This window comes from Podarcis melisellensis, assembly GCF_964234715.1.
Source record: "Podarcis melisellensis genome assembly, chromosome: 6".
NCBI classification, from domain to species: domain Eukaryota; kingdom Metazoa; phylum Chordata; class Lepidosauria; order Squamata; family Lacertidae; genus Podarcis; species Podarcis melisellensis.
The window spans coordinates 39,987,606-40,058,342 of record NC_138538.1 but is presented as its reverse complement, the minus strand read 5'-3'; the positions used below and the strand labels follow the sequence as shown (position 1 = coordinate 40,058,342).

Genomic DNA, 70,737 nt, shown 5'->3' with positions numbered 1-70,737 from the left:
CAATTTAGTTATATCTGTGTTTCTCAACCCGGTGTGTGTGCCTCCCCAGACCTAGGTATGTGAAGATGGGGGTGTATGTGTTTCCAAAAAAATATGTCCAATGTAAGTTAAACATTAACAATATTTTAAAAAATGAATGAATGAAATGTTATACTTACAAGGTGCAGTTTATTATATGATCTGCACATCATATGTATTTCATTAAATTTATATTCCACTTGATTGTAGAAACCAAACAAGAAAACCTCAAAGTGGTTCAGCATTGTTTCACGAGTAGTGTGGTGTACAATATACACATCACAGCATGGTGCCGTAAATTGGTCACATGTTTATTGGTGCTGTTCACTTCCATTAATTTTGAGAACTTTGAACATACCATATGCTATTGCTATTGCATATCAGATCATCAATTTAAGGCAAGGGTTTTTCTAGTGTGCAGTTGGAAAAATGGGGAGAAAACTAGGCATGCTGGATGTATGATTTAAACACTCCCCCACCCCCAAGTGATTTAAACACTGGGCCAAAGGGATGTGGAGCCTGTGGCTCTCCAGATGTTTCTGAATTGCAATAATTTCTAGTCATTGGTCATTCTGGGGCTGATGGGAGTTGGGAGTTCAACAGCACTGCAGCATGTCTACTGAGGAGTAAGCTCCACTGAGCTCATGGAGACTTACTCCCTGGCAAATGGGAGCAACAGCACTGCAGCATAAATAGCCTTCCGCAAGCCACTGATGCCTCAGCCCCCTCTCCCCTTGCAGTGTGGGGATAATCACAATGCCCCATCTTACAGGGCTGTCTTAAGGATTATTGAGACAATATGTGTTAAATGCTTCAAATAGCAATATTTTAGTGCTAAGCAGCAGCAGTAGAAGAAGACAACGACAGGGCTTGTCTATAGCAGCTTTCCCCAACCTGTGATGTTCCCAGACAGTCACTATTTTCAGGTGGGATTCAATCACATACCATCAAATTAAGGTTGCACAATTAAAACTGACACAATTAAAACTCTTGCGCAACAAAGCCACTTCACCAAAAGATCCATCTTTTTCCTATAAGTAGCAGCACAGAGGGGAAATGCAATGCAACGTAATGGAATAACGGTTTGAGTGATGTAACATCATCCAGCACCCTTGCAAACCTGGTGGGAACAAATCGGGACGAATGCTCAATGAACAGCCTTCATCCAGAAGGAACCCTAATGTTCTCCAGATGTTGGAATACAACTCCCATCTTCCCTGATCATTGGTCATGGTGGCTGGGGCTTGTGGAAGTTGGGATCCAGCAACATCTGGAGCAGAGGTAGTCAATGTGGTCCCTTCCAGATCTTGGCCTCCAGCACCCATCAGCTCCAGCCAGCATGAGCAATGGTCAGGGATGGCGGGTGTTTCTGCCCCGATCTGAAGGGCACCAGGTTGGGAAAGCATCCTGTCAACAGAGGACTGCTATGTCTCATGCCACACATGACAGGATGAAATTCTTTAATTCATTCACCATGGCAGTTGTACTCTCTCATCCCTAGAGCATGATCCGGCATGATTGTTACTATTACCCCTTTCTCCCCAGAAGGCTTTAGGTGCTTGCATTAACTTGCAGATAATTAGCTTACTAGGAATGGTAATGAGAAGATGCCATCGTTAACTTCTCTTCTGCAGGCTGCCGGCATGCCTGATCTTTCTTTAATTTATTTAGGGAACTGCCCAGATTTCTGCCACAGTGAAATTGCATGTTTTAACAGTTAGTGCCCCCAAGGCAGGGAACGGCCATGAGTTTTAATGGCCTGAAGCTTTTACTTTTGGCCCATTTTTTCCAAGGCCAACTTACAAGCAGTTGTGCTATTGACATCAATGGGACTAAATAGTCTGAAGCAGTTTTATTGTTGATATTGTGGTTTTCGATTTAGTTGTTGTTGTTGTTGTTTTAAAAAAGTAAGCCACCCTGGGAATGTCAATTGAAGGTGCAGATATGCAGACAAAGGGCATATGAAATGCAAACCAAATAATAGCATGACTGTGATATTAATGAAATTAAGAAGATTTCAGTAGTAAACATGAATGGGATGATGATGATTATTTTGAAATTTTCTCACCTGCCCTATATGGCAGGGGGGTGGACTAGATGACTCGTGGGGTCCCTTCCAACTCTACAAATAGCTGTATGACACAAATAATTCCTAGGGGTGCCCCTTTTGCCATCCTGGAGATGCACCTGTTGAATTTGTCCCTGCCCATCTGCAACTTGGAGAACAAGCAACTCCAGCATTCCTTGCAATTGCATTGTGATTGCGCAGGCATTGCCCTCTGCAGAGTACAACTTTTCTGTGATGTTCAGACCTTGAAGAGGGCTTAGAAACTTCCATTAACTCAAGGCTGCCAGCCTGGCAACAAGTCTTGTCAATATGGGGGGGGGGGGACTTCTCTGGTGCCCCGTCTGCACTACAACATTTAAAGCAGTATCATACCATTTTAAACAGTACTGGTTTCCCTCAAAGAATCCTGGGAACTGTAGTTTGTTAAGGGTGCAGAGAGCTGTTAGGAGACCTTTTTCCCCCTCAGAGAGCTACAATTCCCATAGTTCCCTGGAAAAATGGTATTGGCTGTTTAGAATCTGGCAACACCTTGAGGACCACAGTTCCCCACTCCTGCTCAGGAAGGTGTTTTTTGTACTTCTGAAAACCTTGGGATGTTCCTGAGTCTGCAGCTATTTTTATCTCGTGTACTGCTGCTGCTGCTGCTGCTGCCTAAGGACCCACAAAGAGAACCAAGTTTGCTGTTGTTATATTTTATTATTAGTTGCCCTTGAAGCTTTGAAGAGGAGTGGCATATGAATCTGTTAAAGTAATTAATTAATTACTAACCATCCAGAATAATCAAAAAGTGGTGTAGTGGCTTACCTAGACCGAGAGAAACCTAAGATTATTCTTGTATACTAGAGAAACAAGGGAAGGATCAGTTGCTGAGCAAAGACACCATCACAGCTTTTTCCAGAGTGGGACTTGCTGGATCACTAAACTGGGATTTATGACCAAAAGTTTAGTAACATAGAAGGGACTGATGCACTGACAGTAACCAGAGGACTAGCTGAAATCCACGAAATAAAGGGACTTCAGTGAATGTAAAATCCTAACCACAGTGCTGCTTTCTAGATTTTACAACATCCTATAGCACCACCTACTGGACGAGATGTGTATCGGCCTCAGTTTTTGATGAGTTGAAAAGACAAAAACACATTCGTTAAAAAAGCAAGGCCACCAGCACTGGAACTGGCCAGAGCTCCTGGCTGAACATAGTACATAGTCACCCTCCTCCCCAGTTCATCATCACAACAACCCTGTGGGGTAGGATAAGCTGAGATACTGTGACTGGTTCAAGGAACTACTCTTTTGGCCAATGTCCAATATATATTTAAAAGTAAAAATACTGTAACAAGCATATACTGTAGTAAACATAGTAAATGTACATAACTGGCTGGTCACCTCCTGTCTACAAAAGATATTTTTAAAACATGCCCACTTGGGTCTAGGTGCTGACATAGGGCTTGTTTGCTGCTACCCCCTGGATACTAATGTGAGGGAGGAGAGCTAGACTGGACTTCACTGGACTTCAGCCTGGACACGGGACTTCAGCCTGAAGGTTCAGCCCTCACTATACCACTTTCCCCAACAGGTACTTGTTGCCAAAGGAAGTTGGTCTGCAGCCGAAGCAGTGAAAACAAACCAGATTTATTTCCAAGCCTAAAGTTGCATGGGCCTGTATCGATGGGTCGGTTGCCAAATTTCTCTTGGGCTGTTCCTCCTTTTTAAATGCTAAAATAAATGGAAGCATACCCCAAAGTAGTCCCTCCTTCCATTTCTCAAAATCATCATTTATAGCTGAGATTTCCCCCTAATTTAGATCTAATTACGACTGTTAGTTTATTCAACAGCATAGCATTCCACGCTTTAAGCCACTCCTCAGCCAATGGCTTGTTGTTGTTCCACTAATTTCTTTAATGGCTTTGAAGATATGCTCAGCTTTTGGCAAGATAAATGCTACACTCCCAGCATACAGGCAGCTAAGAGCTTATTAGTGACAGCATCAACTGGGGGGGGGGCACTGTACACACAATACTACTAAGACCTTAAAAAAAAGTTTTAAGTGTGACATTACCTGTTAAAGCAGAACCCTTTGCACATATTCATCTCTACTAGTCTATATTATATCTAGTACTACACCCCCAATTCCCATTTTGTCTTTGATATTCATCAGCGCTGGGGCCTAGGGTTACCATACTAGATAAGTGTTGGCCAGATTTCTGTTCACAAAGCCTTTATTTTTGCAACCAGATCCTTTGCAGAGGAAGGCCACCAAGATGATCAAGGGTCTGGAAACCAAGCCTTATGAGGAACAGTTGAGGGAGCTGAGTATGTTTAACCTGGAAAAACAGAGACTGAGAGCAGATCTGATAGCCATCTTGAGATATCTAAAGGGCTGTCACATGGAACAAGCTGGTTTTCTTCTGCTCTGGAGTGTAGAACTTTAACCAATGGATTCAAGTTATAAGAAAGAAAGGAGATTCTGACTAAACATCAGGAAGAACTTTCTGACAGTAAGAGATGTTCAGCAGTGGAATGGAGATTGTGGGCTCTCCTTCCTTGGAGGTTTTTAAGCAGAGGTTGGATGGCCATCTGTCATGGGTTCTTTAGTTGAGCTTCCTGCATTGCAGGGAGTTGAACTTAGATGACCCTCAGAGCCCCATCCAACTCTTACCATTCTATGATTTTATATTTGCAAATTCAGAAATAGCCTCAAAGGATGGTCCCTCAACTTCTTTCTTCATTCAGTGTTGCAGTAGAAATTAGGTTAATATAAAATCTCAGGAAGAAAAAGAATTCACCATCCTTGCCTTAGCAAATTCTGGTTATTTGTTAAGAGAGGCCAAAGGTTGTTTTATTGAGGCAAACCTATTTTGATATCTTCTACTTCCTATTGCGTACACTTTTGCCTTTCTGACGTGACAGGCAGCAATCAGTGGGTGGTTCCCCCCCTCCCAGGCACGAATATTCAGTGATGGGTAATATTAATGGAATTCCATATAGAAGCTTTAGCAAAGAAAATACTGAGCTCAGTGTTTCACGTGTGTGTTTATACCAGTGGTGGGGAGCTTCTGGCATGTGGGCCAATTTGTGGCTCTCTCTAGGCCAGGCATCCCCAACCTGCGGCCCTCCAGATGTTTTGGCCTACAACTCCCATGATCCCTAGCTAACAGGACCAGTGGTCAGGGGTGATAGGAATTGTAGTCCAAAACATCTGGAGGGCTGAAGATTGGGGATGCCTGCTCTGGGCCATTTCTTTTTCTCCGTAGTCCACATCTTTCACTGCCCCTGCTCAGTGACTTCCTTGAGCATCTTTGCCTGGCTGGAATGCATCTTTGAACTGTGTAATTCTCCAACTTACCTGGATGAAGGCTTGCAGAATCATAGAATTGTAGAGCTGTCTGGCATGGCTTGTTTTGGAGGAAACCCATGCTGGGGCTTAGTAATCACAGCATCCTTTTCTAAGTGCTTAAAGACCAACTGTTCTAGGACCCTTCCTGGTATTGACGTCAAGCTATAAGTTGGTAGTTACCTGGATCTTCTTTTTCCCCCTTTTTGAAGATGGGGAGAACAGTCCCCAGGGAGCTCACCTGTTCTCCTATAATTCTCAAAGATCTGAGATTACATCTGCAAGATCCTTTAGTACCCTTGGGTGCAGCTCACCAGGCCCTGGAGATCTGAATTCGTTTAAAGTTGTTAGGTGTTCTCATACTCCCTCTTTTTCTATCTTGGGCATCATCTCCCTCCTTGCGTAGTTTATTCTGTTATCCCAAGCATGGGCACTGCTTTCCTTTTGGGTGAAGACAGAGTCAAATAGACGTTGAGCAGTTCTGCCATCTGTCACCCAATAGCATTTCTCCTTCTCCATGCAGAGCACCTACTTGCACGTTCTTCGTCTTGCTTCAAACATAGCTGAATAAGCCTGTAATATTATTTTTAACCTCTCTCATTCTGAGCTTCAGCCCACCTGACCTTCACCCTGCAACTGCTGGCTACTCATGTATACTCTTTCTTCACAATTTCCCCTTTCTTCCATTTCTTATGCATGGATGTGTACGGCTGGAGCGTAACCTTTCTTTCCACCACAAGGGTATTAGTCTGTTCTGAATGGGGTTGCACTCTCACTGAAAGAACAGGCTTACGATTTTCAGGATGTTTCTGGGTCCATTCTAGTGCCTTTTACCAACTGCAGTTTGTGCATCAACGACAGCCATTCTTGGAAAAGGGTAGTGCAGCCACAGTGATTCACACATTAGTAACTCAGGACTTGATTATGTCCATGTGCTCCAGGAGGGTCTACTCTTGGGCCTGGTCCAGAGGCTCTAATTGGCACCAAATGCTGCAGCTAAACTGTTGATGGGGAAATACTATTGTCAGCAGTGCTCAAAAGCTTGCACTGGTTGCCCATATGCTACTAGGCCAGGTTCAATATTCTTGTATGAATTTATAAGGTCCTTAACAACTTGGGTCCAGGGTGCCTCAAGGACCAACTAATCCCTTATATCCCTGCCTGATCACTGAGGTCTTTGGGGGAGTCACTGTTAGTGGTCCTCAATGACTCGGGTACATAGTTTGTATCTACCACATGGACCCAATTTTGTAGAGCTCTCTTCCAGTTGAGGTCATCCAGTGTCTATTTTATATCGTTTTACCAGCAGGCATTTTGGCTGAAGTCAGATTTTATAGTTTTAACTGATTTTCACCTTTTCTGTATTTTATTTCTTGTACAGTGGTACCTCTGGATGTGAACAGGATCTGTTCCGGAGCCCCGTTCGCATCCTGAAGCAAACGCAACCCGTGTCTGCACATCTGCGGGTTGCAACTCGCCACTTCTGCGCATGACGTCATTTTGAGCGTTACTTCTGGGTCGCCGCAGAGCGTAACCTGAAAAAGCTCAACCCGAAGCTGCTTCAACCCGAGGTATGACTGTATACCGCTTAGAGACATTGTAGTTAAATTGTTTTAACTACAAATTGTTTAATAATAAACTTGGCATCCGTTAATTTAAGAAACAAACACATATACTTTTTTTTAAAGGTTTCCACTCCTTAATAAATTTTAATACCCCCTGCACATAAACTGTACAAAATATTTACTTCCCTAAATAAATAGAATCGCAATTTGTTTGCAGACAGTGCTTTGCAAGACACAGAATGGGAAATACATTCCCCCAAAAGAAATAATCCAAAGGAATCTCTTGTCGAGAAGTAAAGGCACCACCCAATCACTGGCCCAAACAATGATAATAAATTCCCTTTAAATAAAGCTGGAGGGTGGCGGGGGGGGGGGATGACGACAGATGAAGCACATCAGTAACATAGGAGTCAGAACTTGCCACCCAACTGATCTCTAAGAAAGCTTGCAAAATGGACCCCATATGTATCTGAGCTAATACTGGCCATAGTAGGGATGTGTGAATCCGTTGCCCAATGGCTGGATGGATTCTTCAGTGATCCATATCAAGTGTAAAAAGAGAGCGTTCCTAACAACCGTGCTTATTTGCTAGGGGATGAAGGTTTGTGGCTGGTTGCCGAATACAACACTGCAGATCACTGGAGCTGGTGGATGCTCAGAACAGACCGGGAGGTAGAGAGGTCTCCCTCACAGGAAGCATTTAAGCAGAGGCTGGGCAACCTTCTGCCAGGGATGCAGCAGTGCAAGATTCCTGCACTGGACAGTGTTGGACTAGGCAGTGTCCTTTCCAACTGTAAAATTCTTCTAATCCATCTTGGGGCAGGGTTAGAAACAGCAACATTCTCTTCCCTCCCAAATTAAGATGCAAAAAATATATATGGTAGAAAGCAGCAGCCTGGGCAGATATAAGTTTCAAAATATTCTTTTCCAGCTGCACAACCACAGAAATTTCATTGCTTCCAGGAAACAGGAAATTAAGAGGCTCAAAAAGGATGGCACATAGCTTCAAAGTTTCATATTGCAGAATACAGGCACAAGTGACATTTCTCTAGTCCCCATATCTGATATACTTGCAAGTGCTCAAGATTGCAAGACTCTGCTTTTAGGTATCATTTTGGCTCAAGCTTAGGTTTTGGGTGACAAGCTCTACTTGGGATATTCGACTCAGCCCTTATGGCCCCACATCTAAACCCATCCCTCAAGCCCTTGGCTCTCTCTTGTTAGCTGCAGGTGCCAGTGTCCTCTAGTACGAATAGCTTCAAACTTTTTTCTACATAGTAATCTATAACCATCACTTGGACCACACCCATAATGTGCAATTCCCCAAGAGGAAAGCTTGATCTGATTTATTCCAATTTGTACTCATGCCAGTTTCCAAGCACAGTCATCGCCCTTACTTGCCCAGTAACAGCATGCCATTCTTCTTAGAAGGGGTGCACCAGAGTGTTGTGGGCGCATCTTACACATACATACACACCCCTCCCCTGACACTGGAGATGGAGTGGAGCCTCTCCCACTTCCCAGCTTGCGCTCGTCCTCTAAACCTGCTTCCTGGCTAGCACCACTCGCATTTCCTCGACTCCCTAGTCTTCAGCTGGTGGGTTGGGACTCACTCCTGGGTCACAGCCTGAACTAAGGTGGGGCATGACAGCAGCAAGAGAACCAAGTGCAATGGGATAATATTAAGGAGTGGGACCTCCGTTGCACATTTGGGCTTAAGGTGGGTCCTTGATTTCAAAAGACTGAAAATTCCTGACCTAGATGCTGGGTTCCTAAGCCATCAACGAGGATTCCCTAGAGCAGCGGTCCTCAACCTGTGGGTCCCCAGATGTTGTTTGACTACAACTCCCATCATCCCTGAGCTCTGGCCTTGCTAGCTAGGGGTGATGGGAGTTGAGGTTCAACAACATCTGGGGACCCACAGGTTGAGAACCGCTGCCCTAGAGAGTTTGTAGAATAGCTGTGAGAGGAGAGGTGTCACAGGTGTTGGGAGGGTTGTTGCTTGTAAGATAAGCCCTCCCATCCTCCCAAACCCTGAGCAGGAACTGCCATCAGCAACTGGTGAAAGCCGTCGCTCCATTCATTTCTGTTAGGTCAAGGTCAAGAGCAACTAGGCGAGTCCATAGGCTGAGAAAGAATGTGGAAGAGGCAAATTAAAGAAAATGTCCCCTTCGCTCTGGTTGACACGCGCCTACGTAGAGCAACTGGATGCACACATTTACTCAGGCAGATGGGGTTATCCAGGAGTGGAGAAGAGCGTGTCAGAGCCTCTCCCTGCCCAAGTTGGGGAGAACTTTGGCCCTGAATTACAACTCCCAGGGGTGGCCAGTATAAGGAAAGAGTGCTACTGCACTCAAGTCATGTTCTCAGGCTTCCCGTGAGCATCTGCTAGACAACTGGGAGAACAGGATGCTTTTCTCCTGTCCTAGCAATTTGTTTTTGGTGCCGGTGGAGGCTCCCTGTAGCACCAGTAGAGGTTTCCGCTGACATATAAATAGGAGCTTTAGAGGGGTAATTTTTGTTAGGATCACAGCAGGGAGAGAGACAGTGGTCCCTCCAGAGACTGTACTGGCTTCTTTGAGGCTGCTAGTAATATAATCCCACCCACTCCACCCCCCACAAAGTGCACCTTAATTGAATTCACATAATTAACATCATATCAAGTTTGGTCCTGAGCTAGTTACAGCAACTTCTTTTCATTCAAATTTCTTGAACCCAATAGGACACGGTATCTTACTTTGGGGGGAGGGGTTTGGCTTCTCAATCGCAGAATTTTACATTCCCTGAACTTTTTCAGTACTGGATGTGCAATTTCCACACTCTCCATGTTACAACTGCCTGCACTGCATGGTGCTCTGCAAACGGCTCATTGAAAACTGCTTTGCAGCAACGACAACAACTACAGAATATGTTTAAAAAGAGAGCAGTTTGCTTTGCATAGCTTGCTCAATCTAAGGAGAGCCTCTACACTATCTGGGTGGTAGAAATACTGGATCACACACTGGAAAAAACCTCTGCCTAGAGCCTGCCTTGTGGTATACAAAAACACAGTTGGGTGGTGCTTTAAAAAACAACAACACAGAGCCCTTTAGCACAACCAGGCTGGCCACATCACCTTAACAGGAGCAAGGTTTTTATTTTTTCAACCTTGCTGGCACACTAGGCCTCTTTTTTCAGGACTGCACAGTGGAAGGTAGTGTAATGTGTTTGCGCCAGTCAGTCACTTAAAGCCAGGTTCCCCCAGAGGAGCATGTTCGTCAACCTACGTTTATGCGAGCCTCTCTGTTTGCACAAACAGCAAGCTCTATTTGGGGCATACACAGGGGAAAGTATCGGGTGATGACCACGGTTTTAATTTCCGTCACGCCACTGCAGACTTGCCGCCAGCTCAACCACAGCATCCTCTGCTAAACAAGCCCCCTCCTACGGAGCCCTGCTCAGCTTATTTATACCACCTTGATCTCGGGTTCCGACCTGCAGCACATCTGGAACAGCTACTATGGGGAAGGGGTTGTTTCTACAGATGTGCCCATTCGCAATCTCCTTCACAACTCCCCCCCCCCCGGTTCACACCAATACCCAAAATGTTATGTTACATGGGTGTGACGACTCAGTACTCCCACATGAAGACCAAGCAACAGCAATGTATTAAAGGCACAACTAAAGTCCTATTGGCTTGCGAGGGCAATTGTGTCCATGTCTGAAGCACAGGGCCTGCGATGTTAATGAATCCTGCTGAAAGCCTACTCGTGCCAAGCGGGCTCCCTTGCTTCAGACAGCTTGGGGCTGGGGCTGGCAGGCCACACAGCTCTGGAGAGAGAGTCCAGCAAATGCAGCTCAGCGCCCACCCCCTTCCCATTTGCAATGGTGTGAGCAGGGGCTTAAGAAGTGAGGTTAATTACAGCTTTGGTCCCTTCCTGAACTGTGTCACCATCCCGCCATGCCATGCGACAAAGCTATCAGAGCAAGTACCCTGTTGCAGAAAGGATGGCGTTTTACTTTTCACACCCGCAAGCGTCTGCTGCAGGCTTCTGTGCAGAGGCACTTCAATGAAGGCATTAGGGAGAAACAGACAACAGTAAACCAGACTCCCTTTCATTAGATACCCTGAGATCAGCCTAGCACTGCTTTTCCTTCAACCAGAGGGAGCCGGGTTTCTTTTTCTGTTTTTTGCACGTCTCATTACATCACAACCTGGCAGGGAGAAAGAGGCCGCAATGTGCACCACTTGACTCTTCTTGGTTGACCCGTTTCAATGTGCGAAATCGGCAGCCTTTCCCCCTCCTACACAGAGTACTTGGCCATGTCACTTTTGTCGAAGATCACTTTGGTTGCAAAGTAAATGGCCACCAGGCCAAAGCCAGTGGCTGATGCCATGTAAGCGGTGACGGACTGCGTGAACTGGACAAGGGAGCCCATGAGGAGGGAGGGGATGACCTGAGAAAGAAGGAATGCACTGTCCAGGATGGCCAAGTCCGAACAGATGCCTCGACTTGCTGCTGCTGCTGTGTCCGAGTCTCCCACCATCATGATGAGAGAGACCTCACAGGGCGAGCTGACGCACAGAGCCGAGCCTGCGACAGGCGGGGAGAAAAGGCTTCCGCCGTGTCCATTCTGGTAGGTCACTTTTTGTCCAGGAAGGTGGCTCTTGAGGAAGCCGTGTTTCTTCTCCAGCTGAGCTGCGTCGTCTTCTTTACTTTTATATTTGGGCAAGTATATCTGAAATGGACGGGGGGGAAAGGTAAGGTGCTGTAATGCAGCCCTACAACAACATTGAGCGCAACAGAATGTGAAATTTGCTACAGACTAGGCAGAAAATGATCAGTGCTTGATGGAAACGGGAGTTCACTTCAGTTCCAAATACATGGAAAATACAACCCGTTTAAGGGCTGTGCAGTTAAAACAGGGCCAGTGTTGTACAGAGCAACACCTTGTAGAAGGCAGCACTTTTGTGGCTGCAGCAGCAGCAGCAAAATACTTCTCTTTTGACACATCATTAGCAGAAATTGAAGAAGACCCAGACTATAGAAGATGGCGGCTGAGTTGGTGAGCAGCAGCAGTCTGTTGGAACAAGGACTTAAAACAAGGCGTAAGAGACAATCTAATCTTTCCCCAGCTAAGACCAACTCCAAAGTCCAAATAGATCCATAACCATTTGGAGAACAGAGGGAGGGGGAATGGTGTCTTTTAAGAGTGTTTCACTAACTGCATCAAATAGGTGCTACCTGAAGTCAACCAGTTAGAAAAAAATGATAGTGTTCCTTGCTCAATGGTATTTTCAGCATGATTCAACAGAGTGCGTGAAATGGAACTGACTGACATGACTCGTAACACTACTTGGCCTTTTGGCTAAGATCAAGCGTAGTATCTGACACGGCTTGTGAGCATGAAGCTTCAGAGATGTTTAGTCTGAAGGCTCTCACAACACTGGGCTAGCAGCTGTTATGGAGTAACTCACTTGGGAAAAGAGGCGAAGCAAAAACAAACAAACGATGGAAATAGACACAAAGGGTTGACAACAGGCAAAGGAGGAAGAAGCTTAGAGAGCAGTAACATTCTCCCAAGAGGGGGATAACTCAGTAAGGAGAGGGACATCTGCCTCCAGCACAACCTGAACAAGATGAACAATACTGTAATTATATCACTTAATAGCACGACAATTAGGTAATACAGTGACATGTAAGCATTGTAACAACTGTTTAACACGATTATAGTGAGAGTGTAATATAGTTAGAATTATTAAAACATTGGATTATGGCTTGCATCCAACGCAGAGCTAAGTAAACATCCTGTCAGCACAAAATTCAGAGATTTCCACAGACAGTCGTACCTCGGAAGTCGAACGCCTTGCAAGACAAACATTTTGGCTCCCGAACGCAGCAAACCCGGAAGTGATTCTGGTTTGTGAACATTCTTTGGAACCCAAATGTCAATCGCAGCTTCCATAGCTTCCAACTGGCTGTAGGAGCTTCCTGCAGCCAAACAGAAGCTGCGCCTTGGTTCCCGAACGTTTTGGAAGTCGAATGGATTCCGTTCGACCTCCGTGGTATGACTGTATACACACTCCTCCATTTAAGCAAGCAAGAGTCATTATCCCATATCACAGTCCAGGGTGACCTTCTAGACAGGCAAAAGCCCCTTAAGAGGGCACAGAGCAAGGCCAATGGGGGTGTTGCCTGGGGAGGGGGTTTTGGCAAGTGAGAACCCCAAGGTCCTGATAGACAGAAATAGAGGGCCACATTTGATGCCCAGGCCGGAAGCACCCCATCGAGGTCATTGAGAATCTCGCTGTAAAAGGCAGCTGCCATCATCCCTGACCATTGTCCTTGCTTGCTAGGGCTAATGAAAGTAGGAGCTCAGAAACATCTGGAGGACCAAATGTTCCCCACTCCTGCTTTAAAAACCAATGGATTATTCAATCTTCACTACCACTACTGGAGCAAAAAAAGAAGGCTGATCTATCCCAAGATGTAAATGGCTCAGAGACATGAGTCACATAGTTGTTAGGTAAAGGGACACCTCACCATTAGGTCCAGTCATGACCGACTCTGGGGTTGCGGCGCTCATCTCGCTTTATTGGCCGAGGGAGCCAGCGTACAGCTTCCGGGCATGACTAAGCCGCTTCTGGCAAACCAGAGCAGCGCACGGAAATGCCGTTTACCTTCCCGCTGGAGCGGTACCTATTTATCTACTTGCACGTTGACGTGCTTTCAAAATGCTATGTTGGCAGGAGCTGGGACCGAGCAATGGGAGCTCACCCCGTTGTGGGGATTTGAACCGCCAACCTTCTGATCAGAAAGTCCTAGGCTCTGTGGTTTAACCCACAGCGCCACCTGCGTCCCTCACATAGTTGTTAGGCCCTATTAAAACCACTTTGGTCAAGACTCTCTGGACTTTCTCTCTCACACACACATATACATACACATCCCCACCTGTTTTTCATGATGATAAAGCGATGCCAGTGTGTACGGCAAGATCTGCAGCACTGAGAAAGGGAAGCCTGTCAGGGCGGCAGAAACAGTGACGATGACAACACTCTGAGAGAAGCACATGATGATGGCCATCAGCGGGAATAAGGCCACACTGGCTAGGTAGACCATTCGTGTCCCAAACTGCTTCACCATCCGGTCCATGATTGTCGAGAAGATGATGGAGATGATGCACTGGAGAAAGAGGCCCAGGCTACCCATTCGAATCCCTGAGAAGAGACGTGTGTACATTGGGTGAAATGGAGAAGAACCAGGGGCCAGATGAACAAGATAGCCAGGTTCATAAAGGCAAATAGCTGCAATGCTTTGAGTGCTAGTTCAGCTTTTAGTCTTATCAATTTTTAAGAAGCATTTCTTAGCTGTTCCTGTATAGAAGTTCCGATTTCACAATTAAGAGGTGGGCAGGATAAAAATATGAATGCATTAAAACCGAAATATGCTTCAGGAAGGGCCAGCACAGAGTCCAGAAGACATATGTCACTCCTCTTGGCAGAACCAACAGATAACCTACATGCAGTAAGTCAGGCCTAAGTAGACTTCAGTTACAGGATTTGTCAACATGTTCATTTAAGCAGGTAAGTATAGTCCAAGACATCCACAGATTTGTTTATTAGTTTATAGGACAATGTCCTCTGAAGACTTGGACTTTCCTTTATGCATTTCCCATAAAACAACTTGACATTGGCCATGGCTCTGAGATTGTTGAGCATCATTGTGTGTACACAATTGACCTTCCAATTCTGCAGAGCCTCAAAGGCACCACCAGGATATAAATGTTAAATATTACTTACATTTAAGCTGGGTCACCCAGACCTTGAAATGAACTATTATATGAGAACAACAGGTAGGCAAGGGGCCAAGTAGCTTTAGCAGAAGTATTCAAGAAAGCCTATTACCAAAGCACCTTTTTAAGCTAAGGAGAAGAGGCAATAGATCAGGGGTACCCAACAGGTGTTCTCTGCATGATGTTTGCCCACAACTCCCTTTGGCCAGAGCCAACGTAGCCAGTGATGATAGCTGTTGTGCCCCAGTAAGATCTGGAGGCCAGCAAATTGGCTATCTCTGGCTTTGCTCCTTGCTGGTCTCCAAAGTCCATGCAACATAAAAGGGAATCTAGCTAGAGCTGATGGGAGTTGTAGTTTAAAATGTCTGGAGAATACCAGCTTGGGGAAGTCTGCAGAAGAAATGCTGAATTCCTTTTGAGATGCTAACACTCCAGATTTCCTTATTAACCTCCACAGGGAGCTTTCATGGCAAAATAATGTCCAAAGCTGCTCTTACGAAAGGCAATTTTGCTTATTCATTATTAATCTGATATACCATCTTTCTTCCCAAAGGAGCCCAGGTCAGCAAATGAATTTACTGAGCAGAGAATATGCTCCATAGGAGTGACCTTACGTACTGGAGGATGGCAGCTATATTTCATGCTTTAGTTAAGTGCAATTAAAAAGCTGTACAGCTTTGTACATATGAGGTCCCTGGCTCAGTCCTCTTCATTGCAAAAATGGTCTTGGTTTGCAAGATAATAAATATACTTCTGTCCAAGATTCAGTCATTACTATTCTACTTGGTCCTACTGCGGACCTAGTTCAGTAGTACAGTGGTAAAGGTAAAGGTACCCCTGCCCGTATGGGCCAGTCTTGCCAGACTCTATGGTTGTGCGCTCATCTCACTCTATAGGCCGGGAGCCAGCGCTGTCCACAGACACTTCCAGGTCACGTGGCCAGCGTGACAAGCTGCATCTGGCGAACCAGCGCAGCACACGGAACGCTGTTTACCTTCCCGCTGGTAAGCGGTCCCTATTTATCTACTTGCACCCGGGGGTGCTTTCGAACTGCTAGGTTGGCAGGCGCTGGGACCAAACGACGGGAGCGCACCCCGCCGCGGGGATTCGAACCACCGACCATGCGATCGGCAAGTCCTAGGCACTGAGGTTTTACCCACAGTGCCACCCGCGTCCTAGTACCTAGTACAGTGGTACCTCGGGTTAAGTACTTAATTCGTTCCGGAGGTCCGTACTTAACCTGAAACTGTTCTTAACCTGAAGCACCACTTTAGCTAATGAGGCCTCCTGCTGCTGCCATGCCGCTGGAGCATGATTTCTGTTCTCACCCTGAAGCAAAGTTCTTATTCTGAAGCACTATTTCTGGGTTAGCGGAGTCTGTAACCTGAAGCGTATGTAACCTGAAGCGTATGTAACCCGAGGTACCACTGTACTCTGATCTAGTATTACTCTGTACAAGGCACACCCACAACTCTCTTGTACAAATGAGAATGGTGTCTTTCCCCACCACCACATGGGGGGGTCATAGGATTGGTGCCAGATTTAGGGCACCGTGGACAGTTCACCGCACAAGGTGCCAAGCTGAGAGGACACAAAATTGCGAAGATCCACAACTGCAAAGATCCATTTGGAGGGCACCAAATTTTGGTTTAGCACAGGGCACCATATTGTAAAAGATTACCAAAGTTCGCTCCTGATAGGATCTTAACAAGACAGTGGTTGCAGAAAGATAGTCTCAAGTTGCATGTGGCTAGCACATCGTATGCTTTTGAGCTCTTCTCTTTCACATCACATAGACCAGGAACAGGGAACCTGTGGCCCTTCATATGTTACTGGGGCTCCAACTTCCATCAGCCCCAACTAACATGGCCAATTGCAGAGGACACCTAGAGGGCCACATATTTCCCATCCCCCAACTTTGCTCTTGTCACGCATAGAAATGACTATACAGGCCAATGAGTCTCCCAGGGTTTTTTTTGGGGGGGGGGTTAAACCTGTCTTTAGAAGTTTGGGGTGGGGAAAAGATTCCTTTATAACACAGCGGGGGAATTCAGGCTATAAGGATGATCGCTAACCCAGGGAAATTCAGCAACTGCACTGCTGAATAAGGTTTTAGAACTTGGTTTCCCAGATCTAGAGCCAACACTATCACAGGACCACACTGAAACCAGCTGGCCTCATTCCACCATCCATTCCTCTTTCCCTCCACTTCCTGCCTCCTTCCAAAAGAATCCCACGTTGAGCAAGAACCAAGAATTTGCAGTAAATAGAAAGGGTAACTTTATGAAAGTCTGCTTTTCTTGCATAAGTTATCAGAGGTAAGAGAAAGAGTTTTCCTGTTGCATAATTCAAAGGGTCTAGGACTAGGTACTGAAAGTTGCTGTATTGGAAGGACATAAGCATAAAACATTGACCCCCCCCCCCAAGAAATCAAATTACCTTCATCATAGTGTCGCCTGGCTTCTGTGCCTGGCTCAGCTCTGGGAACTCCCTGATACAGTCCTTCCCCAACAAAGTCCGTGTAGAACAGCATGAAGGTCATGAGGGCCATCCAGCTGCACAACTCGGCCACAAAAAGTTGCCGGATGACCTTGGGGATGCGGCAGCAGACTCCGTGCAGGCGTGGGGCTAAGGCGCAAAGGCTCCTGAAGGCCTGGACCAGATGCCTGGTCCTCAGAAAGTTCTTTGGAAGACAGCAAGAGCAGCAGGCCAGAGGCGGGGACTTGGAGGAATCCTTCATTGCAGGGCCTGCCAGCACTTCTACCTGAGCTACCACTTCCTCCGTGACAAAGGCAGTGGCCAAGACGCAGCTGAGGAAGATGATGGTGAGGAGGCTGAAGAGGCACTCCTCCTGCCTCCCCAGGTAAGGAGCCAGGAAGCTACTGTCCCAGTCAATTGCCGGCAGCAGGTACCCAATGCAGCCTCCCAGGCTAACCATGAAAGAGTACATAGCGAAGGCCTGCCGGCAGTTGTCGGGCTCCTTGAAGAGATCGGAGAGGAGAGCCTCCAGAGGGGTGAAGCAGACTTGGCCACAGAAGTCAAGCAGGCCAATGCCCGTTATAAGGAAGGCGATCTCCAGGGATCGGGTATCCAAGGCAATGAGGCTGGCCAGTCGTTGTGCATGAGGGATGATCAGAAGGCTCAGTAAAACTCCCAGACACAGGACCCAGATGAAAGGGCGGCGGCGGCCATAGCTGCTATGCCATTGGTCGCTGGCGGAACCGATGAGTGGCACAAACACTAGGCCCAGAACTGGCCCAATCCCTGGAATTAAGGGGAGGAAAAGAACATCGTTTCATCAGGCGGAAGAAGTTGACAAGATAGTCACTCTGCAGGCCCATGAGATCACTCACATAATCTGGGGAGAGACTCAGTCAAACTTTGGCCTGGAAAAGGAGGGCTCCAACCTCCCCCCCACCCCCAGCCATGAGGCTCACTGGGTGACTTAGGGCCAGTCACTGTCACAACATAAAAACATAGCATTAAAAAAAACAAACCTGCAGGAAGAGATGCACAGCCACTTTGCTGCTCCCTGATTTATTTTTTAGTCTTGTACCTCTTGTACCACCCAAACCAGACTAAACCTTGGCTACTGCTCATAGTTAGTGGCTTACCATGACATGCAAACTAGGCCTCAAGTTTCACTAAGTGGGCATGCATTACAGTGTGCCCCATATCTAGAGATTCCATTTCACTACAGATAAAGCCCCAGTTTCCAGTGCACAATTAAAACTGTCTTCTCTTCCCCCTGGAATTCAGACTCTTAGAAGCCCTCAGGTTTGGTATCCAAAATGAATTCACCATTACATAGCTGTTAACTTTCAGATTTAAAATAAGGGATCAGCAGCCTTGAAAATAAGGGATGAGCAGCCTTACCTGTCCTGGGAACAGTCTACAGGATATCTAACAATCTGGGATAGCAGTGGGAAGCAGCGGGAAACGGCGCTGGAATAAGGGAATTTCCCGCAAAAAGGAAGGTTGACAGCTATGTCATTCCCTGAAAACCTGTCTAGTTCTCTCTTAAACCTGCCTGGCAGTTCCTCTGGGGTCATTACCATATTGAGGCCCTCCCTGTACATACAACAATAATGGGCATGTTGCACGCATTGTACATAGAGGGACTACTGTAGACTTCTTTTCCACCACACTAGATCTCACACAGAAAATGGCCATCTAACAATAACATGAATAATGCCACCTACCCAGAACCATAGTCATGAACTTCTCCTCCACTCCCACTTCCAACAAGAGAGGTGGCACGTAAGTGATGCCGGCAGCCAGACAGACTTCCAAGCCAAAAGTCAGGGAGTTGACCAGTAATAGCTGGGCTTTGCGGTTCTGGAAGAGCATGCTGACCCAGGCCCTCTGAGCCATGCCACCGTTGCACCGCAACATCAGAGAGTTGTGCGCACCTAACACTGTTCTCCTCAGGATGATCCAGAGCAGGATTTCAGAGTCCTATGTTTTCTTTTGTGGCTCAGTAGCAAAAGGTCTGCAGCCATGTTATAGCCAGCAGTGGACAACTTCTAAAACGTTGCCTGCTGGTAAAAATCAAGAGTTTTGGCTCAGGATGAGAAGATTAACAGCTTGGACATTTTCCAGTGCTTCACATTCTGCAGAAGGAAAGAGAGAGAGAGGGGAAAAAAACTGAGCACAACATACATCAGTAGCAAATTTTCTGAAGTGGAAACACTGCTAGATTGCTATGAAACCATAAAGCAAACTCCTCCGCTGAGTAGCTCACCCTCACTGCAACTCTTTCCCACCTTCAAAACTTGTTTTAACAGCAGCTTCTTTGTTCCTAATAAAGAATGATCTTCCTCCACATGGCTAAATCAGGGGTTGGGAATCTCTGGTTCACGGGCCTTCTCTGGCTTGGCACAGATCCCAATTTGGACACAAGGCTGTTTACCCACACACAATGCCCACCTGCCCCACACCTGATGTCATACGTGACATCCTCAGGAAAGGGGCAGGTGCAGATTCAGCTGCCAATGCACAGTCCGGAAAGAGCCTTAAATTGTGCTCCCAACTGTAAACTGGAAAGGGAGACTTTCTCTCACCACCAGTCAGTCAACTGGCTGGCCAATAGCACAGTCAGTCCTAGCTGAGTTGCTCTCGCCACCAGACACAGCAGAAAAACAGAGTTTGAAGTCAGCTCTTATCAGCTGATGGGTGCTCAGCTCAAGCTCCCTGGAATCAGCTGCACTAAGTTCCCCATGGGGAGCTCCATAGCCAGCTAATCTTTGAAGGGACTTGCACTTTGAAGTGCAAGGATCAGCTGATCTGCCATGCTTCAAAGCACCACAGGTCACTGGATGAATGGGCCACAAAATGGGAAATGCAGTCAAAGATGAGCAAATATAGAAAACGATGCACATTTGGGCAAAAGAATCCTCACAAACCAAGAATGAGATCCAGAGTTAGGATGGAGAGCTCAGCGAAAAGGTCAACTCAGTTTTCAGCTGCTATGAAAAAAGGCTTTGAAAAAGGCAAATTTCATGCTAGCAATCATTACAAAACAGATCACTGCACCGCCAGTATTATAAAGCCTTTCTACAACTCTATGGTGTGGCCACACACTGTGTACTGTGTACAGTTCCAGCCATAACATCTCAAATAAATCATTGTAAAACTGTAACAAGTGAAGAGAACAACAACTAGAATGGTGGGGTGGAGTGGGGGCTAAAACATCTCCTTTACATCCAAGTCTTTTTAGTTAAAAGAAAAAATGTGAGTAAAAGCAGACATGACCGAGGTTTATAAAATTATGTACTTCGTGCAAAAAGTGGGCAGAGAAGACTTTCTCTATCTCTCATCATACTTGGACCTGGAGGTCATCCAATGAAGTGAACTGGCAGGAAAGTCAGGACTTAAAAGAGGAAGTATAAACACAGTGTATGATTCATCTATGGAATTCACTGCTCTGGGAATGAGGTGATGGCCACTAGTTTGGTTTTAAAAGAGGAAACATCTAGTTGGCAAACATGGGAAATAAGATGCTGAACGATAGGTCTTTGGGCTGATCACAGAGAGCTGTTCTTATGTTTCAAACATGCATAAACATTAAACTCAGTAGGACAGCCTTCCAAGTACAGTATATATGGACATGATGGCACTGCAAGGGTATATAACCCTTTCTGCACCTGTTGGGGAGTAAGTCCCACTGAACTCACAGGCACTTACGTTTAAAGAAACACAGCTGCGGATGGTTGCACCAAGCCAAACTCACCACCCTCTGGCAACAGCAACGCAACTAGGGTTTTCACCCCCAGCCAGAACTCAGTTCTGGCACCACTCAAGTCAGCTCTATTGCCATCGTAAGAGAACAAAGGAGACATCCGTGTTGAGTCTCTTTTTCTAGAAAAATAGTACTGAATACAACCACCCAGAGATCAGGTAAGCACCACTGCTCCTTAAGTCTGATACAGAAGAAACACATATAGGATTGAGCTTAGCAAGTTTCCAACCTGCTGCATTTTCATTCATGAAGAATGAACTTGTTGCGGAGAGGGAAGATGTGAAGTGCCATTACTACATACCTGTACTATTGGAACAGCAGTGCTACTTAGGAATTGCTAAATAGAATATTGTGGTATATGCTGGATATTGAGTGAAATGAGTGGGAGGGGAATGATCATTAAGAGCCATGAACAAGTAAATTACAGTCATACCTCATGTTATGTTTGCTTCGTGTTATGTTCTTTCAGGTTACATCCTGCGGCGACCTGGAAGTACTGGAAAGGGTTACTTCCAGGTTTCACCACTCACGAATGCTCAGAAGCTCAAAATGACATGTGCATGTGCAGAAGTGGCAAATCGCAACCAGCACGTGCGCAGATGTGTCGCTGCAGGTTGCGCTCTTTTCATGTTGCAAACGGGCCTCCAGAATGGATCCCGTTCACAACCAGAGGTACCACTGTATGTGGAAGCAAAGGAGGCAGACTTTTCTATTTAATTTTTGCTTTTTGCTGAAGGTGCTGCTAGCAAAACCGGGGAGGGGGGAGAACTGAGGCTTCCTTCTCCTTCCAAACGGGTTTCATAAAAATAAGGCAGAAGTGTATTTAAGGGGTTGACCAAGAACCTGAGCTTCAGGTCTTTTCGATGGCCCCTGGATCCTAGACACACACACACTTTTAAAAACATTTCTATTCTTTGCTTACAGAATGGCTTTGGGCCTAAACCCGGAAAAACATATATAAATTAGCATATACAACTTTTATGCAAAGTTGGTTGCATAAACCTGTGCCCACCCCAGTCCTTTGAAGAACTAGCTGTGACACCTATTGTCCCCATTGCTGCTCCCATTCAAACTCAAAGCTTCCTCCTGAGCCCTTCTCAGCAAAGAAAACACACCAGACCTTCTTATTGGTTGTCAAAATGGGGGCACATAGCTGGACGAAACAGATGCTGTTCCATATCCTCCAATAAAACCAACCCCCTAGACTCTGATTGTAGTTAATATACTGATTAATCTGATGCCCAAATTACTGCCACTGAGCTATTTATTTGCCTTTCAAACATTTCCCCTCTCTACCAAGCAACTGCTCAGTCATGTATATAATAAGAGAGCAAAGAAGCATGCAGACAAATAAGCATACACTTCTTTTGAGAGGGAACTTTAACCCTAACCATCATGTGCCTGAAACACAATCCACCTTTGCTAAGAAACAGGTTAAGAGAAACACCAAAATACAACAGTAGGTGGCGCTACTGTCTCTAAGACATGCCTTACCTGTTGCTATAAAACTGGAAGTTTAATATCCCGTCATAATGAATCTCTTTAACACGCAGTTTATCCTTAAACCACTGTGTTTGTCTTTGATGGAGCTCTGAGGCTATTACCCACAATATGTAGGCCGCAAAGCAGTTTTCCCTTAATAAGGGGACTAAGAACAAGCAAACCTTCCACAATGAGCAAGTTTAGTCTTCTGTTACAGGCCAAAATCCAACATGCATCACATGCACTCAAATGCCCGCCCCCCCCCCAAAAAAACCCTGGGGCAAACGTATCCTACCAGCTCCTGAACCAGCATGTAAAGATCAAGGACATTTACAGTTTTTGTGCTTCTATGTCAAAATCCACCAGAGTTAGGGAGATGTGGAAGGAATACAGCTCAGTGGTAGGACATCTGCTTTGCATGCAGAAGGTCTCAGGTTCAGTCCCTGGTATCTCCAGGTAGGTCTGGGAGAAATCCCTGCCCAAAATCCTGGAGAGCTGCTGCCAGTCAGAGTAGACAGTATGGAGCGAGATGAACCAACAGTCTGGCTTATTATATGGCAGAATGTAAATAAAAATTCTACAGCCTTCTAAAAGGGTATGCTAAAAAGTGGGGGGTTTTCTGAGGTCACTTAACCACAACGTCTGAATCAGACGCATCTGGTGCCCACAGATACTCCCTTTTCTTTAGAGGAATACAGTATTCTTCCAAATTTAAGGTTTGTTCTTCCTTTCTGGACTCTTTGGGTCATTTAATAAAAGGTATAGAATTCTTAAGTGAGAAACACCATTAAAAACAGGCAGGAAACAGCCCTCTCAAGACAGCTTGAGGTAGTCCCATTTCCTAGAACGGGACACACAATGACACAGAGCCCATGTGACTTAGGAAGTATCCCTCTCTTGAGCAGACCACGGACATCTGAATGGGTTTGTTCAGGAGAATTCAACCAATGGCCAATCCCCAGCATTTGTTATCATCATGAAACCTGCCCATGTCAAATTTAATGTCATTACAGAGGAGGCAGGTTTAGTCGTTGTCTGAGGACTATCCCTGCCTCTGGGTCTGGTCCTGACCGGATGAATACTAGAATCAGCAAGGGATACCCACATGACCTGAAAGTGTTGCTGTGCAATGCCAGGTCAATGATTCATAAGACCACTGCCATCCATGACTTGATCATGGATGGAGGACTTGACCTGGCATGTGTAACAGAGACTTGGTTGGATGAAGCAGATGGGCCTGTCCTTGCCGCTGCTTGTCCACCAGGTTTCTCTTACGCACAGCAACCCAGGTCATGTGGGCGGGGAGGGGGGGTTGCAGTGATTTTTAAGAAGTCATTAGTTTGCACCAGGCGTCCTATTGGGAAGACCCAGTTTTCTGAGTGCATGTTCTGGAAATTGGGCAATAGGGGCAGTACAGGATTCCTTTTGGTGTACCGACCTCCCCGCTGCACCAAGGATTCCCTGCCCGAGCTGCTTCAGGTCGTGGCGGATGTTCTCCTGGAGACACCTAGCTTGGTCGTCCTAGGGGATTTTAACATCCATGCCGACACGACCTTACAAGGGGCCGCTCGGGACTTCATGGAAAGCATGGCCTCCATGGGGCTGTCCCTGAATAAGTCTGGCCCAACCCATAGCCGCGGACATGCCTTGGACCTGGTGTTTACCTCTACGGATGTTGGTGATCTGACACTAAGTAAAAGTGAAACGAAAGAAGTGCCATGGTCAGACCACTTCCTGGTGCAACTAGACTTCTCTGCGACCCATCCCCTCTGCAGGGAGGTGGGACCGATTCGGATGGTCCGCCCCCGCCACTTAATGGATCCAAATGGTTTCCAGAGAGTGGTAGGGGATGCTTTATCCCATGTTGATGGCCTTTCAGCCGATTCCCTGGTGGCCCGCTGGAATGTGGAGTTAACCAGGGCTATTGACTGTTTGGCTCCGAAGCGCCCTCTCCGATTGCATGAAGCCCGGAGAGCCCCGTGGTTTTCCACAGATCTGAGGGCAATGAAACAATCGTTGAGACGGCTAGAGCGCCGGTGGCGGATAACTCATTCTGAATCTGACCGGACACGGGTTAGAGCTCAACGTCGAGCCTACCAAGTGGCGATAGCGACGGCGAAGAAGACTTTCTTCACCGCCTCTATTGCATCTGCAGAAAACAGCAGCAGGAGACTCTTTCAGGTGGTTCACAATTTAGCGGAACCACCTGTAACATCGGGGCCCAGTACGGGCCACATGTTCTCCTGCAATGATTTTGCAAATTTTTTTGCAGATAAAATCGCTCAGATTCGGGAAGAAGTAGACTCCACCGTGGGAGCAGGGCCGGGGCGGGAGAGTGCTAGAGTCCTGTCTGGTCACGTTGTGTGGGATCAATTTCAATCTGTTACCTCCGAGGATGTGGACAGGCTGCTTGGACGAGTGAAGCCAACCACCTGTCTCCTGGATCCTTGCCCATCCTGGCTTATAAAAGCTAGCCGGGAAGGACTGGGCGATGGGCTTCGTGGGGTGGTGAATGCTTCCCTCCGTGAGGGAGCCTTCCCAGACCCGCTGAAAGAGGCGGTTATCAAACCGCTTCTTAAAAAACCATCTTTAGATGCGGCCACGATGGCCAATTATCGCCCAGTCTCAAACCTTCCATTCTTGGGCAAGGTGATTGAGCGAGTGGTTGCTGAACAACTCCAGGCACGCCTGGAAGAAGCAGACCATTTGGATCCCTTCCAGTCGGGATTCAGGCCTCATCATGGGACTGAAACTGCCTTGGTCGCACTGGTTGATGATCTCCGGCGGGCTAGGGACAAAGGTGAGAGCTGTTTCCTAGTTCTGCTGGATCTCTCAGCGGCGTTTGATACCATCGACCATGACATCCTTCTGGACCGTCTTGAGGGGCTGGGAGCTGGGGGCACTGTCATACAGTGGTTCCGCTCCTTCCTCCTGGACCGTGTTCAGAAAGTGGTGGTGGGGGATGAGTGTTCAGACCCCTGGCCGCTCACTTGTGGGGTGCCTCAGGGTTCTGTCCTCTCCCCCATGCTTTTCAACATCTACATGCAGCCGCTGGGAGGGATCATCAGGAGGTTTGGGCTGGGTGTTCATCAGTATGCAGATGATACCCAGCTCTACCTCTCTTTTAAATCAGAACCAGTGAAGGCGGTAAAGGTCCTGTGTGAGTGTCTGGAAGCGGTTGGAGGATGGATGGCGGCTAACAGATTGAGGTTGAATCCTGACAAGACAGAAGTACTGTTTTTGGGGGACAGGAGGCGGGCAGGTGTGGAGGATTCCCTGGTCCTGAATGGGGTAACTGTGCCCCTGAAGGACCAGGTGCGCAGCCTGGGAGTCATTTTGGACTCACAGCTGTCCATGGAGGCACAGGTCAAATCTGTATCCAGGGCAGCTGTTTACCAGCTCCATCTGGTACGTAGGCTGAGACCCTATCTGCCTGCGGACTGTCTTGCCAGAGTGGTACATGCTCTGGTTATCTCCCGCTTGGACTACTGCAATGCGCTCTACGTGGGGCTACCTTTGAAGGTGACCCGGAAACTACAACTAATCCAGAATGCGGCAGCTAGACTGGTGACTGGGAGCGGCCGCCGAGACCATATAACACCGGTCTTGAAAGACCTACATTGGCTCCCAGTACGTTTCCGAGCACAATTCAAAGTGTTGGTGCTGACCTTTAAAGCCCTAAATGGCCTCGGTCCAGTATATCTGAAGGAGCGTCTCCTCCCCCATCGTTCTGCCCGGACACTGAGGTCCAGCTCCGAGGGCCTTCTGGCGGTTCCCTCCCTGCGAGAGGCCAAGTTGCAGGGAACCAGGCAGAGGGCCTTCTCGGTGGTGGCGCCCGCCCTGTGGAATGCCCTCCCACCGGATGTCAAGGCGATGGACAACTACCTGACATTCAGAAGACATCTGAAGGCAGCCCTGTTCAGGGAAGTTTTTAATATGTGACATTTTAGTGTATTTTTCATTTCTGTTGGAGGCCGCCCAGAGTGGCTGGGGAAACCCGGCCAGATGGGCGGGGTACAAATAATAAATTATTATTATTATTATTATTATTATTATTATTATTATTATTATTATTATTATTATTATTATAATAAAGTATTTTAAAAGCCTTTCAGGAGAAGTATCCTCACGGGCTCATCACAGTGATGTTCAGTTTAAAAGTCAAATGATAAACTTCTCAAACAGGCATAAGCAAACTTGGTCCTCCAGATGTTTTGGGACTACAATTCCCATCATCCCTGACCACTGGTTCTGTTAGCTAGAGATCATGGGAGTTGTAGTCCCAAAACATCTGGAGGGCCGAGTTTGCCTATGCCTGTTCTAAAACAAAATTTAAAAGGGGGAGGGACCAAGATACTGTACACCGCAAACATTCGGGGTTTGGGAAGCAGTTAATGGGAAAAGTGCCTGAATTTTTCAAGTGTTAAAATATGAAGAGTTCTGCCTTTACTGAGCTGGCCGGCGGCACCTCTCATTTGCAAGGCGTTCTCCTTGCAGACTCTCCGGAGACATTGCCACATCAAGACTTACCTATCTCAGCTGGGAAAGTGATGACAGGCCTGTCACTGAGTTACGTTCTCCAACAGCCAACCAAGGCAAACAGCTGCATGATGCACCCAGGTAATCCGCAAGGCCCACGCCTCTCTAACTTCTTCTGAGGTCATCGTATATACAGAGGAATAACCCAGAAGAAGCCAACTCCTATTAGTTAGTTAACTGCCTGAAATTTATGTGACTTTGGAGAAAGCCTGTGTGTACAACTGTATCCCAGGCACACCAACCTTTCCCCAGAGAAGCAATTATGGCCCTTAAAGGCTTTGCTTGGAGTTGAGAAGTTCATGGGGCTGTCATCTTCATTCTACACATAACCGGTGCAGACATTTTCATGCCTGACATCCTTCCCTTCTCCAAACAATTCATTCACCTCTCACCCATCTTCATGGTTTTTAATGAGACTACAGAAGAGCACATTTCCTTTGTACACTTAGGGGGTGGGAGAAACATGACCAAGGTAGAAGGAGAAGATGCACAAACCATGTAGAGCAAAACAGGGGGAAAGTTAGCGCACAGCACGTTGAAGATGGAAGCCAACTAAAGATCCTCCATCTCCTAAAGGGAGATGCTATAGACTCCCAATGGTTTTTTCTTCTTCCTCGAATATGGAAACCCATCTGTACTGTTAACTAACTGCAGAGGGGAGAGGGTTGGAATGTGGGCAGATATCATCATGCAGATGAGAGGAAGTTTCCCCAGCTTTCAAAGCTGGAAAGGATAAAACTATTTACATCCCAACTCATGTTTCTTGCAGGATCACAGGCTTGTAGAGCTGGATGAGACCAAAGGGGTCATCTAGCCCAACCCCCTGGAATGCAGGAATCTTTCACCTAATGTGGGGCTCAAACCCTTGGCCCTGAGATTAAGAGTCTCATGCTCTACCGACTACTGTCTAATAATTCTGAGTGGTGACCCACTTGGCAAGGGTCAGTTCTTCACATCTGCAAGATTTACTCAGTCGGCAAATGAACCCACCCATCCACATACCCCCCCCTCCATGCATATTATAAAGGACACCATTTTGCTAATTACATTGTTGATTAGGATGGTTAGATGGAGCACTGGTATGAGATTACTTCCCCCACACAGTCATAAGCGCTTTGAATTCATCAGTCCTATATGATTCAACTGAAGATGAAAGCAAGGACTGTGATGAAGGATGTGTTGAGAACTTTTGATCTTACGCATTAACTAAGTCCTGTTAAGTTCTCTTAACAAGTTCCCCAGATGACAGGGATGGTTAGAGGACACACATCTGAGATACTGTAGCACACTGATTCATATAGTACTTGTTGGGGAAACTGTGGTAAAGCCTGAACTAGACAATCTTCTAGGTCTTTTGCAGTTCCCTCACCAAGATCAATAGCATAGCTCAGTCGGTAGAGCATGTGACTCTTAATCTCAGAGTCCTGGGTCCGAGCCCCACATTGGGCAAAAGATTTCTGCATTGCAGGGGGCTGGACCAGATGACAAGTCTATTATTCTGCTTCGCTTCAATACTAATCACCAGACAAGGCAAAACCTAAGATCCTGATGTTCTCTCTCACATGCAAGCCTAAATTCATACCCTTTAGCCTGGATTTATTGGCACACATTGAAAGCAAGGATGTGTTAACAGGCAGAAACCGAGAGAAATTCCTGGCTACCACATAATTCCTTTCCCCTACTATAGTAGTTTATGGGGTGGGGGGGAATGTGTCCCCAGTAGAATTTCCTGCTGCAATATTTCAATAATTATATGTCACACAACCGTCAAGGTTTGGATGTGAAATTCTGCTTCTCTCAAAACATTTGCCTCTCTCTTCACGGAGGGGGAGGGAGATCAGAAGAATTAACAGGATGAAGCAGGAAAACACAGCACACAGTCAAGAAAGCAACAAGATCATGCTATTCCAGCCTCCAAAAAACTTCTGAAAAACCACCACTTATCTCTAACACGAAGAACAAACTCACCCGATTCTCTTCTGAGGCTGCGGGGCAACAGGTGAGCTCCCAGCACATTGGTTTCATCCCCTCAGACAAAGCTTCTTCAACAAAGTGAGCCTGACCCAGACACAAGAGAGAGCACCACTCTAAGAGGTAGTGCATTAGTTTGCAGAAAGGAGGAGGAGTTAACCTATACTCAGCACACCTATCCTATTTGGTTTGGGAGCCCTCCCTGCCTTTTTCCCCCTCCTGTTACCGTCACCAAAGAATCGCATTGCAGGCATGAAAAGGCGATAGATCAGGATCTACTGGTAGATTTGCAGTAGATCAGCAAGGGTTTCCGGATCAGCAATGGTTTGACAATATCACCAACAAAATTGCTTTTTAAAAACAGCAATTAGTAATGCAAAACAATTCCTAAACTCGGAGTGTGCTCCAAGAAACCCTGAGCGAAATGTCTGTTGCTCGTGCCTTTTTGGTAGGCAGATCTTGGGGTTCTAGTAAAAGTTGAAGTCTGCCAAACCCTGTTTTACAGAGGGAGTGCCAGATGCAACCTTGGTGTTCCACTTACAATGTGCCCTGTGCTTCTCTTTCTGGAAATATCACTGTGCCACGGAGCAGAGGACCTTCTTTAAAAACCTTGCAGTGCTAATGACAATTTTCCCTGTCCGGAGGGCTCCTCAGTCTATCGCACTAGCATTACAGACAGTAATCCAACAGGTGAATGAAATCCCTGCATTTCATGGAAAGCAATGCTTCATTCTGCTGAATTTCTCACACAGATGTTAAAAGGGCACAAGAGCCCTACCAGGAATGGGACTGTGGGGGGCCCAGATGTGGAAAGCCCGCCTTGACAGCACAGTTTACTGTGAGCACTGTCTTCAGAACAGAAGAGTTAAGACTGAAGTGGGATGCAAGATCATCCGCAGAGAACCGACATGGAATAAAAACTATGCCCCACTTAGGAACTCCATGAGCAGCTCACCCAGTACGATGTCACTGACTCAAAGCCCCTATATAGGAACTGGTCTGCTTATCCCTGTTTTCATCCAAGTTTCATAGATGCCAAGAGATCTGGCTGCTACGCCAAGTTAAGGCTTTGGTCTGGGACCGTTTGAATTAGGACAGAACTAAAAAGGAAGAACTACCCAAGGGAGAACCAATGTTGTGCTGTTCCTAACACAACTGTGGCTTATTTTCGAAACGCTAATTTTTACTGCAGTTTCAGGTGCAAACTTAGCATGGAGAACAAGCAGCATGACCTGGGCATTGCCCCGCATCATTAAATGAATGGGGTGGAGCTGTCCCAGGTTATTTCTCAGTTGTATGGAAAAACTGTGGCGGAAGGATGGAAACTGTTAGGATAATTTGATACTCTGCATTTGGCAGGTGCCAGTTTGGCTACAAATAATAGTCCCTGTGGAGAACAAGCATATATTATAAACCACTGATCTCCACCACAACAGGTTTGCTGGCAGACAGGATCTGTAGGCATACAGTCAAATGAGATGCTATATAGGGGAAGAGTCCCAGCCACAGAGGTACATTTGGAGCCCACCACGCTGAAAATAAAGCAGTGGTCCCATCACTGTAATGAAGCTGTCCTGTTCACACCTTTGCTGGCCACATGCCCACCTACCCCTCTCCAGAAACTCTGCGTCAAAGACCCGGGAAGGACTGTAGCCCCTAAGCAGAGGACATGCAAAAGTTCCCAAATTCAATCTGCTGCATCTCCTTATCTGGAGCCTTGAAGAGCCACTGCCAATCAATGCACAATTGACAATGCTGAGCTAAATGGACCATTAGTCTGGCTTGGTATATGTTCCTATTTGGAGAGGCAGTGTGGTGTAGTGGTTAGTGTGTTGGACAACAACCAGGAAGACCTGTAGCTGAATCCCAACCCAACTGGAAAGGGGCTCCTATGGGAAGCTGCCACTCAGTAAATGACTTGTATTCACCCACGGACAGTAAGCATTCCTGGCAAAGAGTGTATCGCGATATTCTGTATACTAACTAGCCCAGCTTACTAAATAGATGATAAATTTAATGATACAATGAAAACTAACTTCCACACTCAAACTCTCTCTAAGTAAATAGATGCAATTTGTCCCAGTGTGTTTAATCCCCTCCAAGATTTCCATTTATATAAAAAAAACCCACGGTCAGATGTTATCTTGCTACTTTAAATGCATATTCTGTTAAACTGTGAATTATGAACACATCCGTAGTAAACCATCTGCTCTTTGCATTTTTCTTATGCAACATGCAGTTTTATTAATAAAAAAAATAAGCAACTGCCTTCCATGAAAGCAGTATAGTCACTGGTGTCTAAACAGGTCAGGCAGAGAACTCAGACGGGTCTGCTTTCTCCCTCCCATGGGAGAAAAGATTATACACAGTACAGTATACACAAGCCCTACCGATGAAAAATGAACTACATTTCCCCCCAAGAAACAACAGAACAACTCGTCAGAACTTCCTCACCTGGAAACCAGGTAAGTGGGCTGGGCCTCAACTTGATTTAAAGGGGGAAAGCTAGACAAAGGGAAGGTTTAAAAGCACAGCTTGGGAGGACAGCACAGTTCTGATAATGGCCAGGCAATCAAACAAGCCTGGATGTTTAGCATTCCTGCAGCTTCAGGACAACTCTCCTCCTAGTCGTGGAAAACAGCTCTTTTTCTTCATGGATGTGCAAACTGGACAACAGTGACAGAGCAAAAAAGATAGTGAGGATTCTACAGCAGTTGCCAAGCCCAGATAAAACACTTCCCCATTTAGATACACACACACACAACTTTCCAGCTTCCAGTCACAAGTGTTTTTTAAGAAAATGCTATTGGGCAGGGACAAAATCATTCAAAATTCAGAAAATCCTTCCAAGAGGAGTTACTCTCACCGAAAAAGAATAGGATTTAACACTGTGCTAGTATCCAACTGTATTGTAACATCAAATATGCACTTTATTCCTTTATCATTTACAGCATCTGTTGAGAACTGGAACTTTTTAAAGTATCTGTATGCTGCTTTTTCACTTTGCTGTCTCTTCAAGGTGGCTCACAATAATGGGATTCATAAACCTTCACTCTATATCTGAAGTTCAGAGGTGAGTGTACCCCAAATCATCATCATCATGTACCCCAAATGGCACCATCTACACACAAGGAAAGTCTTCAGAAAAATATATTGGGGGGGGGGGAGGAATGACACACCTAAAACAGTCCAATGTATACAAAGCATGCTCAGTGATCAAAGATTGCTGGGTGGCGTAGTGATTAGAGTGTTGGACTAGGACCTGGAAGAGCAGGGTTCGAATCCCCACTCAACCATGAAGCTCCCTGCCTCCCGCTGCTGCCATGCTACTGGTTTGGCTTAGTAATGTGCATGAACCCAGGCAGGCTCATGGTTTGTCTCCTTCCAAATAAATCATGAATTGTAAACTAAGAACAAGCTTTGGCTACAGTGCATGGTTTGTTTGGAGTGAAACAATCCACAAGCTCAAGTTCTCTCAGTAGCAGGGAAACAGCAGAAGAGGGGCAAAGCAGCGGCTTTTTAATTATTATTGTGCACCAGCACATTTGTTCATTCATGCTAAGGCATAGTTTGGCTTAGGGATGCGGGTGGCGCTGTGGGTTAAACCACAGAGCCTAGGGCTTGCCGGATCAGAAGGTCGGTGGTTCGAATCTCTGCGACAGGGTGAGTTCCCGTTGCTCGGTCCCTGCTCCTGCCAACCTAGCAGTTCGAAAGCATGTCAAACTGCAAGTAGATAAATAAGTACCGCTCCGTCGGGAAGGTAAATGATGTTTCCATGCGCTGCTCTGGTTTGCCAGAAGCGGCTTAGTCATGCTGGCCACATGACCTGGAAGCTGTACGTCGGCTCCCTCAGCCCATAGAGCGAGATGAGCGCCACAACCCCAGAGTCGGTCATGACTGGACCAAATGGTCAGGGGTCCCTTTACCTTTATGCTTACCAGGAGATGCTAAAGGTTGAACCTGGGGCCTTTGCATGAAAAGCAGATGCTCTACCATTGAGGTACAAACCCTTCCCCTAAGTTGTCTTCTTTTAGCTAACCATAATTATGACTAACCACAGTCATAATTCAGACATAATGTTTACCTCCATTTAAGGAGCGCAGCTCACCGTGGCTTGTCTCCGGTCATGATAAACCATGGTTTTATCATTAGTCCAAACAAGCTGCTTGTTAGTAGCACGTTTATGAAGTCTGTACTCCACAACTAGGCAAAATCTGAACCAATATTAATGGAGTAAAGGCAGGGCATCAGTGCAAATTTTGAAACATATATGCCAGCGCAAAGTACAGCAATTCCCTCAGGGCAGCTGTGTTAAATTAAATTCTGGCATCTCTTTCGGGTATTTTTATGAGTACGAAATTGGACTAAATTTGGTTTTTAAAATTAAAATAAAACATTGCGAGACATAAATGTGTGAAATTGTGTGACTTGGCAACTACACACAGCTTTCTTTTTTTAAAAAAAGATAGATTTAAAAAGTGCTAGCCATGATCCAAATCTGCCCCCCCCCCCCACATGGAAAGCAGGAGGGCACAAAGGCCAGACCTGTGAAGGACAGAAAACTGGAGCCAACGGGGTGGCAAGTGATGGGCCAAAAGCAAATGGGCACTGCAGCAAATCCTCTCCTCCTCCCCACCTATGTTCTGCTCATACTCTCCAATGCTCACACAGGTTCCTTCAGCTACTGATCTACTACTAGTGCAGCATTTTCCAACCTTCCAAATGTTTTGCACTGCAACTCCCATCAGCCTCAGCCAGCTGGCTCGGGGCTGATGGGAGCTGTAGTCGAAAACATCTGGAGGTTACCAGGTTGGCAAAGGCTGAACTAGGGGCATTATACTGTGACTGGTTTCTTTTTAAAATAGTTAATTATAGTTGATGGAATAATTTACCCCCAAAAAAGAAAAAGAGAGAGAAGGGTGTTTTAGTACAATCTTAACAGAGGCATTCTTTCTTCTCTCTCTTCACGGACACATTCACACCTCTTCTAACACGGTGCCTGCCACAATACATGCATTCATCATGTAAAAACATGCTCCTTTCCCATTCAAAAGTTCACTGTTATATATAGATTTAAAAGCCAACAAGAACACATGTAATTAATTGACTAGTACTCCTTTATTTGGGTAGCAGTCCAATAAGCTTATACATGCTGGATCTCAATCATGAATGGAGGGGGGCAGTTGTTATATGGTCAGTCTCTTTCCTTTCCAGTCTCTGGCCTGGAATTCAATTTCCCCCCAGCCTTGTCCCTGATCTCTAGCCCAGACTGTCGCTCTTGACTAGAATATGGCTCGCGTGCAGAGCTATTTGTTTACATTTAAGGCCAATGTACTGTACCAGAAAATCTGGAACCAACTGGCTGAATATGAAATACACCATGGCGTAATTCTGGCTATTTTGTATGTTGGAATGGAACTCACCTGACCCCTTTCCCCACCCCCACTTCCTAAAATGTGTTCTGTAGCAGAGAAGGGATGGAAGCACAGTTGTAATTTATTTCATTTCATCTCCCTGAATTAGCTCCAGGTTTCCGGTGAGCTGAGGCCTCGATTACATTACTGGCCCTATACCAGGCAGCAAGGCTAATGACATGCTGCTGGAAATCCCTTATTATCCAAAGCGGAAGGCAGAAACATAGGTTTGAATATAGAAGCTTCCCTGGATACAAATGCAAAGAACCAAGAAACCTCGCAATCTGGAAATGTAGAGTCTCCTCTCTAAGATTTACGAATCAGCATTCGGTTGCCAAATGAAAGCATTTATCAGTTCTTCCGTGAGAATTTAACTTAAGGTTCTGTACACAAGTGGACCTTAAAATGCACATGGGTCGTTGTTTCACAGTGTGCTTTTTCACAAAGCCGTTTGCAAGTGTACACACCTTTGCGCAATAACGTCTTCTAAAGTGGCAGCTACTATCTGTGTATACAGGTGGGGATGTGTATACAGTGTACAGTATACACTCACAGGTTAATGTGCTGCCTCCTATTCTGCCTTTATTCATGGTCAAGTTATACATGGCAATGGGGAATAGAACAGCCCAGTGGTTTTCAACCAGGGAGCTACGGCACACTGGGGTGCCTTGAAGGATGGTCAGGGATGCCATGGGCAACACTGGCCTCAGTCCCCATTTCCTTCCCTCCCTTCCTGTGATGCCCTCTCACATCTCTGTCTCCCAAAGGCTTGCACAGCTGTTAGTTGCAGCAGCCCTGGCTACAAGTTCCCCAAGCAAATTGTGCCTCTAGGTTTGGCCAGGGGGTGCTGGTTACCAGAAGCTGAGGCGGCCTTGGGGTCAGCAAGCAAACAGGTGAGGGAGCCCAGCCAGCCAGTCTGCCAGCCCTTGCTGTTGGAAATGGACAGACAAATCTCAGGCCCTTGTGGGGCAGTGTGAGGAGGTACCTCTCTTTGGGGCAGGGGCAGCAGCAGCGGCTGCCCAGAGGACTCCCAAGGACAGGGGAGAGGAAGCTGAGGGAACACTCCACAAGGGAGGGTGTTCGAAAAAGGGTGAGAGGCTGCCAGCTCTGCAGGCAAGAGGTGACATAACTGGGCTCCTGAGCCCCACAGGAGTGCCGCAGAAAGAATGTAGTTGGTCAAGGGAGCTGTGGACTCAAAAAGGTTTAAAACCCCTGGCATGGCCTGTTCCAATAGGAAGTGATCTGAAAGTGTTCTCTGTGTACACATGTATGCAGCAAGCATTTGAGAAGTACATTCTTGGCACAAAATGGATTATACCTGTTCCAGGAGAATGAGCTTTAGATTGAGATATTAGATTGGCAAATAGTGCGAGACAGGGATGCTATGGGGATGGTATCCCATGTATAGCAACCCCAAAAGACACCTGCATCCAGCTATGAGCACACATTTGCACACCATGCGTACACACTCTAAGGCTGCGATTCTCCCCATACTTAACTAGGAAACAAATGCCATTTGACACAGTGGGTCTCTCCTCTGTGTAAACATAAACCGTATTGTGCAGTAAATCTTAACATCTTTGCCAAGAGACAACCAACAACAACACCCACCTGTCAATTGTTTTGACTTTCCAAAATAAAAAATGGCCATTTATAGCACTGAGATTCCATTTTGATTTTCAGCAACCTACGTTCACCAGAAAGGAGGTGGGGAGTGCCAGTAACAGCCATTCGAACTATTTCTGTTTCAAAACAAGAGTTATAAATAAAATTGAACGATTAAAAGTAAGGCAAGCATTGGATGGAACATTTTGAAGCTGTTCAAACAGGAGTGAATGAGGATTTATCAGTGGGGGCACTGGGAAAAAAAAGGGAGGGGGAGAGAAAGATCTGGCTACCACCTCATTTTTCCACAGCATACCTCATCAAAAGCATTAAAGATGACCACAGCAGGAGGAGATAAAACAGGTCAGGGGGTCTGGTACTAACGTGATGGTGAATAAACAAGACCCTCCAGAAAATCAGAGGCAAAAATAACAGATTATGGTACCAGTAAGGGTTCACATGGAAGCCCACCTTTTTCTGAAACTTAGACTTCTTTCGTAAAAGGTACTAGAAGCTATGCCACAGAATAGGGTCATGTCTCAAGAGTAGCCACAAAACGTGGGGACCAAGTGGGCAGAGTGTGTATGGCACAGAGCCCTAACAGCCACAAAGCTCACTGGGTGGCCTCGAAGTCTCCATTTCTCAGCCTAACCTGTGGGGATAAAATAAAATCACCTCATACACATGCCAAATTGAATTCTGCGGAAAAAGTGCAGGACACAAGGGTGATGAGAACAGTGATGTAATGGTAGCAGGGACAGGGAGGGACACAGTTCCATCACGTATTTTACATCGGGGACAATGATGTCATCTCCTGGGGGGATATTTGTCACTCCTCTCCATGCCAAATAAATAAGCTTTTCTCAGAAAGAAACCCACCAAATAAACTACGCAGAGAAAGAGATGGCCTATGAGCATGCATGGCTAAGGGTTAAACCACTGCTTTTTTTAAAAAAAAAACCTCCAAAAGTCCCTTTACTATGAATTAATGACCAACCAAAATGCCACAAAGCTTTCAACTCTACCAAAATTTAATCAGGGCAAATATTAAGCAAAGCAGGAGTGAGTGTGTGCTTTAGGCATAAAGTCTGCATTGGCTATCCATTCATTTTTATTGTATAGTCTTAATCCCCATTGGCACCATACATTTAAAGCAATACCATCCCACATTAAAGAGTCATGACCCCCTGCAAAGGATCCTGGGAAGTGTAGTTTGTGAAGGGTGCTGACCCATTCCCTGGGACTGGTTGTTCTGCTACTCCGGGAACTGCAACTCTGTGCAGGAAACGGAGAACTGCTAACAACTCAGCGCCCGTAAGGTTTGGTCAAATGAGCAGCCAGAGTTTCCAGACACACGGGCATCAAGACAGACGGGGGCCCCACCCTCGGCCTATGCCCATAGCTCCAACATCTTGTCTGATTCCCCCCTCCTGCTTCTCCAAGTTATTATTAACAGAAGAATAAAAATGTAAATCAAACCAAGTGGGAAAAACATAAAGCAGCCCCAAACAGGTGCCCCCCCTTTAACCTCTAGGCCATGGTAGTGGGCAGGGATTAAAGCCCTGCACCACATGACCAGAGTCCTTGTATTTATATGTCAGTGTGTAAAACCCACCCTGCTGAGCAGCCTTTTCTCTGCCTGAGGCGAGGGCTTCTGCTCAGCGTCTAGTCCAAGAGACACACAAAAGGGATTAGCCAAGAGCCTCTCAGCCCTGCAGAGTAATCCATCAAATTATCCCCTTGTTGGCGTGGCTGTCCTCTTCAGAGGGGAGAGCGGGCCGGGATTGCGGGAGGGGAGGGGGGTGGCCTCTAAAGGCTTTTGAAGAAGCTGAAATTACACTTGAGCCTGAAACAGTCCACCCAGCTGCTTCCAGCCCAAGAACCACAATGGGATGGTTGTAAACAGAACCCTGAGAGACGGGAGGGAAGCAGCGAGGGAGACAGGCAGGGAGAAAAAGAGGACAGGCAGACACTGTTGAAAAGGGCAATGGCCTCCCCCCGCCAAGTGTCAAAATCCAACAGGTGGCTTCGCTCCCCTCCCTCAGCCCCTTTCTGTATCCAGTAACAGAAAACAGCAGCACTGAAAAGGAGCTGACAATATATCTTGACCCCCTCCCTACCCCTTCTTCATTTAGGGGGAAAGGGCCCACATTTCAAGGAGTTGGGTCATGTATTATGCAGCAATGCCCAAAGGCGTTTTTCCTCCCTTCTAAGCAGTGCCAAGTTCAGGGCTTCTGCATCTTCCTGGAAAGTCCCCGACTGGACCAGTTATCTCTGGGACATCCCGATCCATCCCTTGCTTAGCTGCAACCTGTATTTAAGTGACACAAACCTGTCAAGAGAGAACTCTCTGTGTGCCCCCAAAATTGCCATTGGGGGAGCTTCGCCCACAAATTCCCCACACGATGCTGGAAGATGATTTCGTTCTGTGCAAGAGGCTTTTGTTTTTCCTAAAAACACCAATAAACGAACAGCATCTAAGTTTTGCACCAAATACTTCCAGTTTCCAAGATAAGGATCAAGAAGTTGTCCAGAGAAGCAGAGCTGGCGCATGCAAGCTCTATTCGTTTCAAGAGGAATTTGAGGAGGAGAGGCCTTCTGTCGTTCCGCTCCGTGCCCACTGTGAAGATGTTTGCTTTCAAGTCTAGATTGTTTCAACCCACTTTAAAAATCTGGGCCCAATTGCAAGAACAAAGCACTTCAAAAGGTATTGTCATAAATTTGTATCCTGAGAGGTTACTTGAGAAAGTGGGGAGGGAAAATGACATTTCCTTTACTCCAACTTCCTACCAAATGTACAGATCAGTGACACATCAGACTCATGGCCAGCAGACGACTGATACATGTGGTCTGCACTGCAGATGGGTGAATTCGCAGGGGCGATTTTTGGGGCTTCACTGGGCCTTGGGCTGTCACAGCTATTATTATTTGTTATTTTTATTTAGTTGTTAGGGGCCTATTCTATGCTGCAGAGTTCCCTGGGAAGAACGACTGACTGTTAAACCACTGGGGGGGGGATAGGGGTCTCCTAACAACTCTCAGAACCTTTAACAAACCACAGCTCCCAGAATTCTTGGTGGGGAGGGGAGCCATGACTGCTTAACGTGGTACAGTATTATGGTAGTGAAATGTATAGTGTGAATGTGGCCTTAGTACATTTTTATTCCTCCTTTCCTCCAAGGAGCACCAGACTGCATACATGCCCCACCCTAATTACAGGGCTGGCCCAAGACATTTTGGCATCTGAGGCAAACCACAAAATGGTACCACTCCCAGCCCACCAGGGAAGAAGGGGGCGAGTGAACATCTACTTACCAGATGGCTGAAGTAGGAATCAAAGGCCATTGCGGGAGGAAGGGGCCTGCTCTGAATCACGCCAGGTGGGTGCAGACCCCATGCAACCCCAGAGGGCACCCCCTGGCATTTCCTCCCTAGGGGTGAGAGGAGACCAGCAGCACCTCCTATTCTCCGAGAGCCCACTGTAGAAGTGGCATGGGGGGGTGCCAAGGAGGTGGCAGATCTGGCCTCCAAAGAGCACACTGCATCCATCACACTGGTGGGCAATGCATTCCTTGGAGGCTGAATCTACTGCCCCCGTGGATCTTGCCACCTGATGTAGTTGCCTCACCTTGCCTCATGAATGGGCTGCCCTTGCCTAATTCTCATCACAATCCAGTAATGCAGGCTTAATGGAGAGCATGAGGTTCTCAAGGTCAGCCTAGGACCTCCTAATGGTTTAATGGGGGTCTTCTCAATGCCTCCACACTTGTTAATAATACATAACTTACTGAAAAGAAGCTTTCCAAAACCCTATCCACCGTTCCCCACCCCCTTCAGCCCCAGGCGCCATGCACACTTGCTAGAAAGTTAGAGGATACAATTCCAAGTCACCAAGGTCATAGATAAAAAGAGGTCAGCTTCAGTGTCTGATCTCACACTCAGGCTAACCAGAAATTGGAGGGCACATGATCTGAAGAATTTCAGGCTCTGGCCCACCCCCCACCCCACAGCCCCAGCTCTAGACAGAGACAGAGACTTTCTCAGCTTAACATCACTCCATGGTGTCAAGAATCTGAAAAATGCAATAGGCTTCAGGAAGGTCAGGCTGGAGACAGCGGCATCGCAAACCCTTGTGACCATGCGTGGTCACGCTGTCAAAGGCAATTATTGACATTTTCTCCTCTGCTGCCAGCCAGCGGCATGCAAGCCTTTGAGCCAGATGTACAGTGGGGGACGCCTATTGATGCAAGCAACACTTTGCTCTGAAGAGGTTTCAAGCAGAAAATGCTGGAAATTAATCTAGAGAAGGGATTCCTCCGGCTGTGGATTTCTCTTCCCAAGCCACACCTCTACAACCCCACATATGTAAGGAACGTAGGAAGTTGCCTCGTACCAAGTCAGATCACTGGTCCAGCTACCTCAGTATTGTCTATGCTGGCAGGTCATGGTTCTCCGTGGTTTCAGCCCTACCTGAAGATTCTGGGGATAGAACATGGGACCTTCTGCATGCAAAGCAGGTGTGGTAAGAACACTGGGGGTCAGACCTCATCCAAACAGTTGGCAGTAAGCCCTATTCTGTATGACTTTTTTGGTAATCCTGTGAGCCTGCCTTGGTGAAGAAAAGGAGAAAATTGTCTTTCAGAGCCTTGTTACTAGGATGAAAATATTACAGGAAATTAGTCCATTTAATGCCTGTTTGGCTTAAGTTACCTTCTGAGCCAGTCGGGGTTTTATTATTTCATGCAAGCAAGGAAGGAAAAAGGGAGGGTAATGATAAGAGGAAGGAGAAACGTTTCAATAGCAACTAGAAAAAGGAACTGAAATGTGAACTTATCTAAAGCAGAAATCTAAAACCCCACATCCTACGGAGTTTATGTTCCTTGGAATTATAAAATGCCAACCCAGCATTTGCATATTCAGGTCACCCATTCAGGAAGTTCAGTTTACTTACGGTCACTTCATGCAAGGTTGCATTCCTACGTGAATATTACTGCTATGCAAGAAAAAAAATATGTATATACGCAATCATATTTGATGGACAGGTGCAGTTCAGCATAACGTATCACAGGAAGTGACACCACCCCAGAGTCTCTTCTCAGGCTCACAGAATAAGGGGGACCTGCAAGGATTTTGTGACAGTAGTGCACATGATTATTTACAGCAGACAGGGTATCAAGGCAAGAAGCAGTTCTGGGAGACATTTACTTTAGCAAAGACTAAAATCTTATAAATAAAGTGCAGTACAGAGGTTCCCAAACTGTGGGCCGCAAACAACAGGGATCTACAGCCTTCATTCAGGTGTCTACAGTGTGTCTGTGGATTTGTGGTTGCAGATGGGAGACTGCACATCCACTGGGTCTTTATGTGTGTATGTCAGCAGAGCATTCCGCCTCGTTCCACCCTCTTTCAGTGCCAAAGACAGCATGTGCATACACAGTTGCACATGCAAACACAGGCAAATTGAGAGTTGCCTTATTATTTTGATTTTGAATTGTTTTTAGATTGCTTCTTTTGTCTATTATGTTGCATTTTGTTGTATTAGTCTGAATTCTATGGAATAAAAATACAATTAAAAATCATATAGCATCTAATGCAGCTGCTACAATAGGCAGAAAACTCAGTAAGACTGCACAATTTTTAAGTGGTTCATGCGGGGGGGGGGGGAGTTTGGAAAGCACAGCTGCCGTGGATCCCAAAAGCACCTACCAAAAAGTGCAGCCTTTACTCTAGCACTCAAGTATTTCCCACACAAGGAAAGAAGAGAAATACTAGTGTCTAACGCAGGCATAAGCAAACTCCGGCCTTCCAGATGTTTGGACTACAATTCCCATCATCCCTGACCACTGGTCCTGTTAGCTAGGGGTGGTGGGAATTGTAGTCCCAAACATTTGGAGGGCTGAAGTTTGCCTATGCCTGGTCTAGCATTTCACAGCTAGGAGAAGCAAGACCCAGAAACCAGACTTTTTCTCAGGTTCCCCAAAGGCACGTAGCAAAAGGAACAATCCCAAAGCCACAGTGTGTCATAGAGTCATGACACAGTAAGCAAGCTTTCAAATTCTCCAGATCTCTTTTAATCATGCTCTATGAATGTTGGTTGGGGGGGGGGGGAGCTGGAGAGAGAAAAAGTTGGGCATGTTGTCGTCCCAAAGTCTGCAGTTTGTAACAGTCTTAAAATGGAGTGCAGGAGGAGTTATGCAGTCATAATTGGATTAGCTTTACTAGGGGAAAGACAGATTTGCAAGATGTACCCAAGGCTACTAAGACAAAGAAGCAAAAATGCTGTTTCCCCATTTTTGAAGATATAAAATTTAGCAGTTACTTTGGATATGTCTCTAATCCTCGTCAAAACACAAGGATGACTTCAGCTTTCTGACATCCAGACAAGATAAAAATGAAAGCATTTATATTAGCAAAACTGAAGATTACTTTTGAGAGTGTGCACTAGGTACAGAGTCAACAGAAGCCAAACTAAGAAAAATTACCTTGTATTTGGAGGACATGAACCCCCCCCCAAAAAAATTTAAGTCTCTGGCACTGAAAGTTCATTTCTCTCCACTTTGAAGACCCCTCTCCTGGACAGAGAAATGCAATATTCTTTAAAGCACATAAAAGTTGTAGGTAGTCATGTGGTCTTTACCATCCTGTGGCTCCTGTATCTGTTTCTCCTCTTAGTACCAACACTGCCGTTTATAATTTGAATATAAGGAATGCAATCCTTGGGTGTCTGAAGTGCATCTCTCTAAAAGTTTCTTCTCTAAGGAAGAACCGTTTGGTACTGTTTGTGTGTACAATATAGAATCAGATATCTAAAGAGATAAAATATAGAGCAGTTCCCATGGGATGGTCCAACATAACTTTTCCCCTGCCAAGTCCAAAGAAACCACTGGCTAGATAGGGGAGGTCTGGGTTGGTGCTGACTTGTTTGAGAGCCATTCCAAAAACCTGCTTTTCAGGGTTCAGGATTGCATTCCAGGACACAACAGGAGCTCTGAGCCTGCTGAGGAGGAGCACCCACAGAGAGCATCTTCTTTGGAAAAAGCCATAGCCAACCCTCCGGTCAATTGAGTACTAGCATTAACAGGGCAAAGCGGAGTTCAGTTGCAATAGGGAGTTGGGATAGGGAGACTGGTTTTTAATGCCAACAGAAAAGTCATATCTGACATGAACACCATTATAGGAAAGACAGGAGGAAAACACAGTCTTCAAAGTCTCCACTGTAAGATGCTTTGAAGAGACTATGACAGAGGGCTCCACATTTTATTACTTTTTTTCTGACTGAACTTAAGAGCATGACCTTTTGCTCCTAGTTGAAGAATACACTTTGGATCCCAGACACAGACAGACACACAATACTAATGGGCCTTTTTGTGATCACGTGGTAACTAATGCATTTTCCCCCATGGCAATTTTCTGGTCTGCAATTCCAGCTATTTATATCCCTGCCAGAGAAGTTTAATGCCATTGTGTGTGTGTGTGTGTGTGTGTGTGTGTGTGTCTTCTTTGACCATAGCCAGCAGGTTCCCTCTTCACAATCTCCAAAGAAAGAATAGATTAGAAACAAAGATCATTTGCAAACAGGAGGAACTGGGTACTTTTCACGGATCTCATGCCCTCCAGATGTTTTGAACTGCATTCCCCATCAGCCTCAGCTACCACCCTGTTGGTTGAGGCTGATGGGAGTTGTAGTCTGTCTGACACATCTTGAGGGCAGCAGGTTGGCAAGATCATACAGAAATGGTATGAAAAGAGGCAAAGCTCGTCTCTACAGCAGGATCGAAAGTTACATAATTTGTAATGGGCTGCCTTACTTTGCTCCCATGAATGAACTTAATACAATTTCTACAATCCAGCATTACAGTATTTTCAGAGCCAGTTTGTGAATCTCCTAAAACCACATCGGGCTTATTGTTAATAGGAATTATTAACCAGCACCCATAAATCAATTACAACTACTTACTGATGGGACTAAATAATAATATTTGGGGTTTTATGAAAGTTTCATGGCAAAGGTTTCAGCTCTCCCTGAAGCCACCCACAAAGCTAAAAACTGCTCAGTGTTGACTTTATCATTCCAATCATCTGCCAAATGTTTTGGGTATGATTTTGGCCTTTTTTGGTCCCAGTTATCCACTTCTGCAAATGGCACATCAGTTTAGCCTCACAGAGAAGCTGAGATGATAACTGGTTTCATGGCTGCCAGGTGATCAGATCCTGCTTTGAGGACGGTATAAAGGATCTTTTTTAAAAAAAGTAAAAGGAGTTGGGTTCAGCATTAGATTATTGGCTCATGTCCCTCTGTAGGCTGATCTTGTCTGCTACCCTCGTAACACAAACAGTCCTGTGTTGATACACAGCATGGCTAAACAGAACAAACAAGGCCAGTTATAAATGTTCTCACTTACTGGTGCGTCACATGGACAGGGTGGCAATTGAGAGTAGTCTTGCAGACAGCCTCTGGAAATTGCAAGGACACACTTTCTCTCCCAATAGCCCTTTATGTTTCATTTGTTGAGATGTTTGCCCACCTCTAGCTGTGTTTACCGTATCAAAGTTCATGGGAAACACAGGTGAAGCGGAAGGGTAGCTGGGTAACAGATTATCCCCAATCACAAATGAGTCCTGACATCTTCACGGTTAAGTTTCAAGCATGCATATGGAAAGCTGAAATTCATCATTTATAAAGCACATAATGTTTTGACACTGAAGTTCACTTTGTATGGTATGCATGCATGCAAAAAGTTACAGAGCAGGGATGAGGAACCTGTGACCCACGAGATGTTATTTTATGTCAGCTCCCAGAAGAATGACCAATGGTCAAGAATTACTGGAGCTGGATCTGGAGGGCCACAGGTTCCCCATCCCTGATAGAGGTGGTCAGTCTGACTTACTGCTGCAAAACCTTGGGATACCCTTTCCCAGGACATCCACCAATGTCCACAACTGCTCTCAAACCAGCCAGGGTTAAAGATGAGGTACCCCCACAGAGATGCACCGAATTTAATCTGAATAGGTATTTTATGTCATGTTTCCCCTGCGTTCCATATGAAAATGGAAATAATTGTGCAAGACACAGGTCACAACCAAAGGTCACTGCATACTTGCATAACTGTCACTTGATGAATGCATTGTCAGGCAGTGTCTTCCATGTGTGAATGAGAAATAACGCCTATTAAGTTTAGTAGGGCTTACTTTGGAGAACATGTGCACAGGATTGCAGCTTTGTCCACAAGCATTCATTGACTGGTATAAGGCAAGCAAGGGTGGTTCTGCTACAAATATGTAGTAGAACAGAGTTGGCCAACTTGTTTGTACAGCACAATCAATGCACCCAGTAACTGAGCACACTTGGCTGCAGCTGAGGAAAGGTGAAACAGTGGGGTTAAAGTATTATGTGCTTTATAAATAATAAAAGTTCAGCTTTCTGAAATTGCTTTTCAGGGTAACCCTGAAGTTCCCTCCATCAGCTTGGCTGGGTAAAACTGCCATTTGGCTTCTCTACTCTTCCCTGAACTGTCTTCTGCAGCAACCACTTCACCTGGCTATTATGAAACTTCATTATGTAACACAATGGAAGACCAGAATGACAATTGGCTTGTTTTCCCTCTTGCTGCTCTTTGTATCTTCATCAAGTAAAAGCTAATAAGAAAGAAAGAGAAAGGGGAGGCAGAGACAGACAGACAAATACCTGCCCCAAGGAGTTTATGATCTGAATGCTTCAAGAGGAAGAGGAAACATGAGATGGGAAACAGTGGGATGAAGGGGCGAAGCACAGCTAACAGCAGATGATGAATATGGGCGAATGCAGTTACATGCATTTGGGGTTAAGCCAAAGACATCATAGAAAAGTTAGGTTTTGGGTAAAATGGAAGGTGTCAATATGAAGGTACTCTAGGAAGGATGCAACCAGCGGAAGATAAGCGATTCAGATGGGAAAATTCATCCACTGAAAATGGGAGTCCAGTGCAGCATCATTCCTTCCATTTCAAGGATTTTAAGTTCTTCCAGCATGGCCCTTGGTGTCCTGGATCTACTGCTGATGAGTGGAGAAACCTGGGGACCCTCCAGGTGTCACTGGATTCCCAACTCCCTTCAGCCTAATACAGTGTGACCAATGGTTAGGGCTGATGGGAGTTGTGATCCAACAACATCCAGAGGGCCACTCTCTGCTTTAGAGGGAGGTGAGGGCCAACGCCAGGATCCAAAGAATTGAGAAAGTAGTTCTTTGTGCCCAATGGATTTCAGATTTCTGTTTCTCAAACAGCAGCACACGTCAAATGTTCACATTTCGTGTGTGTATATATAAACACACAATCATGTATCTTCAACACCTTATTAAGTTGACTTTGTAACAGGTTATAGTTGCTTTGAGAGCCAGTCCTGATTAAAAAGTGGGAAGGGAAGGAAGATGCTTGGTTTGTGTGTAACAGTAAGTCACAAGCTATGGATTCCTGTGAATGATCAGTGAGCTGGTTCATGTTGTTCAGTTGGGTCCACCCTTCTCCTCCCTGTCCCACCCCAGGAGGAAAACAACAACCCCCAGCACTCACTTAGCATTATGTGTGAAGCAGCACTTGTGCTTTGTTTCAGTACAAACAAACCAAAAGTGGAAGTCAAGGTTTGTACTTGGTTTACTGCTCCAGGAGGAGGAGCAAAGAAGAGGTTTTCACGAACTGGAACACTCAAGCTTTGGTCTCTGCTGGTTCTCAAAATGTGACACAGAGGAATAATTAAGGCATAATGAAGCAGCAGCTTCTGATCCTTAGATGGCAGCCATGACAACATCGCAGCAGGGAAAGTTGTTTTGGCCTTAAAACCATCTTGGCCTTTGAAGTTCAAATTAACTGAAAACTTCAGGATTTATTTGGATAGGAAGTTAAAATCCAGCATGCATGTTCACTGATATACATTAACTTGTTAGCAGTATCAGTACAGAAACTCTCATCATAGCACAATAGGGAGGAGATGAGCTACTAACTCCTATGAACTCTACATAGCTCAACAAATGTCTATATTTTAACTTTTAAGTGAACTTTTGGAACGTGAACATTCCATTTTTAGAAACTGCCACACATAACTCCAGATTCTGCTGCAGGACTCACTACAATCCAGTGGGGATGTCATGTGCTTGGCAGCTTTCTAAGCTGCCAGATCACACCATAAATCACCAGAGCGCTGCATGCAAAAACAGGCCTGGGGTTCATTGAAGTTTGCATGATTAACCCCACGGCTTGTTCAAGTCAACCCAGAGCAGGTGATTCTGACTATAAACAGCTGGAGCAGAGATTGTTTCCAGAGCAAGGAAGGTCAATGCCATATCTCACCGAAGGAGCTGCTTCCCCTCTATGCTGGATCTCCTTGTGGGAAATACTTTTACGACCAGAATGCAGCCACAACACAAGCATTAAGAGATGGTTTTTTTATGGAGTGCCTGCGGACCTGGCACCTGCTTGCTGAAGAACATATTCCAGTCCTCGCGCTCTGCCTCCCCAAACAAAACAAAAAAATGCTATTTGAGCTGCCTTCCTTCTATTCCGTTCCTTATTTTCCCAGGGCCTGCCTTTTCTCATATTCAGACTGGCAAAATGTTAAAATAAATATTTTCAGACTTAAAGCAGGAACAGATTCCTATTTGGGTAGGATAAGAGACACCAACGGTGCCACAAGTTCAAAGGACCTCCTAGGAACTAGCAGAAAGGATGAGGAGGAATAAAGAACACACAGCAATTTCTTGGGCAGTTCCACAGAGCCAAGAATTTGGTTCCTTACCAAGGTGTCCAATTCTTCACAGCCTTGCAGCTTAGAGATTTTTCCCCCAGCCTCAAATTAAGCCTCATGTAATGAAAATACATGCCAATGAGATGGGGTTCCTACAGACCATCTCAAAGCCACATTGTGTACATGTTTTCCTTCAAAGCAGTATGAGTATACTTGGATCTCATCTACTGCAGTTTCAATAAAGGCAGCTGCAAAGCAATAATTTCATTGCCTTTTGACCCCAATGCTTACAATTTTCCTCCTACACTCGTGTACATGCCCACCATATACTCAGGTACTGTACACACACTCTATATATTCATGTACACATGCTTACCAATTGAGAACAGTGCTGTATTGAATCTAATGAAATTAATCCATTCCACAAAAGCCTTATACCCTAATAAATTGGTTAAGGCTTGCATAGGGATGGACACATCTGTCAAATTCAGTTCTCTTAGATTCTCATCTTTCTGAACTAAAATTCAGTTCTCCATGACATTTTGCAGCAATATGAGAATTATTGTTTTTTTAAAAATCCTCATGAAAATTCAGCAGCATTTTGGTGTGAATTTCTCCTAATAAGCACATTTTTATGTGCAGTTTTCACTAATATACACATTTTTGCAAGCTGTTTCCCCTAATATAATGCATTGCTGTGTGCTATTTTTGCCAAAATAGTAATTTTATGCACACTATTTAATTTTAATTTGAAAAACCAAATAAATAAAGTTTAGCAAAAATTATCCTTAAAAAATTTCCCCTAATGCATGCATTTTTGTAAGCATTGTTTAGTTGGCAAACTGCATAGCAAAATTTGGATGAGTATGAAATTTGACAGATAGCTCTCTTTTGGTTTGCATATTGTTTTGAAAAGTGAATGTGATAAATTCAGCTTCAAATGAGACATGAATTCAATCCCTTTCCCCATCCCTAGTCTTGAAGGTGCCATAAGAATCATCATAGTTTTTGCAACCACAGACTTAATATGAATTCCCCTTTGGAAACTGTACAAGTGTTTTTTCAACCCTGCTTCAGAATAACTCAGGTTGAGTTCAGCTACGAGGAAAGCCTTACTGATCCAAATGGGTCAACTGATTAGATCCCCAGGCAAGATTCCATCAAGAGTAATGTAGTGCATGAAACATACTACATTCAGCCCCAGCAGAGCTACATGGCAGTGAAACAAGATACCATCAAGGAAAGAAACTGAGCCTTCCAGCCATTTGACAATCTCTTCATCTTTCAAATTAGAAGTTTACGTAAGGAAGCCTGAATTTTGTTACTTGCATTATTTTGTTGTTGTTGTTGTTTAGTCGTTTAGTCGTGTCCGACTCTTCGTGACCCCATGGACCAGAGAACGCCAGGCACCTCTGTCCTCCACTGCCTCCCGCAGTTTGGTCAAACTCATGCTGGTAACCTCGAAAACACTATCCAACCATCTCGTCCTCTGCCGTCCCCTTCTCCTTGTGCCCTCCATCTTTCCCAACATCAGGGTCTTCTCCAGGGAGTTTTCTCTTCTCATGAGGTGGCCAAAGTACTGGAGCCTCAGCTTCACAATCTGTCCTTCCAGTGAGCACTCAGGGTTGATTTCCTTCAGTATGGAGAGGTTTGATCTTCTTGCAGTCCATGGGACTCTCAAGAGTCTCCTCCAGCACCATAATTCAAAAGCATCAATTCTTCGGCGATCAGCCTTCTTTATGGTCCAGCTCTCACTTCCATACATCACTACTGGGAAAACCATAGCTTTAACTATACGAACCTTTGTTGGCAAGGTGATGTCTCTACTTCTCAAGATGCTGTCTAGGCCTGTCATTGCCCTTCTCCCAAGAAGCAGGCGTCTTTTAATTTCGTGGCTGCTGTCACCATCTGCAGTGATCATGGAGCCCAAGAAAGTAAAATCTCTCACTACCTCCATTTCTTCCCCTTCTATTTGCCAGGAGGTGATGGGACCAGTGGCCATGATCTTCGTTTTTTTGATGTTGAGCTTCAGACCATATTTTGCGCTCTCCTCTTTCACCCTCATTAAAAGGTTCTTTAATTCCTCCTCACTTTCTGCCATCAAGGTTGTGTCATCTGCATATCTGAGGTTGTTGATATTTCTTCCGGCAATCTTAATTCCGGCTAGGGATTCATCCAGCCCAGCCTTTCGCATGATGAATTCTGCATATAAGTTAAATAAGCAGGGAGACAAAATACAGCCTTGTCGTACTCCTTTCCCAATTTTGAACCAATCAGTTGTTCCATATCCAGTTCTAACTGTAGCTTCTTGCCCCACATAGAGATTTCTCAGGAGACAGATGAGGTGATCTGGCACTCCCATTTCTTTAAGAACTTGCCATAGTTTGCCGTGGTCGACACAGTCAAAGGCTTTTGCATAGTCAATGAAGCAGAAGTAGATGTCTTTCTGGAACTCTCTAGCTTTCTCCATAATCCAGCGCATGTTTGCAATTTGGTCTCTGGTTCCTCTGCCTCTTCTAAATCCAGCTTGCACTTCTGGGAGTTCTCGGTCCACATACTGCTTGAGCCTTCCTTGTAGAATTTTAAGCATAACCTTGCTAGCGTGTGAAATGAGTGCAATTGTGCGGTAGTTGGAGCATTCTTTGGCACTGCCCTTCTTTGGGATTGGGATGTAGACTGATCTTTTCCAATCTTCTGGCCACTGCTGAGTTTTCCAAACTTGCTGGCATATTGAGTGTAGCACCTTAACAGCATCATCTTTTAAAATTTTAAATAGTTCAGCTGGAATACCATCACTTCCACTGGCCTTGTTATTTGTAGTGCTTTCTAAGGCCCATTTGACTTCACTAGCAGTGGTCAAAAGTTAAGCAACCTACGAGATTATATTGCTTACCCGGGCACTGAAAAACCAAGAAAAAATTAGCTTCACTTTGCAATAGTAAGAGAAACCACTGGCACTTAAGAATATTAACATACAATACTCTGGAAAAGAGCTCCACACTGTGCTATTTATGCAATTTATGCCCATCATCACAATATTTAAAACAGCAAACGTAAATAGAATGGAGCTTTTAGCCAAAATCTGAGGTGCATTATAGGTACCTCATGTGTGAAAAATACCTTAAAATACTGCTGATAAGCAGGCTTTATGTAAATGTCTACAATGAGGGGTTGCAGCATTCAAAATTAAACACTCAAATGCAGCAGCCAGAAAAGTCAATTGAGCAACAGCTGTAGGAAAGTGCATACCTGATTCTGGGAAGAAGATTTGAAATTTTACTGATTTAGAAATTTGGCAGAGAACAGGCTGGATAAGCAAGAAGAAAATGAGGAATTCTTGCATGAATCACTGGCACAGGAGAAGTGGAGTCAATGAGGCAGAAAGGGAGGAAGGGGCAAGAATGAGGTCCTAATCTCTAGCTGCTGGAAAACAGCACTCACACCTCTTGTTTCTGCCCACAAGCACGGCAGCAGCAACTTGTCCTTTAAGTGGAAGCTTCCAGGCTCTCATGGAGGTGTTGTCTTAACATGGTAGACAGCTGCATCCTGCTACTTATTGCATCACAGAGGCTATTCAGATTTCTGGCCCTTGCCTGTCATTTATTTATTTTATTTAAAGCATCTACAGTCCACTTGTCCAGCTCATGAGCCTTTCGACTACCATGAGACACAAGGATCAACAGCAGCAACTTGAAAACAACAACTAATAACAACAGCACAGCAAATAAAACAATTTGAAGGAGGAGAAAAACCCAAAGGACAGAAGACAAATCTGGCAGTGAGGCCACAGGCTTGCAGAAAATTTAAATGGTATTTAGGTGGTGTCTGAATGCAGTCAGTGAAGGAGCCAAGCGGATTTCCTTAGGCAGGAAGTTCCATGGTGTTGGAAGAAGCCCCTTGTTTGCATCACCAACAGCCCAGCTTCTTATGGCAGGCGATATGGAGAAGGCTCTGCTCCCTATCACCTGACTAGATGGACAAGTTTAGATGAACCTGTGAGAATCCTGGTTATGAGCCAGAGGATAAAGGCCTTAAACAGGTCTGGAGAAAGACTGGAGCCAGCAATGGATACAGACAGTAATGGAGTCACATGCTCCACAAGAACTAGCTCTAGAAAACATCCAACTGCTGCCCTCTGCACCATCTGAAGTTTGCTTACACTCTTCAAAGCCAACTCCATGTAAAGTGTGTCACAGGAAGCCAAACCAGATGCAACTAGGGTTGTGGCAACTATGTATTCTACAGAATGCCCTTCAAGGCTACTTTATCCAACTATGTTTGCTTTATTAAAAGTATTTACATATCTAGGAGACCAGGCAGCTTGAGCTTCTATCAAAACATGAGAAATGTTTCAGATTTTAAAACAAATACTGGCGTGCTGTGTCTTAAGGACAATCTCTCCTTAAACATCATGCTAGAATATGCCTTGATCATAGAACAGACATTACCAGTGATTAAAGGCTTCCCACCTTTATAGACAGAGGTACAACTGCATTTTGCTCTAAACTGACTGCTTTGTGAGTATGTCCTAAAGCTGCTAACCATTAGGTTAGACTTGTAACAGAATACAGCAGTCAGAAATAAGCTGGGCTGCGTTAAAACACATGGTAAGAAAGAAGAACCTTATCAAACCACTGTACTGATCCAATTGTTCAAACACCTCCATATTCTGTCCTGCTGTCTGTCACATTTTCTGAAGATTTGTAGAATGACAAAGGATATATAAGCATCAAAAAGCATGATATACTGTAAACCGCCCAGTGATATACTGTAAAACGCCCAGTGATCCCCAGATGAACAGAGGTATATACATTTAATAACTATTTAAATTTATTTTATTTTATTAATTAATGAGCACCTAGAACACATCACTATAACCTCAATCCAATCTCTCTTAGCTGACCACTAGGCACAGAATATACCAATGTTGACATGTGGAATACTAATGCTGAGGCTCAGGGGAGTTATAGTTTAGGAATACCTGCCCTTAACTATTCATGCAGCTTTCTTGAAAACACTCTTTCTCAGCCTGTTTCAGAGTGCTCTACCAACAATCCCTTAAAGCTATTGCTTAGCAGTACAATCTCCTTTTGATCATGTTCCCCCCACCCCAAAACACACACACACACACACAATATATTATGCACTAGCTTCTGAAAGGAGAACGGCACCACACCTTATAACAGAATTTAAACAAAGCAAAACTGCTGGTCCCTATATAAAGTTTTCCTACAGAAAAGGGAGGGGTATGTGGAGAGGAGTATCACATGTGGGGAAAAAGCACAGCAATTCCATGCGCACCACACAAAGGGGTGCTGATGTGGCAGCATGCCTGAGCTTCCTTTGCATTCATCATCAATGAATTTGTCCCTCAGAGTGTGTTAGGAATCAGGAACCACAGCCCTTACTCAGGCTACTGAGGTTTCCATGAGTTTCTGTACTTCACACAGAAGAGAAGAGGAAGAACTGCAAAGAAAAGTTTTACGAGGGAGTCAAATAGAACATCAGCATAGAGCTGAACGTGTAAGCTTACTCATTACTCAAATATTTGCACTTTCCATCATCATTGCACTAAACTACTGCTCTGCGCTTGCGTTAGCAGGTGTGCCGTATCTCAGATAATCCTAACTAAAACACTAGGGTTATATCCCATCCTGTCATAAAGGCTTAGTGCTACTTAGAATCCATTACTCAGGCTCCCCAAAGCTAGAAAAAGAAGGAAATTAAGGCAATAGCTTTTATTGGATTAGCTTCGGCTGATACTGAAGAGTGCAAACTTGATTTACACAGCGGAATTCTACAGGCAAAGGTGAAAAAAGGAGCACAGAAATTGCAAAAGCTTGTGATACTACATAAAAAGTGAACAGATGAATTATTCCTTATTCTCTATAGTCAATAGCTGTTCTGTTTCAAAAAGACAGAGAACAGTTGCTTACTCATTGCCTATGGGAACACAAGTTATGTCAAGATAAGAGTTTGATTAACTATTAGGAAAAGGATCCTAACAGTGGGACAAGTTGCATAATCTGAGCTACATGTTGTCTGTCTGTGGCACAAACATGATGAAATCCTCCCAGGAGTTTTGTGTTTGACAGAGAAACATGGGTAATCAACTAGAGAAATATTCAACGGCCAATTCCCATTGTGTGGCAATCTTTTGCCTGGCAGGATGTGCTCAGACCTTGACTTTGTAAATAAAAAAGTGAGGTGGGGTTCCTCCTCAGCCAACATGTGTTCCTCGTGATTCAAGGGTCCATTCCTGTCCTTGCACCCCCCCCCTGGAGATGGTTGCCTTGCACAAGGCATGTTCAGATTCCATTCACAGTTCCAAAGCTGCTTTCAGTTTCCAAAAGCGCAGTGGGGAAACACGGCCCAAAATAGTACGTGATGTTACTTCAGTTATACACAGCACTGGTGCCAGCACCTGGCATCTTTGGCCCGCTGCTGGAGGCCCAGCACCCTAGAATCATAAAGTTGGAGGGGACCCCCAAGGGTAATCTAGTCCAACCCCCTGCAGGAATCTGTGGCAAGGCCCACTGCTGACACCTACCTTCCTCCCACTTGGCGGGGGGGATATCAGTTCAGTGCTTCAAGCAGCACACTAGATGGTAGGCTCTAGCTGCTAGGGGTGCTGACTTGAATAAAATATTGGGGGGGGCAGGTAAGCCTCACCCAGCATAATCGATCAGAAGACACAGAGAGCGCACACCATTTGGATGGTAGTGCCCATCAGTGGCGTAGCGTGGGGGGTGCAGGGGGGCCCGGCCGCAACATCTGGGGGTTAGGGTTAGGGGGGCGCAAATCCACGGGTTAGGGGCGCAAATCCACTGCTTAGGGGGCGCAAATCCATGGGTTAGGGGGCACAAATTACTTGCCTTGCCCCAGGTACTGACAACCCACGCTACGCCACTGGTGTCCATTAACTTGGGGGGCACCCCCTCAGATATTTTATTGGAGGGGGGGAAAGACCTCAGCCCCTAAGACTTGGCTCCAACGCTAGCTGCCATTTAAATTTCCCATAGTTCTTCTGACATAAAGTCGCCCTGGAAAATTTAAACCACCAGCTGCCCAGCACTGCTTGGTGTCCATCAATTGTTGGGGGGCCAAGGGCCCCCCGAATCCTACCATTGTGTTGCTACCCATTCTGCACCCAGAAACCCTAACAGCATCACCAGTGTTGCACAGTAGGGAGCAAGGGATATGCTGCCAAAGAATGAAGGGTCTGTACTCTCTCCCTTGACACATGCCAAGCTCCTTAAAAGCGTGGTGTTTGGACTATACGGGACAGCCGGCAACTGGATTGTATCAACTCATGGCTCTCTCAAGCGACGAGCGGCCCTATATCTCCCGGGATAACTCATTCCACAAGCCGGACTTCTTGTTTAGAGAAGTCGATCCGACGGCAGCGCACGTGCTCCAGAAAGGCTGGGAGACTTGGGAGGATGAAGTTCGCTTGTTGATCCGCTTATCCGGGGCAGGCGGGGGTCCCTTGGCCAGCCAGCAGACCGGCTCTTATTAAGCAGTCAAAGAGCAAGGCAGGCACCGGCAACATCCCCATCGCCCCCGCCCCGCTGGACCAAGGCGCCCTGATTCAGCCCCACCTGCTCCAGGTTAAAGGCAACCAGGAAATCGGAGCAGCCGAGCAGGGAATCTTTGACGCGTCCGTCACTAGGGAAGGCTGCTGCGAGTTCAACCAAAATAAACACCCGGCGGTTCAGTGCGTGACTCACGCCTCCTCCCCCACCGCCCCCATCTCAACTTTTCCGGAGACGAAGATTTCCCAAAAGAGAGATCCGGCATGATCGCGCCCAAGAACCTGGCGGGCTTCTTGCAGAGCAGGCGAGGCGTGCCTTGGGCCGCCTTGGGCTCCCGGGCCGAGCCGCCTGCTCCTCTCCCGGCGCGCCCTCCAAGCAGCCGCCCGCCCACAGCGGAGGACACGCGGAGCGCCTGCCTGCAGCCGCCCCGTCCCGCCAAACTCCGGAGAAGCGCCGGCCGGGAGGGGCCGCCGGGCTCCCCTTCTGCACTCGCCTCCCCCCCTGCAAGGAGCATCCCCGGGGATTTCCACCTCCCCCCCCCCGGCTCCAATTCAATGGCAAAGACAACTCTCTACTTCTGGAGGAGATGCGTTGCAGTCTTTAAAAGTGGCGGGGAGTGCCCACGGACTTGCAGGAGGGGGCTCGGCCCAGACAGGCGCACGTGCTCCTCGCGTACCTGGCATAGAAGCAGCAGCGCCGCCGCCAGCATGTCTCCTTCCCCGGCGAAGCCGCCTCTCCGCTTCGGCCCCCTCCGCGCCGGGATTTGTGCAGAGGCGCTCAATACCCGCCAGTGTCTCGCTCTGCCGCCTTTTAAATTGGCCAGCCCCAGGGCGCATGCGCCGAGGCCGCCAGGGTGGAGTGAGGTTGGCTTTGGTCGGGTTCGGCAGAAGGGCTTCTCCCGACCCCGAGGCATCGTCGAGGGGGCGGGGCGGGGGCTTCTCCTCCGGTCCTACCGGCTCTGCGCTTCCAGGCGGCGATTGGAAGAGACTCGGCGACCGAAGAGCGCAGACGGCGATGTTTTCTGGAGGGAAGGAAGGGAAGGGTAGACCGAGATTATACACACACACACATCTGTCGAGGGAAACGTAGGAAGTTTCCACTCGTTTCAATGAAGTCTATTTTGCAGTAAACAGCCCCGTCCCGAGCACACGCTGCGAGGCAAGCGTTATGATGGTCAACTAAGTTACTGTATACTCCGAGTAGACCCACTGAAATCAGTGAAGCAGAGTTAGCCACACCCATTCATTTCGATGGGTCTAGGTAGGATGAGTGTGCGATGCAATCCCTAGCTTCACTTAACATGATATTTAAGGATATTATGTTGGGCTTAATGTTTTGCTGTTAGCGTGGTGGTTGCCAGCATTTTATTATTACTTTTGGGGGTGATTCTGGAAGCTGCGTTGAGAGGGTTTGACCCAGAACGATGACCTTCAAATATTAGTTCTTAAAGGGGACTACAACAACAGCCACCCAGTTCTACTCTGTGAGAAAAGTGTGAAAGATTTCCTTGATGGAAAGGCAGAGGGGAAAAGCTAAGGTGGAACTTACTTGCACAAATGGGGGTGGGGGAGCAATTTCTCCACTTTTTTCACTCTGCCCAATACCTAGATGAAAATAGACAGAATTACCTAATAGAAAATGTATGTCATTTATTTTAAAAACACCACTGGATTCAAAATTTCACCTGGATTAAGTGGATCTCAAATGGCCTTCTCTCACAGGCTAAACTATTGCCTCAAAACACACATGATGTTGATTATTTATTACTTGCAAATCACTCGACCTTTGGATGTTCAGGTATTGAAGGAGAAAGTAAAGAGAGCTGCTGCACCACAAACATTTCTGTCCTTCCCTCCTTTGGAATCTACAATCAGCAAATGGCCTCTCTTACTTAATAACTCAATGGACTGAGTCATGCATCCCCAATCTTCAGCCCTCCAAATGTTTTGGACTACAATTCCCATCATCCCTGACCACTGGTCCTGTTAGCTAGTGATCATGGGAGTTGTAGGCCAAAAGATCTGAAGGTTGGGGATGCCTGGACTGAGTCCACCTTCTTAAAGATGTGAGGTGGATGGTTACTATACTGTAGAGAAAGAACTTTCTAATCTAGCTATATCAGTGGAAACTCCTTGTATATTACCTCCATTTTAAGCCTGTTCTAGTAGGGGGGGTCAGGAGAGTAATACTATGCACATTTACCTCTGAGTAAGGCCCACTGAGCATAGGGTTTCTCTCTCTGTGATGCCCATGGCCTTTCCTGCATAGGATGTTGCCCATGGTACTGGTGTCACAAAGTTACTTGGGGCAGCCAAATGAAATGCTGTTAGCTAGATAGGATGTCATCACCATTTTGGCTAAACATTGGAAGAAATTTCCTTATGGTAAGAGCTGCTCAAGCGTTCAGCAGACCGCCTTGGGAGGTGGCAAGCAGCCTGTTCAGCAATATCATCTATGAATGGAGCAATGCCCTGTGAATCTTCTGCCACTCATGCATCATTTGTGAATGCTACAAGGGCAATTTGTTTTAACTCCGTGTAAATTTGCATAGAAATTGATTTCACGCTCTGGTCCATTTAGAACTTCATGCAGCATGAGGTTGTGACAACTCTTCAGCCATACATGAATGTGGACATTCCCTGAACATATGTGTGGCCAAATAGATGTTTGCCCAAAAGCTTGCAAACAGAGGCACAGACGCATTTGGGGGGTGGGGTGACATCTGTTCTCCAATTAGACAAGCACTTACAGATACAGTATACAATTCAGTGGAGCCGAGCCAATTTATTCTCACTCATGACTGGGCCAGGACTTTAGCCAAATGTAGTACCCACTAAACGAAGGCCATTTAAAATATTGCAACTGCCAGATATCATTGCCTCCTCTTCTTCACTTACCATCTCATCCCTTGCACTTTTAATTTAATTTTGGATTGACTGCACAACAGTCGCCTTGTTTTCCATGCCGGACAGCTGTTCCATCCAAATTGCTTGCAGACTGGAACCCGCACTGCATGGGAAAAAGCATGTGGAACACCTGCACTCAGAGTCACTTGAACCAATGGGAACAAATCCATTGGCATGGCTCTTGAAGGCAACTGAAGGGTGCAAAAAAGACAGCATTGTTTCCTTTAGAAGCTCCAAGTGCTTCCCAGCTCCTGCTCATTGTGCAATTATAAAAAAACCAAAAACAAAAAAACCACAATTCTATTTATATTTGTAAAAATAACAGGAGTTCAAAACTGGTGTGGAGAGATTTCTAACCAGGAAGCATCATTTATTTTGTGTGAGAGAAAAGTAGTTAGGTAAATGTTGGTGTCAGTTGCTTTTCCTGCATTTTGAGTTCCAGATGGAGTTTGCATTTTTTCAGTGATCCAAGTCTAAAAATGCCCACCTGCAGGGAATTACTAACATGAACATATTCTCACAAGGGTGAGAGAGTTAGGGACAGAATGGAAATAAGAATGAGTAGAAACTTAAGCTGTAGAACTTTAAGGGCTGCTGCTATTGAATGATTGTCTTCCTTTTCAGTTGTTACTAAACCAGTTAAAATAAGATTCTAAAGACAGTCTACAGGCCATACATTAGATTTTCCCAGCTATACTCTACTAAAAAATACCCACCACCCCTTCTAATAACAAACTGAGGTGGTAAGTGCCCATAGGAATGGTGTTCCCAAAAAATAGAGCCACTGAGAAACATGGGCGAGGTATTAGCAAAAAACCCAACCCCTCCAAGAAGCCAGCTCAGTGATAACTGAGCATGCCCAGTACTCATGGAATGTTGGGAAAGGGGCAGGAGGAACAGAATGGAATATCCTGAAGGAGGGACATGGTTGGCTGGAAACCCTGAGCGCTGCTGTTAGGAGTTTCCACTTGACAACAGTGAAGGTCTCATATTCCATATTGTTAATGGCCTGAGATACATTTTAACCACTTGCTTCAAGCCTAATGGCCATAGCCCAGTGCCATGTTGCATGTGCACAAGTCACACTGAAATCAAGCTTATGCAAGCTTGAATCATTACACTGGATCATTCATAGCCACTGACATCCAAGCTCAATCAGCACAGAGTGTTTTCCATTGCATGGATAATTATTAGCTGTGATTCCTGCATTGCAAGGGGTTGGACTAGATGGCCCTTGGGGTCCCTTTAAACCCTACAATTCTATGATTTGACATTTAAGTCTCCATTTGAAGTTTTGTGTTTGCTGACTTTCATATTCTAAGCATAATACAGCAGAAATATTGTGCTTATCGTGTATACGTTCATGGAAAATGCCGTTCCAGTGGTCATAAACAATACAGTTGTAACTGCCTAAGAAGTCAAGGAAGAGGAAGTGTAACGGTCAAATCAGTTGCCTCATCTGATTAGATGTCTTCACATAGTTACCCTATTATCTAACAATGACATGCCCCAGCAATCTGCAGTCACCAAACTGCCATAATGTGGTCTCTTTCTTTGTGATAAACAGATTTCAGACACAGAAACATACCGGTAGGGTTTTTTTTTTGTTACCTGAAATGTACAGAGATGTTATGTTATTCACAACTAACTGTTACTATTAGCATATAAAGCCCTTAACAACTTGGGACCGGTTTCCCTACAAGAGGGCCTTATTCCTCATGTGCCCACTCAACCGCTTTGATTGGCAGAACTGGCACTACTGCAGATGCCACATAATACCCGTTCCACATTTGTAAGAACTCAGATCGTTTAGTGTGGCAGCATCATCTGCCTATTGAGATCAAGCAGGAACCTTCACTGAACTCTTTTTGGCGCCTGCTGAAAACATTCTTCTTTAGGAAAGCCTTCCCAGATGCTTGGAAGGTTGGGGGAATTTAAATCTGTTTTAATATTTTATATTTTGTATGTTCTAAAGTATGGTTGTGAATTATTCTTGATTTTATTATCTTTTTGTAAACTGCTTTGAGGTCATTAACAATCAAGCGGTGTATAAATCATAGAATCATAGAGTTGGAAGAGACCACAGGGGCCTTCGAGTCCAACCCCCTGCCAAGCAGGAAACACCATCAGAGCACTCCTGACATATGGTTGTCAAGCCTCTGCTTAAAGACCTCCAAAGAAGGAGACTCTACCACACTCCTTGGCATCAAATTCCACTGTCGAACAGCTCTTACTGTCAGGAAGTTCTTCCTAATGTTTAGGTGGAATCTTCTTTCTTGTAGTTTGGATCCATTGCTCCGTGTCCGCTTCTCTGGAGCAGCAGAAAACAACCTTTCTCCCTCCTCTATGTGACATCCTTTTATATATTTGAACATGGCTATCATATCACCCCTTAACCTCCTCTTCTCCAGACTAAACATGCCCAGCTCCCTTAGCTGTTCCTCATAAGGCATCGTTTCCAGGCCTTTGACCATTTTGGTTGCCCTCCTCTGGACACGTTCCAGTTTGTCAGTGTCCTTCTTGAACTGTGGTGCCCAGAACTGGACACAGTACTCCAGGTGAGGTCTGATTGAAATCAATCAATCAAGAACATCTGAAGAAGTGTGCACACAAAAGCTCATACCAATAACTTAGTTGGTCTCTAAGGTGCTACTGGAAGGATTTTTTTTTTATTTTGTTTCGACTACAGCAGACCAACACGGCTACCTACCTGTAACTATAATCAAGAACTGAGTATGACTTAAGTCAGCTACCACCCAGTGAACACAATATTCTGGCTTGCATTTACTCTGGATCCCTAGTTGGTTTCTAGTAAATATTGGAAAGCAAAATAATGACAGTGGTTCAGAATTGCTGTGCATTGTAACATCTTAAAAGATTAGAATGCCCCCAGAACTTAGACAGCCAGGTCCTTGACATTGTCAATGCATGTGTCTCTTGGACTTAACTTCCCTTCCTCTCCAAACAAAAAGTCTCAGTTCAAACATCCCACCCATAAAATGAGTAATCAGGAGACAATAATACCCAAAAATCAAGGGAGGACTAATACTGAACTCCCATCTCCTCCAAAAGTAGAAAAATCTACAGGCTACTAATCAAGTCAATGAAGATTGTTGGGTGCTATGAAAAATTAGGGCACTGATTCAGGAGCCTAAGTATGTGTTTGGAAGTCTATTTTTAGACATCAGTGCTTCATTACCAAAGGTTATAACCAAGACTGAAGCACTGTTATTATGCTAGTTTAACCTCCCTCTTCCCAGATTTACTAACTAGAGAAATTTCAAGGACCTTTTTCAAGTACTGAGAACCCAAAAGGCAAGCCTTATTTCCACTGCTAAATCTAGGCGCCGTCCTTCACCCACAGTGCCAACCTGTGGATGTTTACTCAGGAGTAAGTCCCACAGTATTCAGTGGGACTTGCTCCCAGGTAAATGTGCACAGAACTGCAGCCCCAAACATCAAAGACAGAGGTGTGTCAGTGTGTCAGCAATGAGACCCAAGAAGCAATGGTGATCAGAAATAGCAGAGAAGCTTGCTATACAAATGCTGACCAAGGAGTAAGAAAGCCAGAAGAAATTAAGTCTCTTGGTCAAGGTCAGCCAGCAAATCAATTAACAGGCTTTTTTAGAAAATGAAACAAAACTCAAGGCCCACTGACCCTTCTCCTGAAGTTTAGCCCACTAGGCTCTAGATCAGGGATGGGAAAGGACCTGTGGCCCTTCAGATGTTGTAAAGACTCCAAATCCCATCAGCCCCAGCCAGCAGGGGCAACAGTCGGGGATGAAGGGAGTTGGAGTCCAGCAACGCCTGGACGATCACAGGTTCCTCACCCCAATGAAGATCCTTCGTAAATTGCAGTATATGGTTTTGCAGCAGTCATACATGATGAGTAATATTACCAATGTAATATTTCAAAGTACCTTTTCTGCCCTCAAAACTCATATGTATCTTTGGAGCAAGTTTGGCAGGGAGGGGCGGGGGAATGAATCTGCAAGCTTTTGGTTTGGTTTCAAGTTGAGCAGAAGAAAAAAGCTATCCCTCTGTGGGTGCCTAGTTGTCAGTGCCCAACAAGCACACCCATCCCCAGAGAAATTAGAAAGAAATTTGAAACAGGAAATATATTTTGAAACAGGAAATAAATATATATAATTTCTCTGGGGATTGGGATGTGCCAAGGATGGGCACTGACAAATACACACACACATATACATCATAGGCAGAAACACATGTGCCTCTTAACTAAAGTCTACTTGCTGTAAGAAGGAAGGAGCAAGTCTAAGGACTGACACACTCATTGATCCAGCATGTGATGTGCTGACATGTACACAAGGCCGGCTCAAGACACTTCACTTGGCAAAGAACAAAATGGCACACACGCACACCCATGCCACACAAAGTCAACCGAACTGGCTGCTGAATCCTACTATAGGGCAAACACTGAGGGAGATCAGCCAGGGTAGTTATAAAGGTGGAAGGCATGACACACAGCTCTCTTCCCCAACAGAATGGTATAGTCAGGGTGCTCAGGAGAGAGGGAGCTGAGGGGCACCACCACCTCCCAACATATGCCTCCTGAGGCAGTTGTTTCATTCTGCCTAATGGTAGGGCCAGCTGCAGAAGCAGGTTTACCCTGCAGGGCAACTCAGAACAACTTGCAGCTAATAGTAATAGTAAGAAGAAGAAGAAGAAGAAGAAGAAGAAGAAGAAGAAGAAGAAGAAGAAGAAGAAGAAGAAGAAGAAGAAGAAGAAGAAGAGTACAGTGGTACCTTGGGTTAAGTACTTAATTTGTTTTGGAAGTTCGTACTTAACCTGAAACTGTTCTTAACCTGAAGCACCACTTTAGCTAATGGGGCCTCCTGCTGCTGCCACACCGCCGGAGCACGATTTCTGTTCTCATCCTGAAGCAAAGATCTTAACCCGAGGTACTATTTCTGGGTTAGCAGGGTCTGTAACCTGAAGTGTATGTAACCTGAAGCATATGAAACCCAAGGTACCACTGTAGTAGTAAAAGTAAGACTTTTTATACTGCCCCCACATCAGTCTCAATTCAAAGCAGTATACAAAAGATTAAAAATTAAATATATGCTTTGCAGCAGTGGGAATCTCCCAACAGAACTAGAGAGTAGCCAGTCATTTTTTTTAAAGCTGGGGTTTTTTCCTAAGCTGTCTTTCAATGCAAACCGATCTGCGAATGGAGAGAAGAAAAACGAAGGTGGTGGGAGAGAAAAGACTAGAGTTGGAAGAGCAAGCCACACCCTGACAGTGAGGAAAAAAGCTGTTTCCTGAAATAACTTCTGCCTCTGTGTCAGTAGACAGGCATGGGAGCCAGAAAGGCACTTGGAGCTAGTGAGTGTGGCCACTCCATTCTTATACATCTGCAGAAGAGGACAACAACAAGCCCAGATGAAGGAATTCATTTAAACAATTATTTTATGTTGAAATCCGTCGTGCCGAAAACAACAGCACCCTCCTTGGAGACGGGGACCCCTATAAGCAGCGCAGGATGGCAATACCACTTGTCCTCTGAAGGAATGGAAGTGGTTTGGGTGGAACAAGGATCACATTGTGCAAGTTGCCTTTGCTGTGTGGGCATTTAGGGTGTACGTGGGTGTGACTACTGTACACCATGCATATTCTGTGCACATGCTTCAGTAGGTCAGATGAGGTGTGCACATATATACAAGGCAGGAGCCAGCATGGCCAGTGGTCAGAGATGGTGGGGGTTCTGGTCCAACAATATCCGGAGAGCTAGGGAGGGTGGGGTTGCAGTCTGTCATCTCCTTCATCAAAAGACAATTCAGCTTGGGGGCTGTTTTTAAGGATTTATACCTCCCGTTGAGCATTCTGTTTCTTCTTGAGTACATGACGTTGTGGAATACACCAACTCACACACACAAAATGTTGTTGTTTTTTAAAAGCCAGTCTGGAAGGCCCACAAAACTCTTAACCTCTGTGCAGCAATGACTCTAAAATTGGCACATACCCATAAGGTAACTGAGGGCAAGAGGGAAAAGCCCACAAGACCACAACTCATTTGCACACAATTCATTGAAAATGTACAGACTAGACTGGGGCAGAGCTAGAAAAACAGCCAAGAGGCAAAAAATAAGCAACACTTTAAAAACAGTTAGGCCTCTATTACACTAGCCACATGGCAACCACTTATATGCCCCAGCCTATCATTATTGCTGTGAATCACAAGGATCTTGGAGAATAGAGGCAAGTTACATCACCCTCCGGAAAAGGACTGCCAGATCCCAAATCTCCAGATATGGGGACTTTATGTGCGCTCTCTGCACATATTTGCATGCCATCAATGTGGCATTTGTTTAAATGGCTCACTGACTAGTTTTTCCAGATTTTCTAAAGGCATGGGAGAATAAATGTCAGGAGAAACCTTACACTCACCTCTTCTCTATGTACTGTACTGCTTTATTGACGACACCACGTAACCTACAAATTTGGTTGCTGCAAATAAAAATACTTGGGGGCAGGGAATAAAACATTAAATTTGAAGTAGACTCCCAATTACTCATTTTTTAGTAGTTGTGTTTGCTTTTTAAATCCCTTTATCTTGTGTTCTTCCTGAAACACAATGCAGGGCAGAGGAGGCTACACAAGAAAGGGTTGAGGGTGCAAAGGCTGATGCCCTCCTGTAACTTTCCAATAGTTTCCCTTCATCCCCAACGGCTCAATCTTCCATTCTCTACTGAGACAGACAGAGAGGTGCCAACAACAACAGTAAGAGCCGGAAAGTCACTTTTCAAATCTCACTTGAACCATGAACTGATTTACAAGATTGTTGTGAAGATTGCTAAAAATGTATGTGAAGGGTTTTGATCCCTTCAAAGTGTTATACTACCCAAATGCTAAGGATAGCCCTTTTGGTGTTTTCCTTTCTGGGGCACCATTAGGGAGCAAGGACTGCATCCAGATGAGAAACCCCAGAACAGCATGCAGGGGAAGCAGAGGGGAGATTGTTTCACCAGGCAAACAAAAATGCTTGTGAAGACTGAGCAATCCCCTTTGTGCTAATTTGAATTCCTCCCTATGGGTAACAGTCATCTAAGTTCCACTCAGAGCAGGCCCACTGTAATTAATGGTCCTAACTTAGTTGTGTTTATTAATTTCAATGAGTCTACTCTGATTAAAACTTAGTTGAATACCACCCTACATTTCCAGAAAAGCCAACTACCTTGAGAATTAATTGAGAGCTTTTTTGGCAGTACATATCCATTTAGTGAAAGAAGGTTAAGCACCTAAAAGCAGAGTTACATACATACTATACCTAGAAAGCACATTTCCCTCCTCAAAGAATTCTGGACACTGCAGTTTGCTCAGGGATGCTGGGAATTGTAAGTCTGTGAGGAGTAAGATACAGGGCCCATAATTCTTTGAGGGAAAGAAAGTGCTTCAAATGTGCTTTAAAGATACAGTATGTAAACACCCCTCCTGCAGATATCAGGCCACGTCCAGAGAATTATGGAAAAATGGAAGAACCCATCATGACTTTACTAGCTCCTATGTGAAGTTTCTTCACATAGGGAGCTGGTGTGGTGTAGTGGTTAAGAGTGGTAGTCTCGTAATCTGGTGAACCGAGTTCGTGTCTCCGCTCCTTCACATGCAGCTGCTGGGTGACCTTGGGCTAGTCACACTTCTTTGAAGTCTCTCAGCCCCACTCACCTCACAGAGTGTTTGTTGTGGGAAAGGAAGGGAAAGGAGAATGTTAGCCGCTTTGAGACTCCTTAGGGTAGTGATAAAGTGGGATATAAAATCCAAACTCCTCTTCTTCTTCTTCTTCTTCTTCTGACACAGAAGGATGCAAATCGCACTGCATTCATCAGCATGCCTAGTGCCCTTTAAACCCTAGACTGGCACCGGGCCAAGCAGAACTGGGGAGACCTCCAGGGAACCACAGAAATGCAACTGTGGGCACTTGTTGTCAAGGGAAAGGCTAGAGCTGGGCTTTCCCTGGGAGGCAAATTAACTGCTGCTGGATCGCTGCCAGGCTGAAAAGTGCCTCGTCTTGGATGTTTAGGGAGAAACAAAAAAAGGAACACCCCTATGACTTTCTTTTTGTGCGCGCAAATTATGGTGTTCCATTACACCGTGTCTTTATTCATAGCCTTTTGATGGCGGAGCCATTTGTACGGAGTTGTTCCCAGCCTGGCTCTGCAGGGACTGCCGCCATATTGAACTGGTCTCAGGGGAAACTTTTCCCTTTCTGGGTCATTGCAAATGCTTCCAATCTCAGGACTCTGCCCTCATTGTCTCTCACCTTCAGCATGTTAACAAGTATCCGCTTATTCTTCTTCCAAGAGAATTTGACTCCCTTTGACTCCCACTCTGTAAGGGAGTTCACTCCGGAAAATTCTTTACATTGTAACGTAAAGACATCCCTATGGGTCTCCTTCGGTTTGATGATTATTATTATTTAATCATTTTTTAAAATCATTGGTTAACAAAAGGGCTAATTAAAGATGATTGGATCTTATCGGATCAGCTCTAGCTGGCGAAAAAGATTCAGAGGAAGGGGGAAAGTAAATGCGGGCTGAGGTTTCTCACCTGATTGCTCAAAGAACAAAGAAGGTCTCTGCCGGCTAGACTTTGTTAATTGGATTACGGTTCAGATTCGGCGTTGCCCAGAGGGAGACGGCTGACGGCTCCGATTTCAAGCTATTCATTAATAATGCGGGGGCATTCTACTTCCTTTGCAACTCATGCTTAATAGACCAGAGTTGGCCCCGTCAAAGATCTCCTCTTTTATCATTCTCACAATACGATCCCAAACTAGTTTTACTTCGAAGTAAGCTCTGTTCTGTTCAACGGGGATAGCACCCCCCTCAGTAAATGCCTTTAGAACTGCAGCCTTGCCGTGTAGGAATAATAGGACTGTTGATCAGCATGCGAAAAAGGCAAAATCCCCATCCCCACCCCCCAAAATCTGCTAGAGATCATTTGAGGTGCTTCACTATTTGGGGGTGAAATTCAATCACGTGCTGAACAATGCAGGTTTGCAGTGTTAGTTGATTGAGAGGGCTTGCCTAACAAACACTCATCTACACAATTTAACACTTGCTTAAGGCAACATTACCTTAGTCTCCCTGCAAACAAATCAGGGTGAAAGCTCAATAAACAGGTCATCTGGAAACACCCATAATGCAATTGGTGCATCTGAGGTGGCATATTTTGAGACAGGGGAGTGGGTAGGAGATGGAGGGCCACTCTAAGCAGATGAGTGAAACTGAAGAACTGAGCAGAGCAAGATGAAAAGGACTGGTAGCTCTTAAAACCTAAACTCTGTGGCAGAGTGAATCTCTGCTTTTCCATTATAAACAGTGTCCACATTGATACATACATGTAGGCAGAGCTGGACCAAGACATTTTGGCACCTGAGGCAAAGCACAAAATGGTGCCCACCCACCCCCAGCCAGGGAAGAAGGGGTGAGTGAAGATTTGGAAGGGTGTGTGTCAAATCATACTTACATGACAGCTGAAATGGGAATCAAAGGGAGGGGCCGCTCTGAATCATACAGGATGCGTGCAAAGCCTAGTCACCACCTCTTAGCCTAACCTACCTCACAGGGTTGTTGTGAGGGTGAAATGGGGAGGAATAAGAACCATGTACACCACCTTGAGATCCTTGGAAGAGAAAGGTGGTATATAAATTTAATTAATACCAATGGTGTGAGGGTTTTGTACATGTTCAAAAAGTGACCTACACCTTGGGCAGAACACCTTGCAGTAAAACCAAAGATCCGTGTGTGTCATGGAGTAACTTGGGTCAATTAAATTCAAAGAAAGAAAAAAAACACCACCTCCCCAAAACAACAGAGTTTTGTGGCACTGTTGTTATTATGCTAAAAGCTTTCATTGACTACAGTCCGCTTCATGCAATGGAAATTGTTACTAAAGCATTTCTCACCCTTATTTATCATGATGTAGATACAGGTTTTCAGCTCAGAATACCAACTGCTGAACTTGGATCATAGGAGGGAGGTCAGAATGGCTCTCTAATATGGAAACAGGTCCACTGCTTGTTTTGCCTCCTGCTTGCTGTCTGCTCAGACATGGTAAGCCCCACATAATCAAGGGGGACCTGCATTCCCAAACACACCCAAGGGCTGGTTGGGCAGCACTGGGAAAGGCTGCTTTCTTTTTAGATTTCCAAGGGTCTACTATATACTCTCACAAAATGCCAAACAACCATTTCATTGAAGGACAAACATGGATTGACCAGAGCTGAGCTGAGCTGACCTCCCATATGTCTCTGGCCATAAAAAGTGCTCCAGCAGAACCCTCCTCAGTGAGGATGGAAGGAGCTATAGTCATCACCATGACCCAAGAGCACTAGAATACATGGTCCTCAGAAGCTGTGGAGGAAATATTTAAAGGTCAATCACGGGACTCTGAAAAGCCATTTCTGTTCAGGAAAAAGAATCCTGCAACTCAAACACGGAAGTGGCAGACGTTTGCTTTTGAACAGAGATGGGATTGTTGCATAAGTCCCAGACCTTTATCAGGCACTCAAGTAAAGCTGCTCCCCTGGCTAACATGTTATTGATTCTGGAAAGATGCCGAGCACCTCTGCATAGAGTTGTGGAAGAATGAAAAGCTGCTTGTGGGATTTACCTTCGCCTCATGGGAGATCAGGCCTTTTCAGCACTGCACACCCCCCAACTGCATTCTTAACCTCCCCCTCCTGCCTGCCTTTTTTATTTTAACAGAGCAATCACATGCCTTGCATCATGCACATGTCGTTCCCTGCCAGCAGTGTTGCAATGGGTGAAATATGTCTGCCATACCCAAACAGATCTAATCTTTGCTCTGTTCATAGAGGAACAGACAGGTGAAAAGGCTGGGTTTTAATGCGAGAATTGTTTAAGCTTTAAAGGTTTTCTAGTCTCTGTGTCTGCACTGAGGGTTAATTAGACCCAAAACCACCCCTGGCAGAGGCTTATCCAATCTATTTTTAAAAATGCAAATGATGGTGCCTTGATTCTGTCTGACGAACTCAGCTCTTGAGCCTTGATACACCTGGTAGAACTTGAGCTGCTAGATTCAAATCTCATCATTTACAAGATCAGAGGTCTTGCCTGAGCAAATCTAATCACCAATATAAGAGACATGCAGATATGCCTCAAGAAGGCCGTGCAGGTTTGTTGAACTTGAAATGGAAGAGCAGCACGATATCTTTTGTTTTGCATGCAAACTACCAGTCAGTGTCAGGAGAGGGAGAAAAAGAATCATAAATAGTCAATCAGTAATAGTTGATAAGACCTCTGGGGTCAGGATTATGACAGGATATGGGCTGTGGTGTGAATGCCCCGGGGGGGGGGGGGAATGTGTGCTATCCCAACCCCACACAAGACAGTAGGCTGTAGCTCCCAGGGTCTATGGCTGAATAAATTGAGATGATTGCACATAAGGCTGCCAAGCTGATACAGCTGCTGTCAGAGCTGCAAAGATGGTTGAGACCTCTAGCTATGCTTTCTTCCAGCTGTTAATCTGTGGTTTCTCTGGTGCCTTGTGTAAATAAGCTGTGTGGAACGTCTTTGAGTTTTGCAGTAAGAGACAGAGACTTTTCGTAACATTCAAAATCAATTTAAAAACACACATCTGATCAGATCTGACCATTACAACACAACCTAATGTCCCACTATGCTTGGTGAGATTAATAGCAATCTCACCAAGCATAGTGGGACATTAGGTTGTGTTGTGTTGTGTTGTGTTGTGTTGTAATGGTGTACTTCCAGTTTGACTAAAGCAGTCATATGTTTTGATTTATGGATAAGATATTTTCAGCACTGAAAGAGATAACGTTCTTGCCAGATCTACTTTGATGATAATTTGATCATATTTGCTGAGTTCACTCAAAGCAGCATTTTTCAAATTGCACATTAAAGGCTGTGTACGCACATCTTATTACGGAATCAATGGAGACTACGTCCCTGCTTTTTCTATGCAGTCCACACCCAATCTTGATCTACTGCATATTTTTTGCCCCTGAAAAGCAGCTCTTGAGAAACTGGTTTCATCCTGAAAATTAAAAAACAAAACAAAACCTCATTGCAGATTGATTCTTTATTAGCCTGCCCAAAGATAAAGCAATAGCATCTGTCTAATATTAAAAGAGTGGATGCTGCCACACAGGATCAACTTTCCCCCAAGTGCAGGATGAACTTTACATGCTTGCAACAATCCCATTTTCACAGATCTGAGTGGACACATACAAGGTAAGGTTGCCTTTCACATAAACTAGTCCCAAGCTTTTGAGGGCTTTATATGCTAATATTATCACCATGAACTTGACAAAGTAACAAATCAGCCGCCAGTGCAGATCTGCTGACAGGTTCCCCCAACCCTCTGGAGCAGATTTGGGGATAATATAGGTCACATCAGGGGAAAGGACAGAGAGGAAATCCCCTTGCACTAAATTCCAATCCTTGTGCTAGCACAAAAAGTTAGTTGAATACCACCCTTAACATTTGTATAAATCACCTGTATTTTAAAAGAGATGAAAGATGTGATGAGGAAAAGATGAAACAATAGCTGCTTGTTTTAATGAGAC

The 70,737-nt window shown here is 45.4% G+C and overlaps 1 protein-coding gene across 2 annotated transcripts; it reads right to left on the bottom strand.

The window, feature by feature from the left end:
* Nucleotides 1-10,543: 10,543 nt before the first annotated feature.
* Nucleotides 10,544-56,213, bottom strand: SLC45A3 (solute carrier family 45 member 3). Of its 2 annotated transcripts, none has more exons than XM_081916381.1 (5): nucleotides 55,937-56,213; nucleotides 18,961-19,371; nucleotides 17,198-18,022; nucleotides 13,918-14,183; nucleotides 10,544-11,704 (listed from the first exon to the last, which is right to left on the bottom strand). In XM_081916381.1, exons 2-5 carry the CDS (start codon nucleotides 19,151-19,153, stop codon nucleotides 11,270-11,272), a joined length of 1,719 nt encoding a protein of 572 aa, XP_081772507.1. In that variant the 5' UTR covers nucleotides 19,154-19,371; nucleotides 55,937-56,213; the 3' UTR covers nucleotides 10,544-11,269. The 2 variants fall into 2 exon arrangements, with proteins under 2 accessions (XP_081772507.1, XP_081772508.1); XM_081916382.1 differs by lacking the exon at nucleotides 55,937-56,213 and adding an exon at nucleotides 28,989-29,175.
* Nucleotides 56,214-70,737: the final 14,524 nt, after the last annotated feature.

Bases quoted from the DNA above. Each gene is read 5' to 3' on its own strand.
- SLC45A3 (XM_081916381.1), bottom strand. From the start codon at position 19,153: ATGTTGCGGTGCAACGGTGGCATGGCTCAGAGGGCCTGGGTCAGCATG. The intron at 18,023-18,960 runs GTAGGTGGCATT...CCTTAATTCCAG, and splicing joins GTTCATGACTATGGTTCTGG to GGATTGGGCCAGTTCTGGGC. The intron at 11,705-13,917 runs GTGGGGATGTGT...CGTCCATTTCAG, and splicing joins TTTATCATCATGAAAAACAG to ATATACTTGCCCAAATATAA.